Below are 72,089 nucleotides of genomic sequence, written 5' to 3' on the forward strand. Positions count from 1 at the left end.
GCCTCCCTGGTGCAGTATTCGGCCACTACCTCCCTCATGACTCCGAACGGTTAATTGGAGATCGCAGGGAGAGGCCTTTGTCCTGCAGTGTACATAAAATATAGGCTGATGATGATTACGGAAGCAGAAGTTGACAGGCGCTGCCGGACCTGCGCGCGAAATCCGCCCCGGGTTCCGATGGTATCAGCAACAAAATGCTACGCAATATCGATGATCCCTCTATAAAGGCGATTACCCAATACATGAATGACTTCTGGGAGAAGGGGCTATCTATACCCCAACTGTGGAAAATAGCGCATATAGTCATGATCCCTAAACAAGGAAAAATGCTATAGTTAGAAAATCTAAGACCAATATCCTTAACATCGTGTGCGGGAAAATTAATGGAACACTTGATACTTACGCGTCTAGTAAGATACATGGACGACAATAACCTCTTCCCGCACACGATGATAGTCTTTCGATGTAAACTTTCCACACAAGATATCATGCTTGAAATGCAACACCAAATTATAGACACAGCCTCAAAAACAAGAGACAACAAAGCCATATTAGGCCTAGATCTTGCAAAAGCTTTTGACAACATTACGCATGAAGCTATTTTAGGAAACCTACAGGGATTAGGAGTTGGGAAACGGGCATACGAATACATTAGACACTTCCTATTAAACAGAAAGGCCCGAATTACGATCGGAGACATACCTTCGGGCGATATAAGACTAGGGATCCGAGGAACTCCACAGGGATCGGTTCCCTCGCCACTACTCTTCAACGTGGCCATGATCGGCCTCCCGGAGAAGTTGAACACAGTGGAAGGGTTACATAATAGTTTATACGCTGATGATATCACGCTGTGGGTCACAGGGGGCAGCGACGGATACATCGAGGCTACCCTCCAAGAAGCAATACGCAGAATAGAGGAATATGTTGGCAGTAGGGGCCTTCAGTTGCTCACCACAGAAGTCCCAACTCCTGATTTACCGCCCACAAAGAAGCAGCCGTAAAGACAACAGCATATCCCAAATACGACTAAGCGTGGGGGGCCAACAAATACCAGCAGTTGACAGTATTCGGGTACTAGGCATGCGGATACAAGCAAACAGGCGAAATAATGAAACGATAAAGGCCTTAGAAAGAGGGACGCAACAAACAATGCGCCTGATCGCAAGAATTGCAAACCGACACAGCGGGATGAAGGAAGCCAACCTAATTAAGTTAGTACAGGCTTTTGCTATTAGCCGAATAGTATATGTGACTCCTTATCTGAACCTCCTCATGGTAGAAAAAGCAAAAATTGAAGCCTTGATAAGGAAAGCATATAAACAAGCACTTGGAATACCAGTCAGTACACCTACGGAAAGACTACTTGCCTTAGGTGTACACAATACCCTAGATGAATTAATAGAAGTGCACAAAACGGCCCAATACGAGAGACTAGCTCAGAATGCTACGGGCAGGACGATACTTGATTGCCTACATATAAGCTATGCAACGCAACAGCGAATCAAGATGGATATACCGCGAGAAATACGCGGAAGGATAAAGGTTCTACCGATTCCCAGAAACATGCACCCGGAGAACGACGCGGGAAGGCGTGTGGAGAGGGCAAAGGCCCTCAGAAATAAATACAAAGACATCAAGGACGTGGTCTACGTAGACGCCGTGAAATATCCAAATGAGCAAGAAATGACTGTCGTAATCACTGATAAAGAAGGCAAGAAAACAGCTGGCGGCTCACTACGAACGCACAGCGTAGAAACGGCAGAGGAATCAGCTATCGCATTGGTGATAGCTTCCTCGTCGGCCAGACACATAATTAGTGACTCAAAAGCAGCGGTGCGAAATTTCTTAAGAGGGCGAGTATCACCTGAAGCGATTAAGATTTTAACCAATTTGAAAAACTACAGACATATACAAATTATCTAGACACCTGCGCATGCCTCCCTCCCTGGGAACGAGGCGGCTCGCACATTAGCTCGAGAACTCACTAACCGAGCCAGAGACCAGTCTCACCCAGAGATGAGAAAGGAGCGCATGGTTAGTTACAATGAAATCACCCAATATTATAGATTGGCCAGAGTTCGGTATCCCCCCGCCCACCCAACACTCATTAAGCCGCAGACGGTAGCCTGGCGCCTCCTTCAAACCAACACCTATCCGAATCCGGTGGCCTACAGCCCGTATTATCCAGATAAATATGAGGGCAAATGTCGGTTATGTAAAGGACGGGCGGATCTGAGACACATCCTGTGGGCTTGCCCTCAGGTGACTCGAGAGGGCCGCAAAATAGATAATGAGGAGCAGTGGGAGGCCGTACTACTCAGTTCTGACCCAAGTACAACTCTGGACCGTCCAGCGGGCTGAAGACGCCGCCAGGGCCCAAGGGCTTCTGGCCGCCGTTTAGGCGGGGGCCTAGTCTCCAAACTGCTGGACCCAATAAAGTTATTTCTCTCTCTCTTTCTCCTGGCCTGGAATTGCCACCTGCATAGCGAAATACGCCGCTTCTTTCTCGCTCTGCCAGCGCCGCAAACGGCCCACTTCACATTCGGCTGGACTGATGCAACCTCTTCCCTGTCCTGACGCTCCATTCGCAGTCATGGGGATTGACCTCTACGGACCGCTGCCATTATATGCTAGCGACAAGGGATGGGTCGTCACTGCAGTTGACCACTTGACCAGGTACGCCGAAACAGCTGCGCTACCTTCAGGATCCGCGGAGGAGAGTTGCGACTTTCTTTTTGGAAGCCATCTTTCTACTACATGGAGCGCCACGCGTCCTTTTGAGTGACCGCCGCAAGGCGTTTCTGTCGAAGCTACTCGAGGACGTCCTCCGCACATGTAACACCATTCATAGGACGACTACCATCCTCAGACTAATGAACTCACAGTGCGCGTTCATCGAACTCTCCCTGACATTATATCCATGTACATCAACGCTGGCCACACCAACTGGGATACCATCCTGTCATTCGTGACTTTTGCCTACAATGCCGCTGCACAGCGCACTACTGGCTACTCACCATTCTTTCAAGTTTACGGGCGTCAACCTCTCTCCTCGACGTCTCTTTTATTGCGATAGCAATTATATGGACACTTCAACCAGATTTCTGCCGTCGGCGTCGCCGTCACCGTGAGGTTCCGTATAATGTCCAAGGGCGATAAAATCGCCGCGAGTCGTATGCGCGAGTGAAAGCGCGCGGGGGAAGCGCGCTATGACGGAGAGCGAACGCATGGCGGAAAGCAAACGCGACCGTCGTGCGAAAGGCCGTGGGGTTATGGCAGGGAGGGAAGCGGGGCGACGCTGTGCTGTGGCACCAAATGCTTATCTTGTAACAGGCCGCAAGGGGAACTGGCCACTCAATCTCCCACGCGAAGGCAAGAAAGCGGGAAGGCAGCGTGGGAGGGAGGGGGAGTGCGGTAGCCTCTACTCTGCCAACAACTGCGTTTGTACTTTGCCCCGCTGTGGCGGTCGCCCGCACCGTCTCTTAAAAGCGATCTCCACACGGCTCTGAGCTTTGTATGCACCGTGCATTCGTCGCTCAGTTTCCGTTGAAGCGATAGACCGCATGAACCTTCGCCCTCTGCGGCGGCTGCGTTTGCTGCCAGCGTTTTGACAGTCGTTGTCTGCGGTCATTCAGTGTAATGTATTCATGTTTGCTTGTGCGCGCTGACACCACGTGTGATAATTCAGTTAGTAAGCGAATGTGTCCAAGTTTATGCAGCTGATAAAACTACTATCCTTACGCCGAATAGCTCTCTACTAATTTGCTATCGCAATTGATGCTTCGCTTTTCTGGCGAAGCTGTGACATTTTTTTTTGTCCCCGTGAACTCGCCGGCGTCAATGAGTGAGCAGTTATCTCGCCTTGCCGCGTGTCGCCGTCGCGCCCGCCTCAACACCGAAGCAAGTCAACAGGATAGGAAGACTCGCTACGATCCATTTCACCGCGTCGTTCTGTTCAGTCCCGGTGATGAAGTGTTATTGTGGATACGCACTCGAGTTCCTGGCCTGTGTGAAAAATTTCAGTCACGGTTTATAGGGTCCTACACTGTTGCAGAGCAAACTTCGCCAGTGAACTACCGCGTCACTCCCGCTGTCACGCCTTCCGATGGCTGCTACCGTGGCACAGAAATTGTCCACGTTTCGCGCCTAAAGCCTTTCCAACAGCGTGCCGCACCGCTATAGCCAGCGGCCAGGTTGGCCGCTTCCGCGCAAGGGGGTAATTAGTGTGAGCACAATATTCATCCTTCATCTTCTTCACCTGTACATAATCATCATCACTGTGCGCGTCGTCTTGGTTCAGCGCGTGGTTCAGCCGAATAAAGGCGTCGAGACAACAGATGTGCTGCTGCCTTACAATATACAATGTAAGGAAGAAGAAGTGCGCCGTGCAGAGCTCCGCAGCCGGATCGCAAGCGCTCCTGAAGTGGGGCTCGGGCTCGACGCTGTTCCTGGTGCGCCTAGCTAAACCTACGCTGTTGTGTCTTCCTGGCAGTGTCCTTCGTGTTGTCCACAGCCGTGCCAGACTTCCTTATCATTGGAGGTTTGCTGTGCGTATCAGGGAGGTTTGCTGGGTCTCCTGTAATCGTGGAATTGCGCAGCCGGATCCTCCCTGCTATCATGACCTCCGCAAGCGCCATCAGCTTACCACCACCTGCTCCCCAGTCCTCCGTATTCCCCGGCACACTCCGTCAGCGGGACCCTCCCATCTTTAGTGCCACTGACGACCACGACGTTGATGACTGACTTTCATCATACGAACGCGTCAGTCTTAACAACAAATGGGATGACATCACGAAATTGACCACCGTCCCTTTTTGCCTCACCGGAATTGCCCACTTGCGGTTTCGCAACCACGAAAGCGAAGTCCCAAGCTGGACTGTGTTCTAGACCAAGTTCAGCCAGGTCTTCGGCCGCCCTGCTGTTCAAAAGCTTCGTGCCGAACAGCGTCTGCAGTCGCACTCCCAGCATCCTGGTGAGACCTTTACGGGCTACATCGAAGATGTCCTCGATCTCTGCAAACGCGTCGATACATCCATGACTGAGGGCAACAAAATCAAACATCTACTGAAGGGCATCGACGAGGACGCGTTTCAGATGCTGATTTCAAAGAGCCCCTCTACTGTTGCCCAAGTTATTGAACTCTGCCAAAGCTATGACGAGCTCCGCCGTCAACGCCTCCTCACCCGCCGTCCTGTTCCCCATCAGGAATCGTTGTCCTGGCTTGACCTCTCCTTTTCAAGATTCCACCCTCCTCTCGCAGATCAAGGCTTTCGTCCGGGAAGAAGTTGCTCGCCAGCTCTCCCTTATCTCCAACCTGCCGGAGTCAAGTTCGTCATTTGGTCTGACCCTACGCCACGTTATAGAAGAAGAAGTGTCCGAGGTCCTTCCTCTGGAACGGGCGCCTCAACACACCGCTCCATTGACTTACGCCGACGCCGTCCCACGACCACGCCCACCGATGTTCCGGGCTGCGCCTCCGATGCCTAGCCCTGTTTTTACCTCCACGCCGCCACGACCTCCAGTCCATCGAGTAATTAATCCCTTGCGCACAGCGGGCAATCGACCCATCTGCTATTCGTGTTGTATTCCCGGACACGTTGCACGCCTATGCCGCCGCCGTCCACTTCATCCACGTGACGACCCACGCACAGCAGCGTACGACCATCCGTTGTCTTACGCTCCAGACCGCGATTTACCCCTTCCCCGCCCAAGCCTTCGCCCAGTTTCTGACCGCTGTTCTCCTCGTCGTCGCTCTGTCTCCCCGATGCGTCGACGTCCCTCTACCGCGGACACGGAAAACTAAGTGGCGAAGTTCCCGAGGCAGGAAATGCGTCATCGTCGCAACGCTCAAGCCCTCTCCTTTCGCCGCCCAACGTTATTGATGTCGCTGTTGAAGGTGTCTCTGTGCTTGCCCTCATTGACACAGGTGCCGCTATATTTGTGATTGCCGAAAAACTTCGCCGCTCAATACGAAAAGTCAAAACGTCTTTCTTCGGTCCATTACTCCGCACGGCCACAGCACAGCACGCCCAGTCCGTGACTGCGTGCGCCACCAGACTTGAAATTCAAGGAGTGCTCTACATCGTCAAGTTCGTCGTTCTTCCCCACTGTTCCCACGATATTATTTTAGGTTGGGATTTTCTATCTCGTCACCAAGCTGTCATCGATTGCTCCCGTGCAGAAGTTGCTTTCTCTTCGCTTGGCAATGCCATATCTGACGACGTTTCGCTTTCCTGCACCAAGTTGTCCCTCACTGACGACATCTAGATACCTCCGCACGCATCCGTTCTGGCACCTGTATCCTGTTCCGTTGCCTCCGACTCTACCGTACTCTTCACACCTTCTACTGCTTTCGTTCATCGCCACATATCACCACTCCCAACCGCGATCCTTGGCCTTCAAGCAGGTGCGACTCACCTTCCTGTCTGCAACCACTTCCCAGGCCATTCCCGATTACGTTGCTTCGCGGTGAATCTCTCGGCACTGTGGAGCCTTACGACACCACTACCGCGTTGGAACTTCCAATTGGGTCACCCGAGATCAACACCCTCTCTGGTAGTGCCGTACCTGCCCCATCGCCTCAAGACGTTTTCAGCCACGTCATCGACAACGCCTGAACCCCAAGTAACGACATGATCTCCGTCTCCTCGACAAATTTTGCCCTGCTTTTGACAGCCATAGCACTTCTCTGGGTCGAACGACGACTGTATGTCACCGGATTGACACCGGTGCTCACTCACCGCTACGGCAGCGACCATACCGCGTATCTTCGACAGAACGACGCGTCATTGATGAGCAAGTAGGTAAAATGCTCAAGCGTGGTGTCATTGAACCTTCCGACAGTCCATGCGCATCGCCAGTTGTTTTACTTAAAAAGATGGATGGCTCGATCCGCTTTTGCGTGGATTACCGTCGCCTAAACAACATAACCCGAAAGGATGTTTATCCATTGCCGCGGATCGATGACGCCTGAGACTGCTTACAAGGTGCAGAGTTCTTTTCCTCCCTCGATCTATGCTCTGGTTATTGGCAAGTGCCTATGGCTGCATACGATAAGCCTAAAACTTCTTTCATGACACCAGATGGCTTATGTGAATTTCGTGTGATGCCATTCGGCCTTAGCAACGCGCCCGCGACTTTTGAACGGATGATGGATACTATTCTTCAAGGCCTCAAATGGAACATGCGCTTGTGTTATTTAGATGATGTAGTAGTGTTTGCACCAGATTTTGCTACTCACCTTCATCGCTTGGAGCAGCTTTTACGCTGTCTCAGTGACGCGGGCCTCCAACTCAACCTGAAAAAAGGTCACTTTGGGGCACGCAAGCTGACAATTCTCGGGCATGTATTGTCGAAGGACGGCGTTCTCCCCGATGCCGCAAAGCCCCGTGATGTTAAAGAATTCCCAAGGCCAACGTCTCTAAAAGACTTGCATAGTTGCATAGCATCTGCTCGTACTTCCGCCGCTTCATTCCTACATATCGCTTCGATTATGCCACCGCTGACAGAGCTACTTCGAGGAGACCCCAATCTTCCCGCGTGGTACCCAGCTTGCGATGAGGCCTTCGCGACGCTACGTCGCCTGCTTACAACACCACCGATACTGCGCCATTCCGGTCCAACTGCTCCCACGGAAATCCATACGGATTCTAGCGGCGTTGGTCTTGGCGCTGTGCTCGCCCAGCGAAAGTCCGGCTACCAAGAATATGTTGTTGCTTACGCGAGCCGCACTCTCACGAAAGCTGAAGCGAATTATTCAGTCACGGAAAAAGAATGTCTAGCGATCATCTGGGCCATTACAAAGTTTCGTCCATACCTGTACGGCCGGTCCTTCGATGTCGTTACCGATTACCACGCACTTTGCTGGTTGTCGTCCCTCAATGATCCCTGCGGACCGCTTAGCCCGGTGGGCACTGAAGCTGCAAGAGTACCACATCCGCTTTGGCTACCGCTTAGGCAAGAAGCACGCCGATGCCGATGCTCTTTCGCGCTCGCCTGTCCACGCCGACATTGTCAGTGCCTCCGTCCTAGACGACCCACTTCCCCCATTCGCTTCTGTCGACATGGCTTTGGAACAGCGCAAGGACTCCTAGATTTCATCATTGATAGATTACATCTCTGATTCACCTGAACGCCCACCATCCCGAGCGCTACGCCGACAAGCTTCGCACTTCGCCATCCGCGACGGAATCGTCTATCGCCGTAACCACAGTTCCGACGGCCGCAAATGGCTGCTTGTAATACCCAGGCAGCTCCGCACTGATGTATGCACGGCTTTCCACGCCGACCCTCAGTCTGCACACGCTGGTTTCTTCAAGAGTTACACCAGACTACGTCATAGGTTTTATTGGCGCAGGTACACATTTGTGCAAAAGTACATTCCCACAGAATCTCAACGCCGCAAGCCTGATCCTTGCCGCTCTTCTGGACCAATGCAACCTTTGCCGTGCCCTTCGCGACCCTTTGACCGTGTTGGAATAGACCTATACGGGCCTCTGCCATGCACAGCTGCTGGCAATCGCTGGGTCATTGTAGCTATAGACCACCTCAGGAGCTATGCAGAAATGGCAGCTCTAGCAGCCACGATGGCTCGTGACGTTGCCTCCTTCCTGCTTCAACGCTTCGTTACGTCACGGTTCTCCCCGCAAACTCTCAAACGCAAGACAGCCTCCCACCAGGCAGCAGAGGAAAGCAGTTCAGAGCCGGCTCTCGGTGGGCCGGTGCAGCCCCTGATTGGGACTGCGCCTGATTGGACTGCCCGAGCCGGTCCCCGACTACGTAAAATAAATACAAGATGTCTAGCCGACTGAACAGGCATGCTAAAAATCTTGAAAAATTCTGGATCATCCAATGGAACTGCGGGGCTTTTAGAGCTTGGAAAAAGCGGTCGCACCTCCAGCTCTACCTGCAGTCCCTCGGTGACATGCCGGCGCTCCTTGTCCTGCAGGGGCCTGGCATGGACGCTAAATTCTCAGGCTACAGCACCATCCAGGGGGGCCTCTCGACGTGCATCCTAGTGAATAAGGCTTGCACTACGGTTCAGCTCGTCTTAGACTTGAGGACCGAGCAAGGATACACAATGGTACGGGTACTGCCCCTCAGACGCCGCGACCCGTCAATACATATCCTCAACATATACTGCCCCCCGCATAAACCGCGCGTAAAGTTTAGTGAAATCTTCCTTCACGTGATCACATTGGCAAGCGAAGAGCCTCTAGTGATCGTTGGAGACTTCAATGCCCCCAGCCTTCACTGGGGCTATTACTTCGAGAAGGCCAGAGGGCGTAAGCTGGCGCAGCTCATCTCCACCCTTCGCCTCACGTTGCTCACGGACCCGGCGTACCCCACCCGAGTGGGGAACTCGGTAACCTGTGACACCTGTCCGGACCTTTCTCTCGTAAAAAATGCTGGGGACGCCGCCTGGGAGAACTTAGGCGATTCTCTAGGCAGCGATCACTGCCTTCTGCTGGTTATAGTCCTGGCAAAAGCAGCGCGTAAAAAATGGGGTCAAGGTAAGACGGCGCAGCTTGCGGACACCCTGTGCGATAGATATCTCTGTCGTACGGAGGACCCGAGTGGGCCCTAGTGCACGTACTCTGGCAAGCTTTAATCAACAACTCGATGCCCCTTTTGAGTTGCATGACCTTAAGGCGGCCTTGGCTAAAATGCGCCGGGGGTACGGCTCCGCGAAGGGACCGCATAACAGTGAAACTGTTGGCGAACCTCCCGGACTCAGCCTACCTCCATTTGTTAGAATACATGAACCAAATCTGGGACGGGCGTCTACTCCCTCCCGAATGGAAAACGTCACTTGTAACGTTCATCCCCAAAGCAGGTAAGGCCGTGAATAAGGACAACCTGAGGCCCATATCACTGACTTCGTGTGCGGGGAAGCTTATGGAGACAATGGTAGGGGATCGCCTCTCTCCATACCTGGAGGGCAGGGGCTTCTTTGCAGCTACCATGTTCGGGTTTCGCCCGCACATGTCTGCACAGGACGTCCTTCTCCAGCTGCACAGGGACGTAATACGACCCACAACTATGCAACACAATGATTGATGATTGATTTGATTGATGTGTAGTTTTTATTGGCGCAAGGGCCAGATATGGCCAAAGAGCGCCATGTACGTAGTGATGAGTAATCAATGAATGGTTTGTTAATAAATTAAGAAATTAGTTAAGAATGGTGGATAAATGTGGCTGTAAAGGGGTCTAAAATCAATCACTAAGATGTTTAGAATATAAATATACAAAAATAATTGCAATGATTTGTGATGTGCGCTATGATCCTAAAATATTTGCGATGAATAGTTAGCATGACCTGGAGGTGACAGCAGCACTAGTACCTCACAGAGCCCTTGGGGGCAAGACTGGTAGGCACTTGCTTACAATTGTGCTTGTATTGCAGCTGCAACCTCCAAGAGGAGGTCGTGCTACAAGTATCCGGGCCAAATGACTTTTAAGATGTTGGTTTCAGCTAAAAATTTCAGTACGGTTTGAAATTCAAAAAGCGGTTCATTGCTCAGAAAAAATGCAGGGTGTAAAGGTAAGTGTTGACGATATGCGAAACGGAAGTACTTTTTCCTCTCTGCTTCTACTTCAGGGCACTCAAGAAGAACATGGAGGACTGTAAGACTATCGCCACACTTTGTACATTTCGGAGGTTCACTTCCATTCAGTAGGAAAGAGTGAGTGCCGTAAGTGTGCCCTATTCTTAATCTACAAAGGAGCACTTCCTTGTGTCTTGCTGTTCTCTCAGATATCCAGTTTGCTAATTTTGGTTTTATGGTGTGCAGTTTATTCAATACTTCGTCATTCCACTGGCTTTGCCAATACTTCCTCAACTTATGGCGTAAGAAGGGCTTGAGGTCTGTAGCTGGTATGGGTTTATTTACGTCTGTCTCACTAAAAGTAACTAACGAAGCATTTTCATCAGCAGCTACATTGCCTTTTATTCCACTGTGGCCAGGTATCCAACATAAGACAATGCTTTGGTTTTGCACATATTGTAACGAATGATACAAGGACTTCTGAGATAACTATTTATTGGGGGCGAACTTGTGCCCGGCAAGTAAATAAATTAAATAGCTGCAGCGTTCCAAGCAGGAGATCAAGAAGCCTTCTTTTCCTCGAGCGACGCTTCACTTCCTCTTCTTTTTGGCGACGGTCACATATATCCCCGTGCGTGCGGCGAATGCACGTGCCATTACGTCTTCGTCTTTGTTCTTCTAATACGCCGCTGTCCTCTTCGAGGGCGCACGAACCTGCGCGCGTTATTTAAAGACGGTTTTTGTCTTGTGTCAATATGCTGAGCATAGTGAGGTGTATAGCTCATTAAAGACAGAGTTCGTGTGTCGTCGGAAGCTCATTAGGGCTTTTACAACACATAATGAGTCTGTGAATATGATAGCCTTATTGAGATTAGTCTGCTTGATATGCTTTACCGCTGAAAGTATTGCGTAAGCTTCATCTGTGAAAATACTTATGTTTGGATTTAGAGCACCGGACGTCGAAAACGACATCCCGAGGGCTGCATATGCGACACCAGAAGATGACTTCGAGGCATCTGTATAAAATTCTGAGCGGGAATACTTCGCCTGAAGTTCAAGGAAGTGCGAGCGTATGTGTGCCTCAGGCGCACGTTTTATTTCTACAAAAGAGATATCGCACTCTATGGTCTGCCATTCCCACGGCGGTGGCAGGCGAGTGGGAGCCATAAGGGTATTTTCTGCTAGTGGAATACCTTTTTCTTCTGCCAATGCTTGCAAGCGTAGGGACAAAGGTGTTCTAATAGCTGGGCGGTTACGATGAAGTGTGGCAGTGGAGAGGTCCTGAATAGTTTATAGCATGGATGCTCAGTATCTGATTTTACCTTCATGTAGTAGGAGAAACTGAGATATGTTCTTTGAAGATGACGAGACCATTCATTGGACTCAACATAGAGGCTTTCAACGGGGCTTGTCCTAAAGGCACCTGTTGCCAGACGAATACCAAGGTGGTGGACTGGGTCTAGGATTCCTAGGGCACTGCGTGTTGCAGAATGGTACACCACGGCACCATAGTCAAGGCGCGAACGTATGAGACTCCTATACAAGCTAAGGAGACATCTTCTGTCAGAACCCCAGGTTGTGTGTGACAGAAGCTTCAGCAGATTCATCGTCTTCAGGCACTTCGCTTTCAAATATTTCAAATGGGATATGAATGTTAGTTTAGAGTCTAGAATGACACCTAAAAATTTATGTTCGCGACTCACAGATAGGCGTTCTCCATTTAGATGAATAACGGGGTCTGGTAATATACCTTTCTTATTAGAGAAGAGAACGGCCGTACTTTTCTGGGGGTTTAGTTTAAATCCGTTCTCGTCCGCCCACTTAGACAGCTTATTTAAACCAAGTTGTACTTGTCGCTCGCAGATAGCCAGATTACATGATTTGCTACCGATTTGTACATCATCCACATATACAGAGTAAAACAATGTACGTGGAGTGATAGTATGCAGCGAGTTCATTTTTACGACAAAGAGGGTACAGCTTAGCACACCGCCTTGTGGTACACCAGTCTCCTGCGTAAATGGACGGGACAGTGCGTTACCGACTCTAACGCGGAACGTGCGATTGGAAAGATAACTTCGAATAACGTTCAGCATATTGCCTCGGACTCCCGTACCAAACAGATCACGGAGAATTCCGAAGCGCCATGTGGTATCGTATGCTTTCTCCATGTCAAGAAATACCGACAGGAAGAACTGCTTGTGTACAAAAGCATCACGGATGTTAGCCTCAATGCGAACCAGGTGATGTGTTGAAGATCTGCGTTCCCGGAACCCACATTGTAAGGGGTCTAGTATTTTATTAATTTCGAGATAGTGAAGCAGGCGTCGGTTAATCATTTTCTCGAACAGTTTGCATAGGCAACTTGTCAGAGCAATAGGCCTGTAACTGCTGGCCAGGGATGGGTTCTTGCCCTCTTTGAGAATTGGGGTTATAATTGCTTCTTTCCAAGAGGAAGGAATGTACCCGGCAGACCACATGGCGTTAAAAAGTGATTATAGTGTTTTCTGGGTTTCAGAGCTTAAGTGTTTTATCATGTCATAAAGTATTCGGTCGGTTCCTGGAGCCGAATTATTGCAGCAGCTCAGTGAAGCTTGAAATTCCGCCATGTTGAATGGATGATTGTATGGTTCAGTCTGTCTGCTTTTTTGAGCCAGAGAAGCTCGTTCTGCTTGTCGCTGATAGCTCAAGAATGTGTCAGAGTAGTGGGAGGAACTGGAAATGTATTCAAAGTGTGCTCCTAAAGTATCAGCTTGTTCTTGAAGCGTGTCTCTCTCGGTATTGACTAAAGGTAGAGGCTGAGATTGCCGGCCCTTTAATTTTTTGACTCTGTTCCAAGCTTTCCTCTCCTCTCTGTAAACATTCATACTAGAAATGTATTTTTGCCAGCTGTCCCTTTTGGCACGGCGGCGTGTTCGTCTACCCTGAGCCTTTATTTCCTTGAAGATGATGAGGTTTTCTGTGTTGGTGAGTCGCGAAGACGACTCCAAGCCTTATTTTGCTTCCTGCGCGCTTCCCTACATTCGTCATTCCACCAGGAAACACGACGTTTTGAAGGCGTCCCATTAGTTTCCGGAATACATATTGACGCTGCATCGACTAGAAATGCTGTTACGTATGCCACTGTGTCATCAATATTGACACGTATACATGGTTATCTTTCAGCCGGTGGCCGCTTTCCACCGGCTAACAAATGTTAAACGTTATCGCTCGGCGCAGGACGCGCCTGTATCGGAAGTTTCTAGAACGTTTCTTTCCATTGCCTATTTTCACCGACGCTTCTGTTATCTGATTGCATGACTGAGGCGAATTGTGTAGAACTTTCTGGAAGACACGCGGGCATCAGGGATTAATCTAGAACCTTCGATGACTCAGGTATAAAAGCCGACGCGTTTCGCCGCTGATCAGATTTTCGACGATCGCCGACTGTGTTCGCCGCTATCGTTGTGCTTTGAGTGTAGCTTGCTTTTGTGGGCACAGGTTCGCCCAATAAACAACCAGTTTCGTCATACACAGTTTTGCTACTGTTTTATTTACCGTCACTACTACGTGACATCTGGTGGAGGTGCTAGTGCGTTCATGCAGCGAACGCCCCCGCAAAGCCGCGATCCAAGCCCGAAACCGGAGGACAACGCCAACGTCACCAAGGACCAGCGAGCTAGCCGTAGGCAGCAAGGACTTCTGCTGGAGTACGGACTTCTTCCCGAGAAGACCACAGCGCTCAAGGCCAAGTCAACGACCTCAATGGCAGCCCCAGCGTCCCCCATCCTGCTGCAACAACCTCGGGAGCCCCCGACCTTCCGTGGATCATCGGCTGAAGACCCTGAAACCTGGCTGGAGACATACGAGCGGACCGCGACGTTCAACAAATGGAGCGACGACGACAAGCTACGCCATGTCTATTTTTCGTTGGATGACGCTGCTCGGACGTGGTTTGAGAACAGAGAGACCACCCTGGTTACGTGGGACCTTCTTCGTGAAAACTTCGTGAGGACCTTCACGAGTGTTGTACGAAAGGAGAGGGCAGAGGTTCTCTTAGAAACCAGAGTGCAATTGCCGAACGAGAACATCGCGATCTTCACGGAGGAGATGACTCGCCTCTTCCGCCACGCCGACCCCGATATGTCTGAAGAAAAGAAAGTTCGGTTCTTGATGCGGGGTGTCAAAGCCCAACTATTCGCCGGATTGATGCGCAACCCGCCCAAGACTGTCGCCGAATTTCTTTCCGAGGCTACAACGATCGAGAAGACGCTTGAAATGCGCGTCAGGCAATACAACCGCCGTGCCCTGACCAACTACGCCGACGCTCAAGCGTTAGGCGCCGACGACCTGCGCGAGACCATCAGAGCGGTCGTTCGCGAGGAGCTGCATAAGCTCTTTCCCAGGTCGCAGCCTCACGTGGCATCTATCGCCGACGTCGTCAAAGACGAAGTTCAGCGCTCACTTGGAGTTCCCGATGTGCAGCCACAATCGCCGCAACCCCAGCCGGAAGCGCTGACCTACGCCGCCGTCGCCCGTCGTCAAGGCCCCCCTCCGCGCTCGCGCCAGGGCCCCGTAACGCCGCAGTTCCGTCGTCCACTGCCGCCGCCGCCAGCACGCCCGCCCGTCGCCCAGCGAAGCTACCAGAGGAAGACGGACATTTGGCGCGCCCCCGACCACCGCCCGCTATGCTATCACTGCGGGGAAGTCGGCCATGTCTACCGCCGATGCCCATACCGCGAAATGGGCCTACTAGGGTTCCCCGTCAACGCGCCGCGTCCCGATCGAGGTGAACGACCGCGCGACATCGCCGACTACCTCGCCGGAGCCCAGTGGCAATCACGACGATCCTCGCGCTCGCCGTCACCAGGCAACTACATCTCGCCGCATCGCCGTCAGTACAACGGTCCCACCCGGGGCCGGTCTCCCAGCCCTTACCCGGGAAACTAAAGGCAGCAACCGATGGAGGTGCGGTTGCTGTACGACGCAATGCCGAAGATCCTCCGACGCCGCCGACGACGACGATTCGCGATTCATCACGACGAGATATCAGCACGCCGCCTAGCAACAGCCTTGACAGCACTTCGCCGCCGAAAGAAGACCTTCCGACGCGACGTAGCAGCAGCAGAGCAAGCCGACGCAGCCGTGATCCGACGCCACGAATTAACCGCAACGCCAGACGCCGGTCTACCGATCTAGACGTGCTCATCGATGGCCATAACGTCACCGCTCTCGTCGACACTGGAGCCGACTATTCCGTCTTCAGTGGCCCGTTCGCCGCCAAGTTGAAGAAGGTGAAAACAGCCTGGCAAGGACCCGATATCCGGACAGCGGGAGGCCACCTAATAACGCCGACTGGAATCTGCACAGCGCGAGTCACGGTAAACAACCGCACTTACCCGGCGAGCTTCGTAATCCTGCAGCACTGCTCCAGGGATGTCATCCTAGGCATGGACTTTCTAAATCAACACGGTGCAGTCATCGACTTAAGGTCCAAGTCGATAACGCTTTCAACGCACAACGCAATACCACCGGACACAAGCATAAGTTACCATGCCTTGAATGTGCTTGACGAACAAGTCACCGTTCCGCCTCGCTCCAGCGTAATGATTTCCGTCGGTACCGAAGTGCCTGCAGACATGGAGGGCGTCATCGAGGGCGATCATCACTTACTGCTCGACCGTGAAATTTGCGTCGCTAGAGGCATAGCTGAGCTACGTGCAGGGAAAGCAAGGGTGATGCTCACGAACTTCAGCCCCGAATACAAGCACATTAACAAAGGCACCACGGTCGCCTACATCGACGAAATAGTACAAGCCAGCAGTGCGTTCGCCTTCACGGATTCCAGTGCACCTGCAACGATGACTATAGTACCTGAACCAACTTTCGACGTCAATCAGAACCTTCCCAGGACACAAGAAAGAACAACTAAAGGCTCTGCTCCTGCAATACGAGGACTGCTTCTCGTCATCCTCAAAAGTTCGACAAACCCCTGTCGCCAAGCACCGCATCATAACCGACGAAAATGTCCGGCCACTCCGTCAGAGCCCGTACCGAGTTTCGGCGCGCGAACGCGAGGCCATAAGGCAACAAGTCGACGAAATGCTACGCGACGACATCATCCAGCCGTCCAATAGTCCGTGGGCGTCCCCCGTGGTGTTAGTGAAGAAGAAGGATGGAACCCTACGTTTCTGCGTAGATTATCGTCGCCTCAACAAAATCACGAAGAAGGACGTATACCCCCTCCCACGGATTGACGACGCCTTGGATCGACTCTACAACGCAAAGTATTTTTCGTCGATGGACCTCAAAACCGGCTACTGGCAAATCGAAGTCGACGAGAGGGACCGGGAGAAGACTGCCTTTATAACACCAGACGGACTGTTCGAGTTCAAGGTCATGCCGTTTGGTCTTTGCTCGGCGCCTGCCACTTTCCAACGTGTCATGGATACAGTACTGGCAGGCTTGAAGTGGCAGACTTGCCTCGTCTATTTGGACGACGTCGTTGTGTTTGCCTCAACCTTCGAGGAACACCTCCGGCGCCTTGAAACAGTTCTTCAAGCAATCAAGACCTCCGGACTCACGTTGAAGCCAGAAAAGTGCCGCTTCGCATATGAGGAGCTCTTGTTTTTGGGCCACGTCATCAACAATTCTGGAGTGCGCCCCGACCCTCAGAAAACTGCGGCCATCTCCAACTTTCCTCCGCCCGCTGACAAGAAGGCAGTGCGTAGATTTCTTGGACTGTGCGCCTACTACAGGCGCTTCGTCAAGAATTTTTCACGGATCGCTGAGCCACTGACGTATCTCACGAAGGCCGACGTCGAGTTCAAGTGGGAGACGCCGCAAGTCGAAGCATTTGAAGAACTGAAGCGACGCCTGCAATCGCCTGCAATCGCCGCCAATACTTGCGCATTTCGACGAAAATGCCGATACCGAAGTCCACACCGACGCAAGCAGCGTAGGACTCGGCGCCGTGCTTGTGCAGAGGACTGACGGACTAGAAAGGGTTGTAAGTTACGCTAGCCGGTCGCTATCGAAGGCGGAAGCAAATTATTCCACAACAGAAAAGGAGTGCCTCGCCATCATCTGGGCTACATCAAAGTTTCGCCCCTACCTCTATGGCAGGCCCTTTAAAGTTGTAAGCGACCACCACGCCTTGTGTTGGCTAGCTAACTTGAAGGATCCTTCAGGTCGCCTCGCACGATGGAGCCTGAGACTTCAAGCATTCGACATCACCGTCGTTTACAAGTCCGGGCGAAAGCACGCTGACGCCGATTGTTTGTCTCGCGCCCCCGTCGAACCGCCGCCACAAGACGACCAGGATGACGACACTTTCTTGGGACCCATCAGTGCCGACGAATTCGCCGAACAACAGCGAGCCGACCCAGAACTAAGGAGCCTTGTAGACTACCTGGAAGGCAAGACCGTCATTGTGCCGAAGGCGTTCAGGCGAGGATTGGCGTCGTTCTTCTTGCAAAACGACATTCTCCTAAAGAAGAACTTCTCGCCTCTCCGAGCCAACTATCTCCTCGTGGTACCCTCAGCATTGCGTCCAGAGGTTCTGCAAGCTCTCCATGACGACCCAACGGCTGGACATCTCGGTTTTTCCCGCACTCTCGCGAGGATACAAGAAAAATACTACTGGCCTCGCCTCTCTGCTGACGTCGCCCATTACGTAAGGACATGCCGAGACGGTCAGCGACGCAAAACACCGCCGACAAGGCCAGCCGGGCTTCTACAGCCGATCGAGCCACCTCGCCGACCGTTCCAGCAGATCGGGATGGACTTACTGGGGCCTTTTCCGACGTCGACGTCCGGGAATAAATGGATCATCGTAGCTACGGACTACCTCACCCGCTACGCCGAAACAAAAGCCTTGCCCAAAGGCAGTGCCGACGAGGTAGCCCGATTCTTCGTTGAGAACATCCTCCTGCGTCACGGTGCCCCGGAAGTCCTCATCACCGACAGAGGTACGGCCTTCACGGCTGAACTAACTCAAGCCATCCTGCGATACAGCCAGACAAGCCATCGCCGCACCACCGCCTACCACCCGCAGACGAATGGCCTCACCGAGCGCCTAAATAAGACCATCGCCGACATGCTGGCAATGTACGTCGACGTCGAACACAAGACGTGGGATGCCATCCTTCCGTACGTGACCTTCGCATATAACACGGCCGTGCAAGAAACGACGCACATGGCGCCGTTCAACCTGGTCTACGGAAGGAACCCGGCAACGACGCTTGACGCCATGCTACCAGACGTCGCTGACGAAGAAAATCTCGACGTTGCCACCTATTTGCAGCGTGCCGAAGAAGGTCGACAGCTCGCCCGCCTGCGCATCAAGAACCAGCAGAGAACCGACAGCCGACACTACAATCTTCGACGACGCTACGTCGAGTACCAGCCCGGAGACCGTGTTTGGGTCTGGACTCCGATACGCCGACGAGGACTTAGCGAGAAACTATTACGTCGCTATTTCGGACCATATAAGATCATCCGACGTATTGGTGCACTGGACTATGAGGTCGTGCCAGACGGCATTTCGCAATCACAGCGGCGCCGTGCACGACCCGAAGTCATCCATGTGGTGCGTCTTAAGCCTTTCTACGCCCGCTGACGAACTTAGGTACTTTGTTACTTTATTTTTTTTCTTTATTACGCGTGGTTTTGTTTACGCTTTCACATTTGTTTGTAGCATCGGGACGATGCTTTTTAAGGGGAGGGTATTGACACGTATACATGTTTATCTTTCACCGGTGGCCGCTTTCCACCGGCTAACAAATGTTAAACGTTATCGCTCGGCGCAGGACGCGCCTGTATCGGAAGTTTCTAGAACGTTTCTTTCCATTGCCTATTTTCACCGACGCTTCTGTTATCTGATTGCATGACTGAGGCGAATTGTGTAGAACTTTCTGGAAGACACGCGGGCATCAGGGATTAATCTAGAACCTTCGATGACTCAGGTATAAAAGCCGACGCGTTTCGCCGCTGATCAGATTTTCGACGATCGCCGACTGTGTTCGCCGCTATCGTTGTGCTTTGAGTGTAGCTTGCTTTTGTGGGCACAGGTTCGCCCAATAAACAACCAGTTTCGTCATACACAGTTTTGCTACTGTTTTATTTACCGTCACTACTACGTGACAATATGGAGTGTACAAATATCATCCCAGGTCAAGTACGTGAGCTCTCTGTATCGCTTCCAGTCGGCTGAGTCTACCTTGGATATATATCAACCTTGGATATATATATCGAAGGTTGGATATAATACACAAGGTTAACCCTCGCCGCCCAGAAATTCAGAAGTGAGAAGAAGTGACTAGAAGACAGGAAAGAACGAAAAGTGGGCGAGAAAAACAAAAGATTGAAGAGGGGGACAGGAAAAGGCGACTGCCGATTTCCTCCAGGTGGGTCAGTCTGGAGGTGCCGTCTATGTGAAGCAGAGGCCGAAGAGGTGTGTTGCCTCCACCGGGGGGCCTTAAAGGTCCAAACACCCGGCATCGGCTCAACCCCCAGGATCCCCCTTTCCCCAGACACAGCTAAGCCGCGCACGGCTACACGCGGGAGGGTCCAACCCTCATGTGCTCGGGTCCGTGGTGTCGCAACACACCAAACGCCTGCTTACGCAGACGCCCCTGCGGGGATGCAACACAATGACAAAGCCATCCTCGCCCTTGATCTGAAAGGGGCTTTCGACAATGTTAAACACGGTAGCATCCTGGCCAACTTGAATTCCACCGATTGCGACGCTAAGACCTACGCATATGTAAGAGATTTCCTCTCTAAGCGCCAGGCCCTTCTTCGGATCGATGACGAGGAATATGGCCCTTACACGATGCGAACACGGGGTACCCCTCAGGGAGCGGTGTTATCACCGCTCCTGTTCAACATAGCTATGATGCGCCTCCCAAGCCAATTTGTCCGGGTGGGAAGCATTCAACACGTGGTATATGCAGATGACATTATAATCTGGACCACCGAGGGGGGCCTTGGGGAAATAGAGGACCGCCTTCTGCGGGCCGCTTCCTTAGCCGAGGCGTATGCCATCGACTGTGGGCTCCAATGTGCTCCAGCCAAATCAGAGCTTCTGCATGTCAGAGCGAACCCAAAGGATAAGTCAGCAATACACATCTCTCTGTCGGGCGGTCCTATCGGAGAGGTGAATGAGCTCCGGATTCAGGGCCTGTTCATTCACCACAGACTCCGACCAGACTCGACTATTGCGAAACTCAAGAGAGTAGGCGAACAGGTAGGGCGCATGATCCACCGTGTTTCCAACAAGCGGGTTGGTGTGCGAGGCAGGGACGCGCTTCGGCTAGCCCATGCCTTCGTGACTAGCCGGATCCTCTACGCCGTGCCATACCTTCGCACTACTAATCAAGAAGACGCCATCATCCGCAAAGCAACTAAGCGAGCCCGGTGACTACCTGTAACGGATCTCCCGGTGACTACGTCTAACAGCAAAACTCAAGGCATTGGGAGGGCTCAACTCCTACCAGGACTTGCGGGAGGCCCACCTCGTGAACAAATACACGCGGCTCATGCAGACAGCCTCCGGGCGCCGCCTGCTCAACCGCTTACACATCCAACACGCTTGCACTCCAAAGGAGGCGGAGCGAATTCCAGAACTGTGGCGCCATATGCTCTGGGTCTCTCCGCTCCCTCGTAACGTGGACACCGACACGCACGAAAGCAGACGACATGCGCGGGCTCGGGCGCTTGAGACAACATGGTTCCCGACCTGGTGTATACTATGCAGACGTAGCAGGGCCGTCGCCCGTGGGATTTTACACGGCCGCCGTCGTTCACCGGGAAAAGCACGTTGATGGGCTCTCCTTCCGAGCCCAAAATTCAGCGCGAGCAGAGGAAGTAGTGATAGCACTTGCTGCCGCGGACCCCAATTCGAGAATCATCGTCACGGACTCCCGTAAAGCATGTGATCATTACTTGACAGGGGAGACCTCCCCCTTGGCCAGGCCAGTCAAATTCTAAGACGGGCTATAATTGACCCAACACCGAAACGTATTATTTGTGCTCCTGGCCACCAGGGCTTCCGAGGTAATGAGCCCGCTGACGCGGCTGCCCGAGCGCTTGCCCACCGGGCTCCTCACCCTAGCTCTTCTAGCCCGGAGGCAAACCTACCGCTGTTGCGGTTCAGGGAAATTATAAAACATTATAGCGATAACCACCGCCTTTTCCCGACTCCTGCATAGGGGCTGAGTAAGGCGGAGGAGGGAACTTAAAGGCACCTGCAGACAGGTACTCTACTCTGTCCTGCAATCATCAAACATTTCGATCCCAACACAGATGGGCAGTGCCCGCACTGTGGGGACACCTGTGATATTGTCACGGGACTATTCCTCAAGACGTAGCGTCGATGAAGAAGACGTTTTTGATCTAGCGCGCTCTCGCTCATATGGTTCAGCGCTTCATCGCCTTGTAAATGTATTGTAAATACGTTTTACTGTTTAGTCTGCCTCCCCGTAAAATTTTGGTGGAAGTGCTGGGCGTATAACGCAGGACGGAGCTCCGCAGCGGCCGCCAGGTCGCCACGTTCGACATGTCTACTGGCGGTGAAACTGCGTCACCGGCGGCCGCCATGCCAGCCGTCATCCTGGCTCCACCCAGCGACCCTGAGACCTTTTCTGGTGCTGATGGCGAGGACGTCAACCAGTGGATTCGCCTCTATAAATGTGTCAGCGCACATTACAAGTAGGACCCGGGCTTGATTCTGGCGAACGTCTTATTTTATCTGAATGGAACTGCGAAGGCCTGGTTTGATAACAACGAAGAGGTCATCACGATTTGGAGCTTATGTAAGACTCAACTTCGGGAGTTGTTTGGCCAACCTGCAGGCTGCCAGCGTGCCGCCAAAAATAAACTTGCCTCGCGTGCGCAGACGTCTACCGAGTCGCACCTGACGTACATTCAGGATGTTCAGGCCCTTTGCCGTAAAGTAGACGCCAACATGACAGAAGCGGATAAGGTCGCGCATGTGTTGAAACGGATCGCGGACGATGCGTTTCAGCTGCTCGTGTTTAAAAACTATTCTACAGTCACCGAGATTCTCACTGAATGCTGACGCTTCGAAGAAGCTAAAAGCCGACGTATTGCCAACCACTTCGCCCGCCTCCCGAACACGGCAGCGACATCAACCTGTGAGGCCGTTCGTATGACGACTCAGCCTTCCACGTCAGAGACTATCACTCGAATCGTTCGACGCGAAATCGAAGCCGCATCGCCTGCACATTTATGCGAGGGGAGCCTAGTGATACCCAACCGACCATATCACTGATACAATCCGTTGTTCGTCAAGAAATGGCAAACGTGGGCCTTCAAAACATCTGCTCTGTCAAATGTCCTCGCCTTTACTCTTCAGCCGGATTCAGCCATATCCAACGCCACTGTCCTACTCCGAATTATCGTGATCTGAATGCGTGGAGGACACCAGACGATACACCAATTTGCTTCCGATGTGGACGTGTTGGACACATTTCCCGGTACTGCCGAAGTCCTTGGCCCTCGCCTACTCGACGAAGCTTTTCCAGCTTCCGCTATCCACCCCGAAGTCAACCCCAGGTACCATCCCAAACTGAACCACAAACATTTGATGCTACACTAGGAAGGCCGCTTAGTACAGCCGCTTGCCCTTACCACGACGCCGACCTTCTCGTTCACCTCCACCACGCCGTTCCCCTTCCCCGTCCTACGCCCGGCGTTTTCCTTCGGAAAACTGACGGCTGCAGCTCCTGGAGGTGACGCTGCTGTAACGACCTGCCCTCAAATTCCTCTGTTGACGCTCCCTACCAATCAGAACCTGATCGACGTTGAAGTGGATGGCCTACCTGTTAAAGCTTTGATTGACACCGGCGCCCATATTTCTGTTATGAGCTCTCACCTCCATTAGCAGTTGAAGAAACTTATGACCCCTGCCCCATTATCTGTTGTACGTGTGGCCGACGTTGGTACGTCTCCCGTAGCTGGCCTCTGTACCGCACGGGTCAGTGTTGCCGGCCGTCAAACTTCTGTTTTGTTCACCGTCCTCGCCCGCTGTTCCAATGATGTCATCCTCGGTCTTGACTTTTTATCCGCCCACTCCACCCTCATCGACTGTTCCTCTGGTACGGTACAACTTGACCTACCAAGTGTAATTGATCAACCCGGACCGATCACAAGCTGCCTCTGTTCTACTGAGCACGTCCGTTTGCCGCCGCAAGCCGTGACTTGTGTTGCTGTGACGCCCTCCCCACCAGTACCTGACGGTGACTATGTGCTCGCTCCCATCACTGCCGTTCTGTTGACGCACAGTGTTGGCATTCCTCACACTGTTATAACTCTACGGGACAATGTTACTAGTCTTCCTGTGGTGAATTTCGGACTGCGCTCACAAGTGCTCCCACAGGGCATTTCCCTCGCTATGTTGACGCCCTTCTACGAGTACGTTATCTCGGCCTTGTCTCCACCTGATGTTGCTCACTCGTGCACCGCCGATATCCCGTCTGCTTCACGAGATCTGTCTCCTACCGACCTGAACAAAATGATCGCTCCAGACCTTACGCCCCACCAAGCTGACGATCTCCTTCGCCTCCTCTCCTCTTATCGCGACGTCTTTGACCTTTGTGACCGTCCTCTGGCTCAAACCTGCGCTGTCAAGCACCGCATAAACACTGGCGATGCTCATCCAATCCACCGACGACCATATCGGATATCCCCAGCTAAGCGCCACATCATTCAAAAGGAGGTCGACAAGATGCTCGCCAAAGATATAATCGAGCCTTCCTGCAGCCCTTGGGCTTCTCCTGTTGTTCTGGTTAAAAAGAAAGACAACAGTTGGAGGTTTTGCGTGGACTACCGGCATCTTAACAAGATCACCAAAAAGAAGTGTACCCGCTCCCACGCATAGACGACGCCCTGGATTGCCTTCATGGCGCCAAGTATTTTTCTTCAATCGACCTTCGGTCAGGGTACTGGCAGATAGCCGTCGATGACATGGACCGTGAGAAGACCGCTTTTGTTACCCCGGACGGCCTTTATCAGTTTAAAGTCATGCCCTTCGGCTTATGCAACGCCCCGGCCACCTTCGAACGCATGATGGACACTCTCTTACACGGTTTTAAATGGTACATTTGCCTGTGTTATCTTGATGACGTCATTGTATTTTCCCCGACATTTCCAACGCATCTCGACCGACTTTCCTCTATTCCTTCTGTGTTTCGCAAAGCCAGCCTGTAACTTAATTCATCTAAGTGCCACTTCGGACGTCAGCAACTTATCATGCTGGGTCATCTCGTCGACTCCACAGGTGTTCGCCCCGACCCTGACAAAGTTCGAGCCGTGCAGAAGTTCCCCGTTCCAACTTGCACAAAGGAAGTTCGTAGCTTTCTGGGCCTATGCTCCTACTTCCGTCGTTTTGTCAAGCATTTTGCGGAAATCGCAAGCCCTCTCACAAACTTACTGAAGAAAGGCGTCTCGTTTTATTGGGGCGCTGCACAGGCTACCACCTTCTCTACCCTCATCACGTCGCTCACTACACCACCTGTCCTGGCTCATTTCTACGGCTCCGCTCCAACAGAACTCCGCACTGATGCCAGCGGCCACGGAATCGGCGCTGTTTTGGTCCAGTATCAGAATGGGCATGCCCGTGTTATTGCATATACCAGCCGCCTCCTTTCCCCAGCCCAACAGAACTACTCCATCACGGAACGGGAATGTCTTGCTCTCGTTTGGGCGGTGAGCAAATTCCGCCCCTACTACATGGCCGGCATTTCACCGTCACTACCGACCACCACGCACTTTGCTGGCTTTCGTCCCTTAAAGACGAAATACATTATAACTCTGGCCGATTGCACAGGGACGCTGACTGTTTGTCCCGCAATCCCGTGGATCCCCCTGAAGCATCCGATGACACGCCTGCCTGTATACTCTCGCTCTCCGCTTTCGGCCACATCCGGGATGAACAGCTGCGTGATCCCATCTTACATGAGCTTATTCAGAAGCTGGATTCCGCAGCGCCCGATCCGTCTCTTCGCCTCTTCGTGCTTAAAGATGGTACATTATATCGCTACAACGTCCTTCCGGAGGGACGCGTCGCTCGTCATTCCCACGCATCTGCGCTTGGGCTTTCTCGACCAGCTCCATGACGCCCCGACCGCTGGTCACCTTGGAGTTTCCCGGACCTACGACCGCGTTCGGCTTCGCTTCTTCTGGCCCGGTCTTTACCGCTCCGTTCGTGGCTACGTTGCTGCTTGCGAAAAGTGCCAACGCCGAAAGAAACCATGAATCCTGCTGGTCTCCTTCAGCCCCTTGACGTCCCGTCTAACCCTTTTATTGCGATAGCAATTATATGGACACTCAAAGCAGATTTCTGCCGTCGGCGTCGCCGTCGCCGTCGCCGTGAGGTTCCTTATGACGTCATTTGGAGATGAAATCGTCGCCGCGCGCCGAACGCTGTATGTGCGAGTGAAAGGGCGCGAGGGGCGCGTCTTTCACGGGGAGTGAACGCGCGGCGGAGAACAAACGCGCGTTCTGCGCCGTGCTCGCTTATGGGCTGCAGAAGTAGGCGTCTCTTTTCTCCTTTACAATCACCATATATGTAGAGCAAACGCGCCTTCTTCAGACGCGCGAGAGGCCGTGGGGGAGGGGGAGGGAAGGGAGGCGACGTTTAGCTGCGGCACCAAGTGCCTATTTATATCAGAGGCTCCAGCAACAGTCACCAACGCCGCACGCATTTTGAGCTAACACGGGCAAAACGCCGATGGCGTCGACAACAGTTCTGCGTGTTGTTGCTACCAAAGCCGCTCACCTTACTTCATATGACATTGCTGTGTTGCTATCGCATTCATTGCTTCGCCCTTAGGGCGAAACTGTGACATTTTTTTTCCGAGTTGGCCTTGACCTCCTCGGTTCTTTCCTGCCTCTACTTCTGGAAACAGATGGATTGCCGTTGCTACGGACCACGCCACCCGATACGCAATTACACGCGCCCTCCCTACCAGTTGTGCTACGGACGTCGCTGATTTCCTGCTCCACGATATCATCTTGCATCACAGAGCCCCTTGTCAACTCCTCACCGACCGTGGCCGCTACTTTCTCTCCAGAGTTTTCGATGACTTGCTTCGCTCCTGCGTGACAAAACACAAATTTAGGACGGCTTACCACCCGCAAACCAACGGCTTGACTGAACGCTTCATCCGGACGCTGACATGCTTTCTATGTATGTCTCTTCGGACCATCAAGACGGGGACGTTGCGTTGCCCTTCGTTACGTTTGCCTACAATTCTTCCCGTCACGATACCGCTGGTTTTTCGCTTTTATCATCTGTTTGGCCGCGACCCCAAGTTACCTTTTGACACGATCATCCCCGATGTCGTCCATTTGTCCACTGACTACGCCCGTGATGTCATTTCCAAAGCTGACGAGGCACGCCAAATAGCTCGCCATCGCCTTACTACATCGCAAGGAGACCAGAATCACCGCTATGACTCCCGTCATCGCGACGCTATCTACACTCCGGGTGCCCTTGTGCCTTTATGAACTACGACTCGGCGTTTTGAACTCTCCGAAAAATTGCTTTCTCGGTACTCCGGACCCTACCGTGTCTTAAGGCGTGTAACCGACCTCATTTACGAGATTGGCCCTCTCGCGTCTTCCTCTCCCCTCGTCTCGGCCCCGACAGACGTTGTCCACGTGTCCCGCATTAAACATTACCACTCGCCCACACCACAGCAAGCACCGTGACGGTGCTTCAGTGGCCGGGGGTCATGTCATGGGACTATTCTTCAAGAGGAGCGTCGATGAAGAAGACGTTTTTGATCTAGCGCGCTCTCGCCCATATGGTTCAGCGCTTCATCGCCTTGTAAATATATTGTAAATACGTTTTACTGTTGTGTCTGCCTCCCCGTAACAAGATCTTCCACATGGTGTGGGTATGTGCTAAAAATCCCCACCACCCCCCTTCCCCTACCCCTTCCCGAGAGTCATGGGAGACTTCCCTCCTCAACTGCTCCTCGCTGGAGTCCCAACGGGCTCTGGTGAAACGGGCGCAAGACGGGGCCTCGTCATGCGGTGTCCCGGACTAGGGACGCCGACCATGTAGCGGGGCACTCTGTGGCCCCCAAACTATCTCTATTAGACAAAGAAAAGTTTGTCACCACCACCACCCCGAACTCCTGAGCGACCGAGCGTCTTTTTCGCCGATATCATTCAAGAACTTATCTCTGAATGCCGCATTATTCATCGCTGTACCACCGCATATCACACGCAAACAAATGGATTGACAGAGCGCTTTAACCGAACTCTTGGCGACATGCTTTCGATGTATGTCACCTCCAACCACACCAACTGGGACCTCATCCTTCCCTATGTCACGTACGCCTACAATACGGCATCCCAGGCAACGACGTGCTTTTCTCCCTTCTTTCTTCTATATGGCCGAGAACCTTCGTTTCCCATTGACACTATTATTCCTTACCGCCCCGACTTACCAGAGGGTACACCGGTTTCCGAAGCCGCCCGGTATGCAGAAGAATGTCGGCAACTAGCTCGCTCCCTTACAACGCAAGAACAAGCGCTACAGAAATTTCGTCATGACGACGGGCGCCCCCACACCCAGTTTTCGCCTGACGCTCTCGTTTGGTTGTGGGTGCCTCCTACTCCAACACCAGGTGTCCCCTCCAAGTTTGTATCCCGATACCATGGACCCTACCAAGTTCTGCAGCAAACTTCTCCGGTGAACTACGTCATCGAACCTCTGACGCCCCCTACGGACCTGCGTCGACGAGGCCGCGAAACTGTCCACGTCGATCGGCTCAAGCCGTATCAAGACCCCTTCGCCCTCACGACGCCTTAGGCATCCTGTGTGGCTCCGTCTTCGGCGAGGGGGAAGATGTAAGGAAGAAGTGCTTCGTGTAGAGCTCCGCAGCCGGATTGGCAGCGCTCCTGAAGTGGGGCTCGGGCTCGACGCTGTTCCTGGTGCGCCTAGCTAAACCTACGCTGTTGTGTCTTCCTGTCGGCATCCTTCATGTCGTCCACAGCCGTGCCAGACTTCCTTGTCATAATATATATATATATTATCAGCCTATATTTGTGTCCACTGCAGGACGAAGGCCTCTCCCTGTGATCTCCAAGTACCCCTGTCTTGCGCTAGCCTATTCCAACTTGCGCCTGCAAATTTCCTAACTTCATCACCCCACCTGGTTTTCTGCCGTCCTCGACTGCCCTTCCCTTGTCTTGGTATTCATTCTGTAACCCTAATGGTCCACCGGTTATCCATCCTACGCATTACATGGCCTGCCCAGCTCCATTTCTTCCGCTTAATGTCAACTAGAATGTCGGCTATCCCCGTTTGTTCTGTGATCCACACCGCTCGCTTCCTGTCTCTTAACGTTACTCCTAAGATTTTTCGTTCCATTGCTCATTGTGCGGTCCTTAGCTTGTTCTCGAGCTTCTTTGTTAACCTCCAAGTTTCTGCCCCATATGTTAGCATCGGTAGAATGCAGTGATTGTGCACTTTAAAAAGCAAAGTGCACAATCACGGCATTCTACCGGTGCTAACATATGGGGCAGAAACTTGGAGGTTAACAAAGAAGCTCGAGATATATGTATAGATATATGCATACAAAGGTGGGCTTCGGAAAGCGGTTAGGCACCAGCCCCCCCCCCCCTTCCGGATAACTTAAAACTTTACACCTATGTCTTCGTTCACACGCGAGGAACGGGGAGGAGGCGACGAAGACGGGAGAGGAGGGGAAGGTGCGTTCTGCTCACGCGGCTGCTGGTCACGGAGCTATCTTGAAAGCGCTCTGCAACGCGGTGTGGTCTGTCGCGCGCACCGTATCTTGAAAGCGATTTCCCGACGGCTCTGACCTTTGTGTGCGCTGCGCTTTCGCCGCTCTGTTTCCGTTAAAGCGACAGACCGCACGAACCGTCGCTCGCTGCGGCGGCCGCGCTCGTTCGCGCCAGCGTTTTGACAGTCGTTGTCTGCGGTCATCGAGTGTGATCTATTCATGTTTGCTTGTGCGCGCTGACACCACGCTTGTTAATTCAGTTAGTAACCGAATGTGTCCAAGTTTATGCAGTCCATAAAACTGCTATCCCTACTCCGTATAGCTGTCTACTAATTTGCTATCGCAATTGATGCTTCGTCTTTCGGGTGAAACTGCGAAATATTTTTCTACACGCGGACCTGACCATCGGAGACTGAGCCATTAACTGCTTTGCTGTAAAAATCATCCGGTGACAAAGTTTCTCTGGTATACGTCAAACTAAAAATGAACAATGCATTATTCATCTGGGATGCGGAATCACATTGAATTCGACCGGCTTTCCCCAGTTCCCGCCAAAAAACGCCGAAGCAGAACCACGGACCTTGCGCCCACGCAATCTCTAACCTACAAAATAAAATTTGCGAACATAGATGATCGCAGCATTCGTAAAAAACTAAACTGGCTGGAATCCTTTATACTCAGCTTTGAACCAGACTTTGTGGCCCTAGCAGCAACATGGCTTTCGAGTGATATTTAGGATGTCGAAATAACCCCGCCAAACTACGCTATCGTACGTAAAGATAGGAAAACGCGAACAGGAGGCGTAACTATCCTAATAAATAAAGACATTTCTTTCACGCTCCTTCCCGACGTTGAAGGGGTGGAAGCTGTTTTCTGCAAAATTAATTTTTTTGCAGCCATGTCGTAGTCGGCTGCATGTATCGAATACCTTCATCAAACATTCACGTTTTAACATCCTCGCACACGTACCTGCCTCGTTACGCCATGGGAAACAGACTAATACTTGTAGGTGATTTTAATCTCTCAGATATCAATTGGCATACGATGCTACATCAATCCGGCTTGTCTGATATAAGCTTCGATATTATGTTAACCCTAAATCTTTACCAAATTGTAAAACAACCTACTCGTGTGAAAGGTAGTTCCGCGAACATACTTGACCTAGTATTCTTGACGGATCATTTTCCTCAAGATAAAGTCGATGTCCAACTATTAGATGGTACATCAGACCATAAGGTAGTGCTATATTCTATTCCAGTCCATGACCGTATAGCAGCTTTCAAATCACGTGTTACTTATCTTGATTTTAAGAATACCGATGATTCTAACCTTTTCGCTCACCTTTCATGTGAATTGTGTTCTTTTGAGCAGCTTGCTAACAAACCTGGTTCAGATATCGAATTGCTTTGGCAGAGATTTAAAAATATCATATTCTTTTGTATCCGAAGTTACATCCCTACTAAAATAAAACGAACAAAAAAGCACAACCCTTGGATAAACCACGAAATTATCCACGCCAAACTCAAAGTAAAACGTCTCACACATTTGTTAAAAAGAAACCTAACTTCCAAGCTCGCCTATCCCTTACTTCAGCAATCACTTCTACGAAGTCAAAAATAAAGGCCGCAAAATCATTCTATCTCCCCAATACGCTAACTAATTTCCTAAAAGATCATCACAAAAATTTTGGAACCATCTTAGCCCTAAAAGCCAAAATGGCAATACTATGTCTCCAGAAGAAAGCACTGAAAGAGCAAACTTAATGAAAAACTATATTAAATAAATTTTCACTAATCACGATACGATCCCATGCCATGGTTACTCACATAGTTCGGATAGAATAGATACCATCTCCCTAAACAAGGCAGGATTCCTTAATTTATTGCTAAAGCTAGACTGCAAAAAGAAAGCTGGACCTGACGGCATACCTAATGAATTCTTAAGGCGGAATACTGAATGGATGGCCAAATAATTAGTCCTAATATTTACCAATCTTTAACAACATGTTCTCTCCAAAGCCAACGGAAAATGGCTAATGTAATCCCAATTCACAAAGGAGGTATCAAAACAGACGCTTCCAATTTCCGTGCTATTTCACTAACCAGTACAACATGCAAATTGCTTGAGCCCATCATCTTTAAACACATTACTACCTACGTCGAGAAAGAAAAAGTTCTACCACCATTCCAGCAAGGCTTCCGCGCAGGTCAGTCCTCAGTAACTCAATTAACCGAAATTATACACGAAGTGACACAAGCAATTGACAACCAAAAACAAATAGACCTAATTTTACTTGACTTCTCCAAAGCATTTGATCGATTATCCTATAAAAAACTAACTATAAAAACTGCATCAATATTAGGTAAAGGACCAATTTGTGACTGGATCAGTGCTTACCTAACAAACCGTACACATCTTGTCGAAATTAATTACGAAAAATCTGAAATAACCCAAATTACATCAGGTGTGCCTCAGGGTAGTGTCCTGGCCCCAATTTTATTTCTTATTTTTATTAATTATCTACCCGCATCTATTAAGACAAACGTTAGGCTTTTTGCTGACGACTGCATAGTATATAAATAAACTAACTGTCCCAATGACAACCTAAACCTCGAAGATGACCTAAAATCAGTATCGCAATGGTGCATGGAGTGGCAAATGACATTAAATATAGGTAAATTAACTTTACTTACAATAACCAGGAAAAACATTATATCAGACTTATCTTACACACTCGGCAACACCCAACTTACCCCAGTCAAAGAACCCAAGTATCTCGGATTAATCATATCAGGTGGCCTAAGGTTGGAGGCACACGTAAATCATATAATGTCATCTCCATTACAACGGCTATTTTTCCTGACAAGGCGCCTCCATTCAGCACCGCATCCATCAAAGCTTCTTGCTTATAACACATTTGTTAGTTTATTAATTTTATTCAATACTGCCGGCCGCCTTTTGGTAGCCAAGGCAGAAGTGGGTACATGACGTTCACAAGTTATTGGTTCATCAGGAGAACATCAATAACAACTCCAACAGATAAAACACATAGGCACACAGTAATGTTTCTGTGGAGCAAATCAGGAATAAACAAAACAAGACACAAACGCGTTACATTCAAATCCGAAAATAAAGCATCAAAAGCATACCAGTGAGAAATAAAACTGAGCACACAAAACTTATTGACTAGAACTGATTGCACAAAAAATGCATCGGGTGATGATAAGGTGGCCACATCCTAAGGTAACTCGTTCCACGTTAGACCAGTGCTTTAAACCAGTACAGGACGTTAAACCAGTAACGTTAGACCAGTACTTGAGTGCGCTAACGTAGTCTGGTTCCCATCTACAAATAACTTAATAAACTAGACAGCGTGCAAAGAAAAGCGATAAGGTTTATTTTTAACAAATATCGCAAATCCGATTATCCCACCGAACTAACGGAAAAAGCCGAAATACTAACCCTCCGTAACTGCACGATCGAGGCAAAATTACGGATGGAACGCCGGAAATAGGAAGACAAACCGATGAAGCTCCGTAGTTATTTTAGAGTATTGGGCTTGGGGTACTCAGTAACGGCGCGAAGTTTAGCAGAATTCCCTCTTTCGAGACGAAATCGCCCAGGATCTTAAGCTTACGGGCACCCAAATGACATTTTTTCAAATTGAGTTGCAACCCTGTTGACGTGAGACAGGCAAGAACTTGCTCAAGGCGGGCGAGATGCATATCGAAATCGGTAGAAAAGACCACAATGTTGACTAAATAGCAAAGGCATGTGTGCCATTTAAGACCCCTGAGAATAGCGTCTACCATTATCTCGAAAGTTGCAGGCGCGTTGCAAAGGCCGAAAGGCATTACATTGAACTCATATAATCCATCAGGAGTTACAAAAGCCGTTTTTTGACGGTCGGCTTCAGCCATCGGCACTTGCCAGTACCCGGAGAGCAGATCCAGCGAAGAGAACTCAGCTCCCTGTAGGCAATCCAGAGCGTCGTCGATGCGTGGTAGGCGATAAACATCCTTGCGGGTAATCTTGTTGAGACGGCGGTAATCGACGCAAAACCTGATTGAACCATCCTTTTTCCGCACCAGCACGACTGTAGACGCCCAAGGACTCTGCGAGGGCTGGATCACACCTCGTTCCAGCGTGTCGTCAACGTGTTTGTCAATGACACGGCGTTCGGCTGCGGAAACACGGTATGGACGTTGGCGCAGCGGAGCATGGTGACCGGTGTCAATACGATGAACAACCGCTCACGCGCGCCTTAAGGAAGGTTGGCCGAGGTCGAAAGAAGCACGGAAACGTTCAAGAAGTTCAACAACTTCACTGCCTTGAGCGGGCGTAAGCGCGTCGTCGATGGTATGCAAGAAAACATCGGGGGAACGCGAGGCTGGTGCGGTAGCAGAAGTGAAGGCACCGATAGGCAATGGCGACCTATCGGAAGGTGGGTCAAATGAACTAATAACCTCAACAGTGTCGAGACGCCCCACACATTCACCGTGTAAGAGAGTTGAAAGACAAGGAAATGGATTGCACGCATAAATGGCAGCGGAACCATCGGTGAGTGTGACGACTGCAAAGGGCAGTAGAAGGTCCCGTCGACGCGCACAATCTTCAGATGGTGTAAAAAGAGCAGTAGTGGTGGCGGCACAGTCACAAGAGACGGGCACCAAGGCGGCAGAAAAATAAGAGATAATGACGTCATCGGTGACGACCACTTTAGGAGAATGGTTCGGGAGGTCGATGGTAATGTCACGGAACGGAGACAAAGCCAGTTGCGCGCGAGCGCAGTCGACATATGCATGATGTGCGGAAAGAAAGTCCCAACCTAGAATGACGTCATGCGAAGCATGGCATAGAACGACGAATTCTACAAAATATAGTTCACCCTGAATCATAACACGAGCGGTACATGCAGCCGAAGGCTTGACTTGCTGCGAGCTTGCCGTGCGTAGGGAAATATCGGGTACAGGAATCGTCACTTTCTTGAGTTTACGGCAGAGGTCTTCGCTTATGACAGAAACCGCCGCCCCTGTATCGACAAGAGCTGTTGTGATGCTTTCGACAAATACTGCGATTTCGTTAGGAGGAGAAAGATGAGGCCTTGAAAATTTCGACGATGGCGCAGTTCTTGCCTCGGGAACGGCGGCTGTCAGTTTTCCTCCTGACCAGAGCTGGAACGGCGAAGCATGGGTGAAAGGGAACGGCGGCGAAGAGAAGGAGACCGACGAGTGTTGAAGGCGGCGCGACGAGAATACGAGTCCGAGGTATCAGGGATAGAAGGATGCGAAGGTTCTTGGGGAAGGTAGCCAAGGTTCGGCGTGTCACGACGAAAATAAAGTCCACAGCGGCGATAGAAACGCGCAACATGTCCCGGAATACCGCATGCGAAACAGGTAGGGTGGTTGTCCGGAGTACGCCAAGGGTTAGGAGAAGGTCTGGAAGGCGATAAGGGCACTTGAACCGGGCGTATCGGAAGTGGCGACGAGTAGAAACTAGCAGCGCGTTTGGGGGGAGTAGGCATCGGTCGCGGAGTAGGTCGGTTCAGAGCGGCCGCGTAAGTCAGAGGTGCAGTCCCAGGCGGCGGTGGAGAGGGAGGTGGGAGCGCCTTAGAAACTTGCGCCTGGATCACACGACGGAGTGACGGTTCTAGTTTGGAAGCAGGCTCAGCAACACACGCCACAAGAGATAGATGACGAGCCACTTCTTCCCGAATGTATTGCTGAATCTGCGGCAGCAAGCCGGAGTGGAGTGATCAGCGCTAAGGCATCCAGGCTCCAAGGCCGAGAGGTCCGCGGATTGCAAACTGGTGTGACGGGTGGAAAGGCGCAGCTCGTCGAAGCTTTGACAGAGCTCAATTACTTGTGCAACTGTCGTGGGGTTCTTGGCCACGAGCATATGGAAGGCATAATCGTCTATGCCTTTAATAATATGCCTTATCTTATCGGTTTCGGTCCTGGACGCATTCACGCGCTTACAGAGGTTCATAACGTCCTCAATGTAGCTCGTGAAGGTTTCACCGTTTTGTTGAGCTCGACCACGCAAACGGTGTTAAGCACGGAGTCTGCGCACAGCGGGACGGCCGAAGAACGAAGTGAGGGTCTCGGTGAAAGCTGACCAGGTTCACCTTGGCTTCGTGGTTTCTGAACCACAGATTTGCCACATCAGTGACATAAAAGATGGCGTTGGTTAGCTTGGTGCGGTGATCCCACTTGTTATGCGCGCTAACGCGTTCATACTCTGTAGGCCAGTCCTCCACGTCGTGATCATCGGTGTCTCTGAAGATCGCAGGGTTGCGCTGACCGCACCAGAACACACGACAGCCGGGGGGGGGGGATTGGAGCGGATGGCGAGGGGCCGGCGTCGTCGGTCATTGTGGCCGCAGATGGCAGCCTACGGCTTCGGAGCTCTAGGTTGGAGAAGACGGGTACCCCGCACCTCCACTAAATGTCACGGGATGTTCTGGTAAGTCCAAAGGGCGTCTAGACCGAAGTACAGGAAGACGGAGGAGTCTCAGTTGGAAACTGATCGAGCACGCACTACTAGTTCCTCAAGTTCCTCTTCCACACTTCACCGTGCCGGCACCGATAACCTCCAGCACAAAATAAACAGTATACTACCTAAATTTCGAATATCCCTTACTTTCTTCTTGTTGATCAGTTTTGAAAGTTCAGCGATTTCAATCTGATCTCTTGAGTTGGACACTTTCATGTTTTGCCGTTTCTTTATTAGGTCCTTTGTTTCTTGGGAGAGCTTACCTACTGGTTGCCTTGGTGCCTTACCTCCCACTTCAATTGCTGCTTCTGAGATCAGCCTAGTTACGGTTTCATTCATTACCTCTGTGTTATCTTCATCTTCCTGTTCTAAAACTGCGTATTTGTTTGCGAGTGCCAGCCTGAATTGGTCTGCTTTTACCCTTACTGCATCTAGGTTGGCCTGTTTCCTCCTTACTAATATCACTCTTTCTCTCTTCAAATTGACAGAAATTCTAGACCTCACTAACCTATGGTCACTGCACTTTACCTTACCTAACACTTCTACATTCTGCACTATCCTTGGATCAGCAGGCAGTATGAAATCTATTTCATTCCTTGTTTCTCCATTAAGGCTTTTCCAGGTCCACTTCCTGTTGGTGCGCTTCCTGAAGAATGTATTCATTATTCGGAGCCTATTCCTTTCCGCGAATTCTACCAACATCTCTGCTCTTGCATTCCTAGAATCCATGCCGTAGTTGCCAATTGCTTGCTCACCAACCTGCTTTTTCCCCACTTTTGCATTGAAGTGGCCCATGACTACAGTATACTGAGTTGGCACCTTTCTCATTATTAATTCAACATCTTCATAAAACTGTTCTATTTCTTCATCATTGTGACTGGAGGTTGAGGCATAGGCTTGTACTATCTTCATTTTGTACCTCCTATTCAGCTTTATTACGACGACTGCTACCCTCTCATTGATGCTGTAGAATTCACCAATGTCGCCCGCTATGTTGTTATATACAAGAAATCCTACCCCGGATTCTCTCTTATCTGGAAGACCTATGTAGCAGAGGACGTGGCCATTATTGAGCACTGTGTAAGCCTCACCAGTTCCTCTAACCTCACTAAGGCCAATAATATTGCTACACGCGTGTGGTATTTGGTTGTTTGAACGAGGCACGCGGGCGCCTAGACGAAGAAGACGAACTGCTCTGGGCTCTCGAGCTATCGGCTGATCTGGCCAGCGCTGCAGCTATCATTTGTAAATATACTTGTAAATAGTCTCCTGTACTTAATCCTTCGTTCGCGTAACATTTTGGTGGAGCGTGCCGTTCCCCGTCCTCGCCACGGAGCTCCGCAGCGGCCGCACCGTCCAGCTTTCCGCCATGGCTCCCGGTGACACCTCGTCTGCTGCTGCTACTCCAACTCCAACCACAACGTACGTCACGGTAGCCACTCCCCGCGATCCTGGCATATTCTCCGGCCAAGATAATGTCGACGTTGATGACTGGCTACGCATGTATGAGCTTGTTAGCCGCAACAACCACTGGGACCCTACCATAATGCTAGCTAATGTCCTCTTCTACTTGGGCGGAACGCCTCGTGTCTGGTTCCGGACACACGAGGAGGAGATCTCTAGCTGGGACGCTTTCAAGGAGAAGCTCCGCGACCTCTTTGGAAATCCGACCGGTCGGCAGCAGGCTGCAAAGAAAGAGCTTGCTACTCGAGTGCAGTCTTCCACTGAATCGTATGTCTCGTACATACAAGACGTCCTAGCTCTTTGCCGGAAAGTCGACGAGAAGATGGTCGAAGTTGACAAGGTTGGCCACGTTCTCAAGGGGATCGCGGACGATGCGTTCAACTTGTTGATCTTCAACAATGTGTCTACCATCGACGTCATTGTCAAGGAATGCCGCCGCTTTGAGCTCGCCAAAAGCCGCCGCGTCATTCCACAATTCTCCCGGCTCCATAACACAGCTGCGACGTCGTCCTGCGTCGCCCTTACCGCTTCGCCCCCCTCCAATGAGACCGTCACGCGTATTGTTCGCCGTGAGATCGAGGCTGCCAGTCCTGCCACGTTCCATCCGCGCCGACTTGACCCCACCATTGACCAACCAGCCCCAGCGATCTCCCTCATTGGGTTGAGGGATAGGCAAACCGAGGTTGTGCGGCAAGAGTTTGCCAACCTCGGTTTTCCTGCTGCCTGCTCCATCTCCCGACGTGACGCCCGCCTGGAGCCGACAGCTGAGCCTCGCAGCGATCTGCATTCCGGATACCGCAACCCTACAGAATGGAGAACTCCGGACGACAAGCCCATTTGCTTTCGTTGCCGCCGCATTGGCCACGTCGCTCGCCACTGCCGCACCTCCTGGTCATCGCCATATTCGAGCTACTTTTCACCGTCTCCTCGCCCATATGCCGACCCTCGCAGCTACTCACCTCGCCGTATGCCTTCGAGCTCTCACGTATCCGTCGATGACAGTCGTCCCACTCGCTCGCCGTCACCTCAGCGCCGTCGGTCCCCGTCGCCCCAGCCACGCCGCTATTCGTCGCCGACCCATTATGGACCCTCCCGGACGGAAAACTAGGCCATGCAGCTCTTGGAGGTAGTGCTGCATCACGTTCGTCCTGTCCAAATCCTCCGTTGACGCTCCTCACGAACACGAACCTAATTGAAGTAGATGTAGATGGTGTCCCGTTGACGGCATTGATTGATACCGGAGCCCAAGTGTCTATAATGAGCGCTAACCTATGTCGTCGCCTCAAAAAAGTTCTTACGCCTGCCGTCACTCGAGCCGTACGCGTCGCCAATGGCGCCAGTGTTGCCGTCTGTGGTATGTGCACTGCTCGCGTAGGAATTGCTGGCCGCCAAGTTCCCGTCCTGTTCTCCGTGCTGACCAGTTGCCCTCATGACCTAATCTTCGGGCTCGACTTTCTGACGACGCATTCTGCCCTCATCGACTGTTCCACCGGTACGCTGTGCCTCGAGCTTCCTCTTGTTTCCGACGTTCGCCCCGAACAACCGCACACCCTATGCACTACAGCGTTTGTTCGGTTACCTCCAAAAGCCCTACCCTTCGTCGAATTGGCCTCGACGGCAACCGTGCCTGATGGCGACTATGTCGTCGCCCCTATTCGTGATGTCCTCCTGGCGCGCGACATCTCTGTGCCACACTCCGTCGTTACCCTTGCCGCTAATCGGTTGTGTCTCCCCGTTGTCAATTTTGGCTTGACGAAGCAAGTGTTACCTGAAGGCATAGTGGTGGCCACGCTCCGGTCAGTGACAGACGACCACGTCACTGCTTTTGCAGCCGACACGTCTCCAGATCCTCCTGATTACCCGCCGGATGCCTTGAACCTCGACGGCCCATTACGTCCCATGGTCGCTCCGGACCTCGCCCCTGGCCAAGCAGCCGCCCTGTATCGCCTTTTGCTCTCATATCGCGACATATTTGACACTGACAATCGCCCACTTGGTCAGACGTCCCTTGTTAAGCATCGGATAAACACTGGTGATGCTGTTCCCATTCATCGCCGACCGTATCGCGTGTCCACGGCAGAGCGGCAAGTTATTCAGCAGGAAGTCAACAAGATGCTCGCCAAAGGCATTGTTGAGCCCTCGTCGAGCCCTTGGGCGTCGCCGGTGGTGCTCGTCAAAAAGAAAGATGGCACGTGGCGTTTCTGTGTTGATTACCGCCACCTAAACCGAATCACTAAAAAGGACGTTTACCCGTTACCACGAATTGACGACGCTCTTGATTGTCTTCACGGTGCCAAATACTTTTCGTCCATTGACCTTCGATCTGGTTATTGGCAGATTTCCGTCGATGAGCAAGACCAAGAAAAGACCGCTTTCGTCACTCCAGATGGCCTCTACCAATTTAAGGTTATGCCGTTTGGTTTATGCAATGCCTCGCCACGTTCGAACGGATGATGGACTCTCTGCTTCAAGGTTTCAAATGGTCAACTTGCCTTTGTTACCTCGACGACGTCCTTGTGTTTTCTCCTACGTTTGAGACGCACCTTGAGCGCGTCGCAGCTATACTTGACGTCTTCCGCAAGGCTGGGCTCCAATTAAACTCATCGAAGTGCCACTTCGGGCGCCGACAGATTACAGTGCTCGGCCATCTCGTCGATGCTTCCGGAGTACAACCCGACCCGGAGAAGGTTCGAGCAGTAACAGCTTTTCTTGTACCTCAGTCTGTCAAAGACGTCCGGAGTTTTGTGGGGCTCTGCTCTTATTTCAGACGGTTTGTGAAAGATTTCGCAGCAATCGCTCGACCACTCACTGAACTTCTGAAGAAAGACGTGCCTTTTACGTGGGGTTCCCCTCAGGCTGCCGCATTTTCACGCTTTATCACGATTCTGACCAATCCACCGATCTTGGCCCACTTTGACCCGTCCGCACCTACAGAGGTCCGAACCGATGCCAGTGGTTATGGGATCGGCGTAGTCTTAGCGCAACGACAACACGGACACGACCGCGTTATCGCCTACGCTAGCCGGCTCCTGACAACTGCAGAGCGCAACTATTCGATCACCGAGCGCGAATGTCTTGCTCTCGTCTGGGCTGTTTCAAAGTTCCGCCCATATTTATATGGCAAGCCCTTCTCAGTAATCACAGACCATCATGCGCTGTGTTGGCTTTCGTCGCTCAAGGATCCTACTGGCCGGCTCGGTCGTTGGGCTCTCCGACTACAAGAATATCCCTACACAGTGACGTACAAGTCGGGACGCCAACACCAGGACGCAGATTGCCTCTCTCGCTACCCAGTCCAAGACCCGACCTCTACGTCTGATACTGACACCGACGCCTGCGTTCTCTCTGTTTTTCCACTGGTCCATGTCGCCGACGAGCAGCGCCGTGACCCGTCCTTGCGTGTCATCATTGACCGCCTGGAATCGTCACTTGCCGACAGCTCCCTTCACTTATTCACACTTCAAGATGGCGTACTCTACCGCCACAACGTTCACCCCGACGGCCCAGCATTACTCCTTGTGATCCCTAAACACCTTCGCTCGGCTGTTCTCCACGAGCTTCACGACCTCCCCACTGCCGGTCACCTCGGTGTGTCACGTACCTACGACCGGATTCGCCGACGCTTCTTTTGGCCAGGGCTTGCTCGCTCCGTTCGAAGATACGTAGCTGCGTGTGAGAAATGCCAGCGACGCAAGACACCGTCGACGCTCCTTGCTGGGTACCTTCAACCAATTGACATTCCCGCAGAACCATTCTTTCGGGTTGGTTTGGATTTACTTGGTCCTTTTCCTCTTTCTACCTCTGGGAACAGGTGGATCGCTGTGGCCACAGATTACGCCACGCGCTACGCCATCACCCGAGCGCTCCCTACAAGCTGCGCCACAGATGTTGCCGATTTTCTTCTACGCGACGTGATTCTATTACATGGAGCTCCGCGACAACTTCTCACAGACCGTGGCCGGACATTCCTGTCGAAAGTTATCGCGGACATCCTGCAGTTCTGTGCCACGAGGCACAAGCTAACCACGTCATACCATCCGCAAACGAATGGCCTCACGGAGCGTCTTAATCGCACTCTCACAGACATGCTCGCGAAGTATGTGTCTTCCGACCACACTGACTGGGACCTCGCTCTACCAGTTTGTCACCTTTGCGTATAATTCCTCGCGCCACGACACAGCCGGTTATTCGCCATTTTTCCTTCTGTTCGGCCGAGAACCAGCACTGCCCCTCGACACAAGCCTCCCTGTTCACACAGCAACCACCAGTGAATATGCAATTGACGCCGTCGCCCGCGCTGCCCACGCAAGGGAAATTGCCCGTGGCCGCCTTCTGCACTCCCAAGAGAGTCAACGGCGTTTGTACGACCAGCGACACCGCGACCTGCACTTCCCACCTGGTTCTTTGGTGCTCCTATGGTCTCCGTCGCGTCAGGTCGGCCTGTCAGAAAAACTGCTGTCTCGTTACACAGGCCCCTACCGAGTGATTCGTGCCGTGACTCCCGTCACCTACGAGATCGCCCCTGACGCCCCATCTGCTTCCCAGTCCAGTGATATCGTGCACGTTACACGACTGAAGCAGTATCACCCTCCCAGTGATGACCTTTAGACGCTCCGGGACGTCGCTTCTGCCGCCGGGGGATTATGCTACACGCGTGTGGTATTTGGTTGTTTGAACGAGGCACGCGGGCGCCTAGACGAAGACGAACTGCTCTGGGCTCTCGAGCTATCGGCTGATCTGGCCAGCGCTGCAGCTATCATTTGTAAATATACTTGTAAATAGTCTCCTGTACTTAATCCTTCGTTCGCGTAACAATATCCCAGACAATGCCTGATAATTGCTCAAATAGTCCTTCTTAGCTAGCCTCACTCGAGAGGGTGCGCGTGTTGAACGCTGCCAGGTTCAGTCTCCATTGGCGGCCTGTCCGGACCCAGAGATTCTTAGCACCCTCTGCCACGTCGCAGGTCTGACCGCCACCTTGGTCAGGTGCTCCGCAGCCACTGGGGACTGAGGGCCATGGGTTAATTGTCGGAGTCATGAGGGAGGCAGTGGTCGAATACTGCACCAGGGAGGCCAATTCCTGTTCTGGTGAGGGAGTGACTTTGATGAAGCTTAGTGGGCCTGCCTAGTTTGGTTGCACCTGAACTAATATAGCCTCACTATCTCTCAGCAATATATATATATATATATATATATATATATATTGTGAGCGCATTTTGCGCATATCGTCGTCGTCATCCGTACATACGACTCATCATCATCTTTTGTCTCGTTCGGTGCTTCGTCTCTGACTCGGGCGACTGCTCGGAAATAAAGGCATCGCATCGGTCGGCGTCTCACAAGTGGTGGAGCGTGCTTCGATTCCCTCGTCCTCTTTCTTTCCCGATTCCCCTGGAGCTCCGGTCCGGTCGTCGTTTGCTCTCGCCTACCAGGGTGATGGCAGAAACCAACCCATCCACCAGTGCTGCTACCACCTCTGCTCTGCCAGCTGGGCCTACCTGGACGGTGCACACCACACACCGCGATCCTCCCGTCTTTGCCGGCCTCCGCGGCGACGACGTGGACGATTGGCTTGATCACTACAACAGAGCCAGCGACGCCAACCATTGGGACGACACGCACAAATTGCGGTATGTCTCCTTTTACCTAACCGAAGTTGCGAAGACGTGGTTTTTAACCACGAAAGTGACTTTTCGGACTGGCCATCGTTCACCCAGCAATTTCGCCAGATATTCGGCATGTCGTCTGGACGTTCCGAAATCGCGAAACAGAGGCTGGCAACGCGCGTACAAGACCAGGACGAGTCCTATACATCCTACATTGAGGACGTCCTCGCTCTCTGCCGCCACGCACAGAGTGACATGGCGGAAGCTGACCGCGTTCGCCACATACTGAAGGCCATCAACACAGTCGCCTTTAATGCTCTCGTCATGCAGAGCCCAAGCTGCGTTGGTGATATTATCACAGCATGCCAACGTCTAGACACGCTCTAGTCTATTCGCCTGCCACGCGCCTCTTGCGACCATCGTCTCAACGGTGATGCTGAGTTGCGAGCCCTGATACGCACTCTCATCAGGGAAGAACTTCACGGACACCTTTCTGGACCTGTGACGCTTGCGACCGTTTGCCCCGCTCCTACTGGACTTCGTGACATCATCAAGGATGAACTGGCGTCGATGACAAACATCCAAATGGAAAAGTCTACTGGACCATTTCGTCCGCCAAGTTATGCCGAAATTGCCTCCCGGCCTCCCTCGACCATTCAGTCTCCACCTGCCGAAGCTTACCGCGGCCCCCTAGCTTCGCTGGCAGCGAATACTCCTGCACAGCCGTACTACTCTCCGTGGCGGCCGCCGCGCCCGGTTTGTTTCTACTGCAGTATTCGCGGCCACATTTCTCGTTACTGCCGTCAGCGTCAGCAGGATGAAAGGCGGGGCTATGCTACCTTTGAGCCAGACAGCGCACCTAGGTTTGATGACTACGTTCCCGGGCATCACCCAGGTGAAAGGCGAGGCAACGCCAACTTTGAGCGAGACAAGACACCAGGGCCAGATTCCTACGTTCCCGGACCGTACACAACCTCCTCTGGTCGCTCTCCTTCACCTTCCCAGGACATGGCTCGAGCATCCCGCTCGCCCCGGCGTCGCTCTTCTTCACCTTACCGCCGTTCCTCATCGCCCTTGCGCGCTGCTTCCCATGTTGTGGACACCCGCACGGAAAACTAGAGGCTGCAGTTTTTGGAGGAGAAACTGCATCGTGTCGGACTATCCCAATTCCTCCTGCTCGCCCCGCCAATTTGCTCTCGGTTTGTCTGGAAGGTGTTTCCGTCGACGCCCTTGTAGATACTGGAGCCGCTATTTCTGTTATACATCGTGAAATGTGCTTTCGTCTGCGAAAAGTGCAAACGCCGTATGTTGGTCCGGCCCTATGTGGTGCCAATGACGTTCCCATCTTTCCTACCGGACAGTGCACAGCTCGCGTTCTGATAGACGGTATTGGTCCTCATGTGCAACTTGCGGTGCTTTCGATGTGCGCTCATCAGATTATTTAGGATGGGACTTCCTGTCCCCCAAGGATTCACATCAGCGACACCGAGACTTATCCAGTTTTCGATTCCCCTTGTCCCAACCTTATTGCAGCAGCGGATTTTCTTATCCCACCAGACGAAGAACGTATTCTTAACGTTGGGTCAACAGACATTGTCGACGGAGACGCAGTGGTTGTATTTTCTCAGCGTTGCATTTCTCGAGGACTCGCAATCGCTTCTTGCTTGGTCCGGTTCTCGAGTGGCTATGCCAGCCTCACTGCCTTTAATACGACTCCTGAGCCACTACTACTGCCGAAAGGGTCTACTGTCGCCAAGCTCGCCGACGCTGCGCCGGTATGTGTCGTCAGTGTTTCGCCTGCCACATCTTCCGCGCATTGTACGCCCGCAGAAGGCCACACTAGTGCTATTAAGGCCACCTTGAGTGCACATCTCAATCCGGCCCAGACCAATGCATTCCTCACCATTTTAATGAAGCATGAAGCTCGTTTTGACGTTTCTTCGCGACGCCTGGGTCAGACCACTGTAACTACTCATCGAATTGAAACAGACGGCTCTCGCATCATTCGCCGTCGCCCGTACCGTGTGTCACCTTCGGAGCGAAAAGTTACAGAAAAACATGTGAACGACATGCTGACACGCAACATTATAAGGCCTTCAGCAAGCCCTTGGTCTTCTCCTGTTGTGCTGGTTAAAAAAAGGATGGTTCTGTGCGCTTTTGCATCGATTATACGGCACTAAACAAAATTACCCGTAAGGATGTTTATCCAATGCCTCGTATTGAGGATGCTTTGGATACCTTACAAGGTGCCGAGTATTTCTCGAGCCTCGACTTGCGCTCCGGATATTGGCAGATTCCCATGCATGAGCCAGATAAAGAAAAGCCTTCGTTTGCTACACCTGATGGCCTTTTCGAATTTAACGTGATGCCTTTTGGACTGTGCAATGCACCAGCTACGTTTGAATGTATGATAGATACAGTACTCCGTGGCTTAAAATGGAAGACCTGCCTTTGTTACTTGGACGACATTGTCATCTTTTCGTCGAGTTTCTCCTAGCACCTACAACGTCTAGACCAAGTTCTCGCGTGTCTAGCAAAAGCTGGTCTCCAACTCAATATAAAAAGTGTCGCTTTGCAAGCCGAAGCATTAAAGTATTGGGCCACGTCGTCAGCAAGCATGGCATCCAGCCTGTTCCCGATAAAATCGCTGCAGTACTGCAATTTCCGCCACCAACCGCACTTAAAGAACTCCGCAAGCTTTCTAGGACTGGCGTCCTACTTCCGCCGCTTTGTCCGTGACTTCGCCACCGTCGCCGCTCCTCTACACAAGCTTCTGACTTCGAGCGCGTCCTTTGTGTGGTCGAACGACTGTGAAGCCGCCTTCCAGACCCTCAAACGAGTTCTCACGTCAGGGCCCGTGCTCCGTCATTTCGATGCAACGGCCCCGACTATTCTACACACTGATGCCAGTGGGCATGGAATTGGCGCTGTCCTGCTGCAGCGGAATCAGAAGTCCGAAGAGCAAGTCGTGGCTTATGCAAGTCGTGCTCTTTCTCCTGCTGAGCGCAACTACACGATTACAGAACAGGAATGCCTCGCCATCGTATGGTCAATACAAAAATTTCGTCCCTATCTCTACGGCCGCCATTTCACAGTTGTGACCGACCATTTTCTTTATTCTTGTTTCAAACAAAACTCGCAGCGCCATTGGCATTATTGCGAGGGGCATAATACAGAATAAAACAAATCGACAGAGTTTTGGCTCACAACCTCAGCCGGTAACAAATTCCACTCCGATATGGTCCTCGGAAAGAAAGAAAACTTAAAAAGGTTAGTCCTGGGGGCATACTCCCGAACCTTGAACACATGGTCTCTTCGGGTGGACAAGTAATATGGAGGACGCTGATGTGACGCGGCCTTGGTTCCAGTTTGATTATTATATATAGCGTAAAAAAGCTTGAGGCGAAGATTTTTGCAGCGTTCGCTTAGAGGAGTTCATCCTAGATTTCTTTTTAATTCCGTTGCACTATCAAACCGATTGTACCGCCCCAGGACATACCTTGCAGCACTAGACTGTATGCGTTCCAACGCTTTAATTCGTACAGAATGGGACTGATCCCACACAGGGCAGGCGTACCCAAGTAATGGCCTTATGTAGGCTTTGTATGCAGCCTCTTTGACATGACTTCCCACGTGCTTGAGATTCCTTCGAAGGAAACCTAGTGAAGCTCCAGCCTTGCGTACAATGCAGTCAATGTGCTCGGCCCATGATCCATCCTCAGATAAAGTCACTCCGAGATACTTATACGAAGGTTGATACCATCATGCTCTCTGTTGGTTGTCGTCCCTGAAAAACTTGACTGGACGCCTCGGCCGTTGGGTACTGCGCTTACAGGAATATCACTTCACTGTCACGCATAGGTCCAGCAAACAACATCAAGATGCCGACGCTTTGTCGCGCTGCCCGCTGTCCCCAAACGCCCATGCTTCACCTTCGGTATGCACGTCACCATCTAGCCACACGTCTCAGCACACGCCCAGTAGCCGGGGACAGTCAGTTGCCTCAGTTGACTTTCTCCCGTCTACTGACCTCGTCTCACTCCAACGTACTGACCCATACAGCCGTACCCTGATCGACTGACTTACTGGCTTGGCACGACCCCCCAACAGTCGCTTAAGACGACAACTTTTGCGTTTTAAGCTTCAAGGTGGAGCGTTATTTCGATCAATCTACCATCCTTCCGGTAACCGATGGGTACCAGTCATACCTCGCTCACTTCGACTCCAAGTATTAGAAGCATTTTCACGACGACGCGACGGCTGGCCACTTGGGCTTTCACAAGACCTACGTCCGCATCAAAACGCGTTCTTTCTGGCCGGGTCTTTCCACCTCTGTCGCCAAATACGTTGGATCCTGCGCGTCATGTCAGCACAGAAAACGCTCGACATCCCTTCCAGCCGGTCCTCTGCAGCCTCTACCATGCCCGTCCACCCCCTTCGAAATTGTGGGCATAGACTTGTACGGGCCCCTCCCACTCACGCCCACTGGTCACCGCTGGATCGTTACCGCAGTGGATCATCTAACGCGGTACGCTGAGACAGCTGCTCTTCGCTCTGATACTGCCTGCGAAGTCGCCGAGTTTTTCGTGCACAGAATCGTTTTGCGCCACGGCGCACCTCGTGTCCTCCTGAGTGACCGTGGCAAGACGTTCCTATCGCATGTCCCACGTGAAGTCCTCCAGGCCTCGGACACCATCCATAAGACCACATCATCGTACCATCCGCAAACAAATGGTCTTACGGAGCGTTTTCATCGAAATTTGTCTGACATGATGTCAATGTATGTTCGACCCGATCACACCAACTGGAACACCATCCTACCTTTTGTGACGTTTGCGTATAATACTGCCGTACAACGTACAACCACCCAGGCAGCACGACACCACTGGGCCAAGCATGGTCCAATGCTCGCAGACATTGGTACGAATTTTGGCCCAATCCTGGCATCATGGCAAAGTGCAACCCGATCCAAGGTCCACCCACTGTTCGAGCCAAGATTGGCCGTACAGCTTGCCATTGTAGATTCCAATGTAGTTCAAGCATAGACCCAGTGCACAGCCATCCTGTATCTAGTGTTTCAAGAGCATCCAGTGCTCAGCCATTCTGTATCCAACATGTTTCAAAAACATCCAGCGCTCAGCCCTTCTGTATGCAACGTGTTCCAAGAATATCCAGTGCTGAGCCATTCTGTATCCAACGTGTTTCAAGAATACTTAGTGCTTAGCCATTTTGTATCCAATGAGTTTCAAGAATATCCAGTGCTCAGCCATTTTGCATCCAGTGTGTTTCAAGCATGGCCTGTACTCAGCCATTCGGTTGCTTGTATGCTAGCTTACTGCCTATACAATTAGTAGCGAAGAAAACGTGATGGAAATAGGTGTGGGAAGGAAACTTCCTGCAGACACACGCAAAGCGTAAACGAAATATAATTTATTTAGTATACTATTTACAGTGCTATTTACAATAGAATTCTTGAACTGATGCAGGCATCAGTAGGGGTGCTCAGCGCCAGGGGCAGCAGCAGGAGGAGGGGCAGGGGATGCAGCAGGGGAAGGAGCAGGGGCAGCAGCAGCCGGACAGGAGGGACCGACGGTGGACTTGCCAGGGACCTGAGGGCATGGGTGGGGCAGGGAGAGGGCAGCAGTGGGCAGGCAATGATTCCTGCCCCGAAGGGAGGGATCATCGGGCTGCTCTGCTGCAAACGTTTCTGTGAAACGCCTCTTCCTGCCACAACCGCTGTCCACAGACCCTGGCAACCACTTAATGAAGTCCTGTGCTTGTGTCAGGTCGCCCCCCCTCTTTCGCACAGATGACATCTGCACACAAACATGCAAAGACCACAATTAGTACATAGAGCGTGCACCGTAAAGATCACCCACAATAGAGCACGCAAACACATTCAACAAAAGAAAACCTTAACATGAACTCAAGAGACTTAGTGAAATAAGTTGCTAAGTCTTTAGCACACAGTTTATCTGACAGAATTTGCAACCGCAGCCAACCTTATTGAATCGAGGTTCACAGCATGCTCAGCGGCGAAATGCAGGATACGCAAAGTAATGCTGCAGACAATTAAATGCTATCGCCTTCCCCGCCATGAAAATTCTTGATCCATTTACAGGATCTTCATCCCTGTTGCCTTCGTTGACATTCTTGTTTTTCCAACATAGCGTTAACGTCATCAGTGATGATCACACCATGTCTTTACTAACCGAGACATATTCAACTGTCTCACCCGCTGATGCTAAACGTGTAAGCTGCCTGATGTGATGCAATTCATCGGCATGCTCGTCAAGCAATTCACCTAAGCTGCCATTGGTGCTAGTGCAGAGCACACTTTCGCAATTTCTGCAAGGGCAGTGGTGACTGAGTATGTGGCTTTCATAGTAAAAAATGAAATCAGCCAACAGCGACGCCCAAATTTCTTCATTGTATAAGTTGACAATTTATATGAAAGACACGATTTTGGCAAGGACAACCTCTTGTTATGCAAGCCATTTCGCAGTAGAGGAGTTCGGCTGTAAACACAATACTTCAACAATGCAAAAGGATGACTGAGGAAGCTTTACCTGTGACTATCCGGCATAACTTCAAATTGATGAATGCCCTCTTCCCCCTCCTGCTATGAAGGCTGTAAATCACTTGGACGGGGTGCGCCATTACAGCCTTCATGGCATACGATGGCACCTCGCGCAGTGACTTCCCTCCTATTTGCAGGAGGTGCTTGTGCTGCAAAAGACAAAAATTGCCAGAGATGTGGAAATGAGCATTGTATGCGGCAGTGTTTTCAAGCTGAAAAATCTACCCAATACTACCAGAATATAATTTATTGCCAAGTGAAGTGAATTTTTAGCTGAGTGCAAAGCAAAACATTTTTGCTGGAAGAGGTTTGTGACGCAATGCCCTTTAATTGTAAATGTGCTCTACAACACCTAAGCGTTACTGGAAGAAACACAAACACGAAGTGCATCAGGTCTTGTCTGTTCTGTGCATTTCATGTTTGTGTTTCATAACCCTTAGCACAGTAACTATGTTTCATAGTAACTACCTCTCCAAGCTTTCACTATCATTTGTAAGCGCACCAATTCTACTCCCATGCGAATTCCCAATGCATAATTAGGGGATGTGACATTAGAGTGCAGGAAAGCCAGATCTACATACGTGTGGCACAAAACAGCTTAAAGGCATACCGACATAATATTTTCAGACCTTCACATTTTGCGTTAAAGCGACTGACAACCAGTTTTAAAGACGTAGTTTTGTGGTAACCAAAAGTTAACCCTCAGCAATATTTGCACCTGCAGCTTCGCAAATTGTGAAAGCAGCCCATCATTCTGCTTTCACAGGAGTGAGTGCAACTGCAGTTAACTGCCTACATTTTGGCCTTTTCAACCACTTTTGAAAATATAAAGCTGGTACAATAAGTTTGCATTGTCGTACAGACCTTCTTTCATTTGTACAGCGTTTTTCCCCCTAATACACACCTACATCATGGCTGGCTGGCCCCCGTTATCATTGTTCTGTCGATAGACTTACCAAGCCAACTCATCAAAAACAAAGGCAGTGCCACTTTCACTACAAACGAAGGCTTATCAGCCTTTAGGTAAAAAAACAGAAAATTGTGGACTGCATTTCAATACTAATAAGAATACTATGAACCCCATATAATAATAGAAAGCCATGTATAGGCCTCTTATTCATGGTAAATAAGGAACAGTGTCCTGAAAGCGTAGGGAGACGTAGACACACCCCAAGTGCGGACTTTCAACTGGTAAGTTTATTGAATGAACGAGTTTATGAACAGTTGAACTGCACATACACCTGGAAGGCAGTGAACAATCTATGACATGCACTCGTGGTTAGATCAGGTGATACTAAACAATAATGAATTAACAAAAATAAAAACCATCGCGCTGCTCCGCTGTAAACGATTTGCGTGATCTAAAAGTAAATTTCTTCTAGGAAGACTATTGCAGGCTGACTAATGCAACCTTGTCCTGCTTTCTGTATTCTATAGGCCTCGCAAATTTTATGCGTCAATTGGTCTGTGAGGCGAAAAAGAATCTCGGTCCGAGAGAATTCTGCAGTGCACCCGCAGTCATGGCAATGCATTGCGAAATGCAAGGCGCAAACAGGGCATTTTGGTGCTCCCTGAGGCCCACGTTTACACACTGCCCCGATTGTCCCACGTATACTCGGCCACAGGTGAGTGGGATGCTGTACACGATTGCAGTGGCGCAAGGCAAACACACATGTTAGTGTGCCTAACAGGGCAGACGCTACCTACTTTCTTTCTGGCTGAAAAGAACAAAACAAATCTATGCCATGCCACGATCCCCCCCCTCTTACACCTGTGCGAACGCTAGTGGATGTACGGCTAACGGCTTGCTTCTTGGTGCCGCATCTTTACTCTCCAAACTTTACTCTTCGCATAAGCTTTCCTCAAGACGCCAATAGCATGCTGTCTTGTGGAAAGTTCGTGCAAGAATTTAAGCATGCTATGGACACTAGCGTTCGCACAGGTTTAAACAAAAAAAGGGGTGGGGGGGGCGGGGAAATCGTGGCATGGCATAGATTTGTTTTTTTTTCAGCCAGAAAGTGGGTAGCATCTGCACAGCAGTTACAAAACGTGTGGAGAAAGGTGCAAATGCAAAAAACGTCAGCCCTGTAAGGCACACTAATATGCGTGTGCCTTGCGCCACTGCAATCGTGTACAGCATCCCCCTCACCTGTGGCCGAGTGTACGTGGGACAATCATGGCGGAGTGTAAACGTGCGCCTCAGGGAGCACCAAAATGCACTGTTTGCGCCTCGCATTTGGAAATTCGGGTGCACTGCAGAATTCTCTCAGACGGAGATTCTTTTTCGCCACACAGACCAACTGAGTCATGAAATTTGCGAGACCTATAGAATACAGAAAGCAGGACCAGGTTGCATTAGTCAGCCTACAATAGTCTTCCGAGAAACAGAAATTTTGTTTTTAGACCCCGCAAATCTTTGACATCCGAGCAGTGTGATGTTTTTTTAATTCATTCTTTTTTAGTATCACCTGATATAACCACTAGTGCATGTCATGAATTGTTCACTGCCTTGCAAGTGCATGCACAGTTCAAGTGACATAAACTCGTTCATTCAATAAGTTTTTCATTTGAAAGTCAGCACTTGTGGTGTGTCAAGTCTCCCTTCGTCTACGTTTTCAGTGCGCTGTTCCTTATTTACCATGAATCAATACCAAGTTGTTCCAGTTTTCCCTCCTCTTCAGGCCACTTATGCATCTTCATGTTTTTGCCATGTGGTGCGCCAAGGGTCATTTTTCGCAACTTTTGGGGAAGAATTAAAAATATAAATCCACATTTAATGAGAAAAACATGGCTTATTTTAACAAGTAGGATAGGTCATTTTTGCACAAGCGGTTTTCTCAATTCATGTTCTCAGCAGTTGTCTGTCCCTTTACGTAAAGGTTCCGGACTCTAAAACCCCAGAAATATACTGGAAAACCCCAGAGTGCACTAAATACCTCATTTATACTAGTTTTTCTAAAGCCAGGTTTCGTTTAGCTTTCTCCCTCTCATAACATCATGGCACAGAAGGCAACCACGTAAGACATCGGAAGGTTTGACACTTGCTTCGACTTGCTTGTCGAAAGGATGTTTCGGCTTCTACACAGAAGCCTTGTTCACTGACTATTATTGATTTCATTTAGCTACAACAGGCAAATGGCCAACGACTATGTCAGTGAACAAGGCTTCATGGGGAAGGCAGAACATATAACCCCTTCAACAACACTGTTGTGGTCTGCATTACATTTATTGTGGGTTTAAACTGGGTGGGAAAAAGCATGTCAAAAAGCAAAACGGATGGCACCCAAGGTAAAAAAAACATTAAACAATTCTATTTCCCCTTCACAGGGGCCGTGTTATCTCTATGTCCAGCATCTGTTTTTGCCATGAATGTTCAATGCAATGGTTCGAGCTGTTCGCAATTTGATCAACTTTCCCAACCCTTGTCATCAAGGCATGGAAAATGGGGTACCCCCATTACAATACCGTATTTACTCGCATAACGAACGCACTTTTTTTCCTTGAAAATATGTGCAAGTTGGGGGGGTGCGTTTATTATGCAGGGTAAAATTTTGAACGATTTGTTTTTCCGCGGCCACCTCTAAAGAAAGCCGCAATTTCGTCCGCAAGGCGAACCATCGATTGCGATAGCAAATGCGCAGAGAAAGCCGCAATTTCGACAGTGAGTGTCCGCGGTCATCGAGTGTGATTGGTTCATGTTTGCCTGTGCGCGCTGACACCATGCTGGTTAAATTACTTTGGAAGTTTATACGGGCGATAGAACTACTATTCTTACTTTCGACAGTGAGTGTCCAGTGAGTGCTCACTGTCGAAATGCTGGTGTGAGGAAGCGCTGCAGCAACAGCGAGCGAAGTGACCTTCATGCCATGTATCGCTTCAACGCAAACTTAGCGGCGATAACGGGGTACGCTGAAAAGTATGAGCCGCCGTCGCACCTAGACTCAGCCTCCGACGCAGATCGTTTTCAAAATAGGGCACGCCCGGCCGTGCAATGTGCAGTTGCTGTGCCGCCTCCCTCCCCTCCCAACGGCGCCTTGCACACGACGAAATACGGCGAGTTTCCTACCCGCTTTCTTCCCTCCAATGCGGGATAAAGCCGCGATCATTGGCGCCGACTTCAAAAATGCACCTGGAGTGTCCATATGATGCTACCGCAATAAAAGTAGGAGACACACGTACAATTCAGCGTCTGATACAATCGTACCCACTGAATGCCATATCGGACGCCGCATCGTACTGTGTCTCTCCTACTTCACGGCAGCAAGTTCAGGGTGTGTTTATTTCGCGGGTGAAAAAAAATTGAAATTTTGACGACGAAAGTTGGGGGTGCGTTCATTATGCGAGCGTGTCCATTACATAAGTAAATAGGGTATTTCACTTATTCAATATGAAGGGCATAAATTCTCTTACATAATGTAGAATAGTGGTAGATAAAACAAAGCACAGAAAAATCCGAGTAGTGGAATAAAAAGTAACAGGGGCCACAGGGTATGTGGGTTTACATTCTTAAAGTAATTGCTAGTGCTCTAGAAAATGCTTTGAACCATTGCTTGAAACTGGAAAGTTTAGGAGTTTGTTTCATGGGCTTGTAGCACAAGAAAAAAAATGTTAGTGCAATGAGGCAATTCGACAACAGGTACACTAGACTTGCTGCAAATGTGGTTTTCATTACATATCCAACTGCAATGCAATTTTCAAACTCTATTATTTAGAAAACAAAACTGTACATTAAAATGAGGTAAATACAGTATATACAGAACATCATTGCACCCCTTTCCTGTACTGTGTCCCACTTGTTTGAACTGCTATTTATCATTCACGATGTGCCAACTCGTCTAAATAAAAAATTTATTCACAAGTGCTCTACATTGTGTCCTTCTATAAAAAGCTGCCACAGTTTGCATTTTATATCAGCAATATGTTTTTATTAACTTAACGATTTACTCCTGCTTCATGAATGTATCTGTACGGAGAGCTGTTCGAAATCACCGATTCAGCAAGCCACTATGGTAGCTCAGTGCCTATGGCGGTGCGGAGCTCGAGGTCAAAGATTTTATTCTGGCAGTCAGGGTCACATTTGGATGAGGTCTCATTGCAAGAACACTAGTGTACGCTTAGATTTATATGCATGTTAAAGAAACTAAGGTCCAGTCCAAATATGTCATTAGAAACTATACAGCAGGGAACAAATTATTTCCATGAACTCTTTAGTGTGTGCGATGCAAAGTTCCTTTGCATAGAACCCACACCATGTTTCATGAAACAGCACAGAACGTCCACATGTTACATAGCCTTATAATTACAAATAAAAGGGCAGTACAAACCAAGGTGGCAGCCACAGGCTCATCCCGCACGGCTGCCTCTAATTCTTTAATATTGTCGGCAGGTAGCCGAGGAAGAACTGGAGGCACCGTCGACAAGGCAGGCTGAGACAGTGCACGGGTCTTGTCGAGAGGCTCAGTTTCATCCAGCCTCTCAGACACGACCCGTACTTCATGCCTCAGCTGCTGCAGCTCATGCAGGACGTCCCTGTTCTGCTGCCGCACCTCCAGCTGCACCCGCAGCAGCATCGCTGAAACCCAAAAATATTTACTTCACAGCAGAAGCGGTACATTTATGGCATGTTTGGCTGTTTCAGAGCACTCTGGGAAATGCAAAGTATCAGGATTTGTACAGGTCTCGGTGACAAAAATTCATAGGTATTTAAAGACTTTCAAGGGTGCTTCCAGCATAAGAAGGAGAGGTGGAAGCATTCTATTGTGTCTAATGGGGAGTACCATATTTTCCGGTCTATAAGTCGCATCTTTTATAAGACTCAGCCCCTCAAGCCGGCAGCTTTTCCACAAAAAAAAAAACGTTTGTTGCATGTACTTCGACTTGCCACTTTAGCCTGAAGCTGTCACCTCTAGCTTCCTGGTCAGCCCAATTGGCAGAGCGACTGCTCTGTAAATGTAACCCTGCTCCGAGTTTGCCTTCCCCTTTCACATAAGCATGAGCATAAAAAAACAAAAAAAAAACACTAGCCTTTACCCGACAGCTCCGTGGTGTCGACAGCCAACTCGCATTCCGCCTTCTTGGCCCTCATCTTTGCCTTGTCATAAGTGCCTTTGAACAAAGTAAAAATATTCAAAACAGATTATAAGACACTAGAACGACAAGCAACCTGTTAAGCTGTGCAGGCTACATTCAACGGACAAATGTCACGAATAAGATATTTGTGACCTCTGTGAATGCCCACAGCAAACTGCGCAGACATTGTGAACAAGCTGGCACAGCTTTGATGACGTCAAAGTATCGGTGGTACAAGTTAACGTAACTCAGGAACTGTAGAATGACACTAAAGAATTAGTTTGTCATTGTTTTTATATTCTTTGCAACTTTTCAGTTGCACCCACCGCCACCAACAGACAATGTTATGACATATCGGAGACAGTCAAGCACCCGCAAATCTCAATAAACAATGAATCATTTATTATTACAAACCCCTTTCAATGCAAAAATGCAGATTGCATTTGGTATAACTTGGGATGGCAACATTCAAACTGGCCAAAAGGTGCAAGCCTCTTGGTGCACAGTTTTTAAAGTTAGATGTTTAACAAACTATGCAACCTTCTAAGGCAGGTTTACACCTGCAAGATAGCAGCCATAAAATGACAAGAGTGCTGTTAATATTCAAGCCATTGCTAATTTTACAGATGTAGGCATTGAAAGCTAGGCGGGGGGAAATTATGCATAATAATAAACAGCGAATGCTTGATTACTTTCCTGTATGTGCAACAATGGTGCTTGTCAACAATAATTGCAACATTTTCAACAGCTATACAGAGTGCATCATACACAAACTTTAAAGAAAAGGGGGGGGGGGGAGGCAAACGCACTGTGTTGGTCCTGACCACCGTGGTCTTAAAGGGACACTAAAGAGAAAAGTACTTCTGCATCAGTAAATTACTGTTCAGTCTACACAAACAAAACAAAGTGCATGTTCGTTGGAGTTTGGTTGAAAAAGTGCTAGTATTCATGATGCACGTCATCCAAGTAGCAAAGCAAAGTAATGAGCCAACATTTTATTTGTTCTAATTGTCAAGATGGTAATTTGGGAGATGAGCATCATAAGCGACACCAAAACAAACCGTTTCCAGCGAGGAACACATTGTGTGCTTATTTTTTCCGGCAATGAGCCCCCCCACCCCATGAAATTTGAAAAAGATCATGTGCATGGAATTGCAGGGCCCTAAAACTGTCTTAGTCGTTAAGCAAGCCGGCCCTGTCATTGACAATAACATAAATGTTCTTTGCACAATGCACCAACAGCTCCCCGATATTATGAAATACCAACATAAAAGAAATGCACTGCTCCGAGTGGTTAGCCTGCGACGAGCAGTTTACTTTCCCGCGTGCCTCATAAACGGAACTGGTTTTGGCACGTAAAACCCCAGAAAGAAGAACAGTTAACTTTCCCCGCTGAGACTGTTTGATGGCACAGCAACCTTGTGCACACGGGTGCATTGACGCATGGCAGTTTTCATTACTTGCAGGCTTCTCTCCACGAGAAAAAAAACATGATGTGGACCTTGCTAGAAGCATGTCACTCTAATATATCATACAACTTCCTGATCAACACCCTAACCGATAGATGACTAAATAAAAGAGTTAGGTATAACTAATTAGGTGCCAAGGGTAATAAATTACTGGCCATTTCTCAACTGGACTCTGAATAACATGCACTTGGTTTTATTTGTGTAAAATTATCTGTGTATTTTTAAAGCATGTTACATAACAGCTGGGACACTATACCATCAGGGTTTTTTTTGTTACAGAGGGTAGGGGTCACAGGTACAAGGATTAGGTACAACACAATGTCATTCCTACTTATCCAATGTTAGCTGTTGCAATAATACGAAAAAAATAACCGTATTAATGCAACACAATATTAGGTCAAAACAAAAGGAAAGCGTGGTACAGTAATTGGTACATTTAGCATATGAGCACTTAATACAGCCATCAGGTAGTGAAAGGCCTGCAACAATACATTGCAGTTACTGCCCTCATAAACTCATAATCTTGAACTTCAGCTGTTTGAATGAGATGACAATACTACTCTTTTGATTTACGTGGTACATACGACTTCAAGGTACAAGTTCAACAGTCAGTTAAGACAGCCGAGCATAATGGTAGCCGTGATATGTACGTCAAACTTCTACAGGGTGCTGAATAATTTCGCTGCACCTGTTCGAAAAAAGGTTTTTCACTCATCACTGCACTGTTCTTGCTCAAATTTTGCAGAACGATCACATTTTGGGGTCGCCTTCGTTGAGTATGACACTTACCACAGTTCATTGCCTGGTGTTTTTAGAAAAAAGTGAAAATGTGCCTTCACTTGTGGGGATGTGACCTGATGCAACGAGAGCACTAGCATAAACTTGTGTCGCTGCCTGCTGGCAGCTGCAGAAAGCAGCTGGTCAGGGAGGTTTGCTAGATGTTCCAGGAGCAGGCAACATGCGGCAAACCTCCCTGACCAGCTGCTGAACGAAACTTAACACCCATGAATTTTGTATATGTAATGAAATTTTGGTCTCACGAAGAACAAAAATCGTCTGTGTGGAAACGCGACTGTCACGAATAAGCAATTGGAGCAAAAGTTAGGTGCAGGACTATTACTACTGACGTAAACCACCTCATGACTTGCCGAGAAGCGTGTTGACTGCTGCACATTATCTCATAATTTCTGCCTAAGGAAGCTGGCATGACATCAGAATCGCCGCGCGTATAAGGAGCCATTCTGCGCCTAGTCTCCGCGTCTAGTACGGGGCACGCTGCAATTGAGAAGTTTTTTCTATGCACCGAATCTGTTTTAGAGGTTTTGCTAAAGATCCACGTGTGCCACAAGCGCTCCGCTATTTACATGAGCCGTTTGATTCATGTGGTCGATCCACTGCATAAGGCTGGAGCTTTCTGTGCAAGCATGCGAAATCGGCGGTTTCATTAGAGCACGTATCCTTTTGCACGAGGTACAATTAAGCTCGTCTCCCATGGAGAGCAAAGCTAGCGGAAGGCGGTGAAAGTTTACGCTAAGTTGTGAACAACACGTGGCTGAATCGAAGTGTTACATGATCTCATATTGTGGCACTAACACGCACCACTCGTACTGGACGAATAGGGAGCCATTAGGCCCCGCCGAGCACTAAAGAAGTCTCTTAGATTATTTTTCAGGTGCTTTAATGTTCGCATAGAATCCACATGGCTTTGTTTGGCACCACCGCAGCAGTGACGTCGGAATTTCTCGCCAAAACGGCTAATTTATTTCCTGGCCGGCACGGTTTCGTGTAGACCCCGCTGCCCTAAACGATGCAGGAGATGAAGTGCTTGTGGCCGGGTAACACGCGCATAGATCCCCGACAGACCTCATTCAAGATCTATAGTGTAGCTATATCGCGCAAGTCGTGCATGAAATCTACGCCCAGCGTCTTTCTGTGCATCAAAAAAAGCCGTCTAGTCAATGCCATTCCGGAGTATATAACATGCGCACATGATTGAACTCATCTCGAGCGCACGTAGTACGCGACTGATCGGCCTAGCCACACGTGCGCTCGCTGCATATTTGGCACGCGCCATTAACTACGCAAATACTCGCACACGACGTTGACTCGTAAATGAGAATGCACATAAGGTACAATCACGACAAGAAAACTTTCGTATTAAAAATGCATACTCACGCACACGTTGACTTCAGTCTCCTCGGTTACCACGTTGCGCACAAGGCAAGGCTGTCGTCGATGGCGATGGCGCAAATTCCAGGACGAAAGGAGAGCGAGGAAATCGAGGAACCGACGCTCTCTTTTTTTTTTGAGCCACCTCTCGAATCGCCAGTGCAAAAGTACATTGTTATTTCATTAATTACGGCAGATGATACACAATAAAAACAAGCATACCGGGAAGCACGTTCAAGTCGCGTGGGTCGCACCAGAATCATTGAATGACAAAAACGAAAAAAATGTATATTAATGTTTGTAATAATTCGATCCGCAATCCAGCTTTCCGTGGCTGTAGAGTGTACTAGTGGCTGCTTCGCTACGGTTTGCAGGTGGTGAATCGAACGTAGCTTTGACACTGTTACCGAGCCGCTGGGAAAGTCCGTACATCCGGAAGGAAATCAGACAGCGTATCCAGGCATAATGCGACGTTTTATTGTCGTCTCAGAAATATATAGAAAAGGGGGGGGGGAGATGGGAAAGAAGAAAAGGTGGCACACGGCGCAAGGGCAGCTGGCGCATGCCGATTCGGCTGACGTAAGTGATAACATTCCTTTGCCCTTAATAACCGTAGCGCTCTACCGGCTTCTTCGTACGAGCGGAACGCCGCAGTTGGGGCGGGGCTTCTGAGCCGTCCGACGCGGTACTGGAATCCGGCGCTCTCTCCTCTGTGGGCATCGGGTCTTCCTGGGGTTTGGCGGATGGGATCCCGGATGTGTCGGCAGAACGCATGCGCACTTGATCTGTGTGTCTGCGAACCACACCTTCATCCGTCTGAACAGTCACCAACCGGGCACCTGTGGTAGACTTGACTTTACCAGGTGTCCACTTGTCCCCGACTCCGTAGTTGCGGACGTAGATGGTTTCGCCTGGGGCGAAACTCCAGGTAGTGTCGTCGGTGGGTTTCCGCCGATGTTCTGTCTGGTTCCTGGGTGGAAAACACATGTCTAGTCTCGTCCGCAGCTTGTACCCCAAAAACAATTCTGATGGAGACAACCCCGAAGGCTGTGGCGCGTTCCGGTACTTGCACAAAATTCTAGCCAGGGCAATCCCGAGATCCACTCCAGTCATTTTCTTTAAACCGTCCTTTATAGTTCTGACGGCGCGCTCTGCCAATCCATTGCTCTGTGGATGATAAGGCGGCGTGCGAATGTGCGTGACACCGTTTCCCACCATAAAATGGTCAAACTCTGACGCTGTAAATGGCGTGCCTTTATCCGAGACCACGGTATGAGGCAGTCCGAATCTGCTAAACAACGTCCTAAGAGCGTCCACTGTGTTCTTAGCAGTGGCCTGGCGCATCGGTATAGCGTCTATCCACTTGCTGTGCGAGTCCACGATAACCAAAAGCATGGTGTTATTAACGGGCCCCGCAAAGTCGATGTGCAGTCGCGACCATTTCTTGTTCGTACTGGGCCAGCTTACAGGCTCCTGTGTCGGTGGCATGGGTAAAGCTTGTACACAGCTGCGACATTCATCCCCGACACGCTGAATGGCTTTGTCAAGACCGGGCCACCAGAAACTGGACCTCGCCACGGTCCTCATGGTTGAAACTGCCTAGTGGGCCTCGTGTAACAGTTTTAACAACCTCCCACGAGCATCTTTGGGGATTACTACCCGATGGCCCCAGAACAGTAACCCTCCTTCCACGGACAATTCATGTCGCCGTTTGTAGTATTCGGACAGTGCCACGTTTCCTACAGGCCATGGTGACGGCTAACCCCCGATAACATACCGGCAAACACTTGATAACATCTCGTCTGCTGCTGTCAGTGCTTTCAACTCCTGGCGTGACACCGCGGGATGGTCCCATCCGTCGATGGCGAGCACCATGTCATCGCATTCTTCAATTGCTGGTTCCGGCGCCTGCAACATTTGTGGCAAACGGCTCAGTGCATCGGAGTTGAGCATCAGTTCACCGGGTTTAAACATCAATTTATACTTGTAAGCTCCCAGCAACAGAGCCCACCTTTGAATTCTTGCAGCGGCCATAGCCGGGGTCTGGCGATCTGCCCCCATAAGGCCTAGCAAGGGGCGGTGATCAGTGACCAGCGTGAATTCACGTCCCAGGAGGTAATCCCGGAACCGGGTAACTCCGTACACTAGCGCTAAGGCCTCGCATTCGATCTGGGAGTATTTCCTTTTGGCTATGGTCAATGTCCGAGATCTAAATCCAATCGGTCTGTTCTCGCCATCTATGCGATGAAAAAGCACCGCACCGACGCCATGCGGCGAAGCATCACATTCCAAGAGTAGCTCCCGTTTTGGGTCAAAATGCGTTAAGACCGGTGCAGCGCACAGCACATTCCTGGCCTCTTCGAAAGCTCGCTCTTCTTTCTTGCCCCAAACCCATTTTGCTCCTTTCTCTAAAAGCCGATATAACGGCTCGAGCAACGTAGACAGATTCGGCAAGAACTTGTTGTAAAATGTTATCATGCAAAGAATTGACCACAATTCGGTGACGTATCGTGGGGCCGGAGCTAGCCTTATAGCGTCAACATTTTTTTCGAGCGGATGCAATCCCTCTGCGTCGATACGGTGACCAAGATAGGTTACTGATGACTCAGAAAATCTACATTTGTCGGCACGAAGCTTGATGCCATGCTCCTTGAAACGATGAAGTACCACTTCAACATTAGCATTCTGATCCCCGGCGGACCAGAACCCCACCATGCAATTCTTTTCATGGGAAATAAATTATTATTATTATTATAATTATTATTATTATTATTATTATTATTATTATTATTATTATTATTATTATTATTATTATTCCCGGCGTCGGTGGTAGTTTTGGTCGGCGGTTCATGCCGGCACGAAAAAATGTCGTGGGGGGGGGGAGGGGCTGAAGCCTCATCAGCCCCCCCCCCCCCTGGCAACGCGCCTGTCGGCGGTGTCTGCTATTAGCACATCATCTAGATACGCTTGGGTACCTGGCAGACCCTTTAGCACCTCCTCAATCTTGCGTTGAATTATAGTGGGTGCCGACGCTATGCCAAAGGGTAAGCGATTGTAGCAGAATAGTCCCTTGTGGGTGTTAATGACCGCCAGCTTTTTGGAGTCGTCGTGAAGCGGGATTTGATTGTAAGCGTCTCGGAGGTCTAGCATGCTGAACTTCTCGCCCCCACAAAGATTACCAAATATGTCATCTATAATCGGCAATGGGTATTGTTCCACTTCGCACACGGGGTTCAAGGTGATTTTAAAGTCACCACAAATCCGCACCGTCCGGTCTTTTTTCAGCACGGGTACTATGGGCGTAGCCTATTCAGAATGAGGCACAGGGAGATTATGCCCGCCGCAACTATCCTGTCCAACTCTTGAGACACTTTTTTGCGAAGTGCAAATGGAACCTTCCTTGCCTTGTAAAACTTGGGGTTTGCTCCTTCTTTGACGTGTAGTCGCGCCGGAGGGCCTCTCAGCAGTCCAGTTCCGTCGGTGAACAGCTCCGCGTAGCGCTCCAGTAGTGCTGCGGACGGCGAAGCAGACGTGCTTTCCGTGCTTGTTTCTTTGACGTGCAATACAGGGACGCCTTTTGCACGCAATTTCTGCAAAAGATCCCGCCCAGAAAGGCTGGGGCCTTCACAATTCAGAACCGTTAGGCTCTAGTTTACTGCCAAAGATTGGTAAGAAACATTCATCTTGAGCACTCCAAGTACCGGAAGCTTGCCGAGATAACATGACAACTTTATCTGTGCTTCTTGCAGCTGCGGCCATCGTTGACGGTACGTTTCATAAACTGCCCTGGGAATTACACAGACTGGCGATCCTGTGTCGATGTCCATCGTCAGATTGATGCCACCCCAATTGAAACATTTTCTGATAGGTAGAACCAAAGCTGGAGCAGTGGCCAATGACCAAATCTGCGATGCGTTGCTGTCGCTATCTTCAGTATCGTCCTTCGTATGCGCTGTTAATGCTGGCGCTCTGTCGGTGGTGGTTTCGGGCGAGCACATTCTGGCTAAGTGACCCTGCCGCCTACACTTGAAACATCGCCGCTTCTTTAGCCTGCACGTCGAAGCTTTGTGCCCATAGCTTCCACAACATCTGCACAGTGCTTGCGACGTTACGGGTTTCTTTTTACTCGAGCCTGGTTCACGTCGCTGGGATAATTGTAGCACATGCGTCTGCTCGTTGTCGGCCGAAATGCCTTGTGAATCAAGTTCTGCGGTTTCCGCGTCAAGAGCGAGGGCCTCAGCGTCAGCCAAAGACAAATCCTTCTTTGCTAGTAGCTGTTTCTGTAAGCTCTTGGACCTTACACCACACACTCTCCGATCCCTTATCATGTTGTCCAACACTGACGCAAATTGGCAATTATTCGCCATTTGGCGTACGGCCACAATGAATGCGTGCATAGTCTCTCCCTCTTGCTGACAGCGATGATAGAACTTGAACCGCTCGGTAATTTCATTCGGCTGTGGATTATAATAGCTGTTTAAGGTCGTCACAGCCTCATTGTAGCTCAAAGAACTTGGCGGTAGGGGTGCAACTTTTCCACATAAAACTTCAACTGTCGAAGTTCCGAGCGTGGCAATAAGCAAGGCTCTTTTCTTCGCATCTTCGGTGATACTGTTCGCTTCAAAGTACACTTCGATTTTTACAATGTAGGGTTGCCACTTATCTCTCGTATCGTCGAAGTCTGGTAGCTTGTGGGCCATGGCTGGCGTTGGTTCCGGGCGGTTGTCAGGTCCTGCAGGAACCTTCGATTGTTTCAATCTCACATTCGTCGCCACTGTTACCGAGCCGCTGGGAAAGTCCGTACATCCGGAAGAAAATCAGACAGCGTATCCAGGCATAATACGACGTTTTATTGTCTCGGAAATATATAGAAAAGGGGGGGAGGAGGTGGGAAAGAAGAAAAGGTGGCACACAGCGCAAGGGCAGCTGCCACATGCCGATTCGGCTGACGTAAGTGATAACAGACACGTTCTATTCACCTGTATTAACAGCTCATTCGTTTCAGCGGTGCAGCAATGGCGCCTTTGAGCACTCTATGAGAAACCCGCCGTTCGTTTCAAGATATACAGGAAAGGTGCAGGGCTGGTTCGCGATTTTGCTGCGCCCTTTCTACTGTCGGTGCCGACTTTGTGCAGTCGTGCAGGTATAGTGTCCTAGAATGTACACATACCTTATATTCTAATACACTGTGGTACAGGTGCGAGCAGATGACACGGCACACATGCACAAGCGCCGTTAAAACGCATATTACGGCTATCTGCCGTGTCTAGGCAAGCGCGGGTATATTAACGTCTCCGAAGCCGATTACACCAGCAGCTCAAGACCTATTTAACGCAAGCCGTGCACATTGGTCGGACAAAACACACACCTGCACCGGGTCTGCACTTCGGCATTCGTTTCGTGTGCCGCGCTTTTCGTGAATCGGTGCGCGAACTGGTTCACAGTGGTGCAGGCGAATCGAACAGGCCTTTAAAAAATCCGTTCGCTTCAAGGAAGAACGGGAAAAAAATTTCTCGCAGTTTCGCCCGAAAGCTGAAGCATCAATGGCGATAGCGAATTAGCAGAGAGCTATTCGGAGTGGGGATAGTAGCTTTACCGGCTGCATAAAGTTGGACACATTCACTTACTAACTGAATTAGCAAGCGTGGTGTCAGCACGCACAAGCACACATGAATAGATCACACTCGATGACCGCCGACAACCACTGTCGAAACGCTGGCAGCAAGCGCAGCTGCCGCAGCGAGTGAGCAAAGGTTCGTGCGGTTTATCGCTTCAAGGGAAAACTGAGCGGCCGAATGCACAGCATACAAATTTCAGAGCCGTTTGGAGGTCGCTTGCAAGATACCGTGTGCGCGACAACACCGGCAGCCCGTACCGGCGCAAACATAATAAAGAACCAAGCGCAAAGCGCAAAGTACCTGAACGCATTTGTTGGCAGAGTAGAAGCCGCCTCCCCCCCCCCTCCCTTCCGCACTTCCTTCCCGCTTTGCTCCTTTCGCGTGGGAGATTGCGTCGCCAGTTCCCCTTGCGCCCGGTTGCAAGATTTTATCGCCCTTGGACTTTATACGGAACCTCACGCCGACGACGGCAGAAATCTGCTTGAAGTGTCCATATAATTGCTATCGCAATAAAAACTTCCTTCATGGAGGAACAAAATTTTCTTCCTCCATGGTTTGATTCAGTTCGGCTCATGCGTTGGCAGGTCGGCTGCTCCTTGCTGTGACTGACTGCCCCACTGCACTGCTGCTGTCCACGCTTTCGCCTAGCCGTCGTCTTGCGTTTTTCGGCACGGGCTACAGGCTTGCGGTTTCGGCAGTCTGACTCATCCCTCTCGCTCATCATGCCCTCCAAGTGGAGGAAATGTCGAGTCGTAAGAAAGGAATACAACAAGATAATGACTGAGCTAGGACTCGCGCAGCTTGTTGGCCTTCCTTGTCCAACGACGAAGCTGCAAACTTCACCTCTGCAGACAGTTCTCGTGTAGAGCGACTTTCGCCTCCTAAGCCGGGAACCAGCAGACAATCGTGAAGTTCAATTTCCATGGACGACGGTGGTGAGCCTCCGTTCAAACGGTTGAACGAGCGGTCGAGAAGTGAAGCTTTGGTGACGACGTCTGCAGACCAGAAGCTCCTTTTGTAGAATGCCAATCAGAGCACAGCGACTGATAGCAGCTCAAGTGACAAAGGAGGTCCCCAAGGTAGCGATTCAAGTGATGAGTATGATGACTTTCTCGCTTCAGACAGCTTCACTGGGCCAGATGAGGGAATAGCCTTCACTTGTAGTCCAACCCTCTCTCATGTACTTTCCGAACACATGTTTACTCTTCACTTGCACATGTCTGCAAGTGAAGAGCTTGCTGTAATTGCTTCCAAACATAATATGACGCATGCATGCATTAACGATGTCCTCGATTTCTGCCGGCGAAGAGGCATCGCTGACCTTCCAAAAGTTGCTAGGACAGTTTTGAAAACTGAGCGAGAAGCTCAGGTGGAGCAAAATGGTTCATTTGTACATTTTGGCCTTGCAGAAGGAATTCGTCAAGTGTTGCAGCCGGGGCAAGTAGTTCCAAGTGAACTGAAGCTACAATGCAACAGTTACGGAGTCCCTCTTTACAAAAGTAGCCAGCTTGCCTTTTGGTGCATTTTGTGCCGCATAAAAATGTGGAGGCATCACCGCCATTTCTTGTCAGTGTGTACTGATGGTGCAGGGAAGACGCTATGTCTGCAGGATTACCTAGAGCCATATCTGCAAGAAGTTTCCTACCTAACTTCTGAGGGGTTAAGCATAGGAGATATTCATGTTCGGGTGAGCATTGGAGCCATGGTTTGCGATACTCCTGCAAGGAGCTACGTCAAATGTATTGTTGGCCACACAAGCTATTATGCATGCGAGAGATGCAACCAAAAAGGGTAGCACATAGAAAACAGGGTGACATTTCCTAAAGTCCATGCAGCAGCACGGACGAATGCATCATTTCGATCTCAAGAGAAAGGCGCCTACCATTCTGGAGTTTTCCAGTGATAAGTGCCCTGTTTGTGCTAGCTTCTCAATTCGTTTCTGTAATTGGCATGCTTTAAATAGAGCTGCTTTGTTTTAGAACAGAAACCAGCATAAAATCCAGGAGGACAGAAGCAAAATAAGTGACAGAACAAGAGTTAGACTTGGAGATATTAGTTTATCTTCACAATGCCCAACATGGCATTTTATTGCGATAGCAATTATATGGACACTTCCACCGGATTTCTGCCGTCGGCGTCGCCGTCGCCGTCGCCGTCGCCGTGAGGTTCCGTATAGATAAAATCTTCGCCGCGACGTATGCCCGAGCGGAAGCGTGCGGGGACGCACGCTGTCACGGAGAGCGAACGCACTCAATCACCCACGCGCAAGCAAGGAAGCGGGAAGCGAGCGCCGGAGGGAGCGAAGGGGGGGCGCATTTCTACTATGCCAACAACCGCGCTCGTCGCTCGCTCGCACCGTCGCTTATCTCCACACGGCTCTGACCTTTATGCGCCGTGCATTCGCCGCTCAGTTTCCGTTGAAGCGATAGACCGCACGTACCTTCGCCCGCTGTGGCGTATGCTTGCTGCCAGCGTTTTCACAGTCGTTGTCTGCACTCATTCAGTGTGATCTATTCGTGTTTGTTTGTGCGCGCTCACACCACGCTTGTTCATTGAGTTAGTAATAGTCGGGAGACATTTTCCAACGCACGCTACACATGCAATGCTGCCCGGATCGGCAGTGCAGCGCTACAGGTGTGTCCCTTCGCACGCTCTGCCCACGGGCAGCGCTTCTCATCAACACCACCGTTTCACACGCGCCTTCTCGTGGTCATCGAGTCTCTCTTCATGTCGGTCTACTTACGCCGCAGCACACCTGCTTACTTAATCAGCTCATGTTTACTACAATTCATCTTGCTACCAAAGCCGCTCACCTTACTTCGTATGGCATTGCTGTGTTGCTATCGCATTCATTGCTTCGCCCTTAGGGCGAAACTGTGACATTTTTGACACACAAGAGTTCGGTAGCTCAACATGCTGATGTAAGTGTGGGAAAGTTTGCGAAATTCACGCTAGTGTCTTCGACACACTGAACCACAGCTTAAATTGCAGGTAGCTCAGATAGTCAACTTATAATTAATTACTAAGTTATAAAGACTTTTTTTCAGGTGGGGGGAGGATACAAATGTACTTTCTAAGTGACAAAGTTTAAGTTGTTTTTTAATCTTTTTTTATTATTTGGTTGTTTTTTGTTTTGTTTGAGCAAAATGGGTTTTAGGCTTTCTGGGGTTATTCAAAGGATATATCGCAACTAAATGTTTTGTATGTGCCTAATCCCTGCAGCCACATCTCACCTTAACAAGGTTCACAGGTTATTCTAAATGTCTGCGTTCTTTATCAGTGAGAAAAACAGATGTCATGCTTGCATCTCAGGAGCTGTGTTTCTTAATTAGTACATTTCCAGAAGCTCACTTTCAAGAGTTGTACATGCCTTTCCCATCTCATGCACATCATAAAAACTGCAGGTATGGCTGCATTCACAACAATGAAAGAATAAATGGCCACCTGTGTGCCCATGGGCAGCAAAAGCAACGTTCACGCATTCTATCATTGATGCGCTGATCAATGAAAGTAAACCCTGCCACATGTAAAAGGGCTCTGCAAAATATTTCTGTGGCATGTGAACTCTGTGGCATATTTTGTCATGTAGCCACCCTTGAATTGGTTTGCAATATGGCTACAGAAGCCATCAAGCTTGCTGTGTGCTGAAAACCGTCGATTCACATTGGGCCCCTTCTCTACTTTCTTGTGCAAAAATGCACAAATATTAGATTATTTCGTTGTTTATTCTTCTCTGTTGTGATCACCTTGACGTGCATATTGCTGCCCATCTCATTTTTTTTCAGTCACTATGCCACCATATCAGTGGCACTACTGAAACGCCCATCAGCTTCCAGGCAAGAAATTCCTTGCTGGCAGCTCTATTCATTTGAGTGAATGCAGCACTCTTTCAAGACATTAATAACAGCATGCCTAATGCTTGAAAAATGAGCGGCAGTGAGGTGCAGCAATGTAGTTCTGCCTAGATTGCAACATATTTGGAGCTAAGCCTGACAGTGACTACACAATAGAGCAGGTTGGTCATCATTCAGCACCTTGCCTATCTAAGCCTCACATCTTAATGGCAGCAGCCCTGGCTGCTTCCACACATGTGGAAAGCGAGCGTGAACACAGTCTATAAATCTGCATCTATGCATGCAGCATGCACATTGTCACTGGAGCAGCCTTTTGGTGTGCATTAGCACAATGGAAGCACCACATTAATCCACACTCAATTTTACATTATCTCAAGCTGTGCCATGGAAGATGAGAGATGGCACAATTACTGTATCTGTGATGCGTCATGGCATGTCCTTATAGTTGTCATGCACATGTCATCTTCGACATGATGCCCCTGATGAATGAAGCAACAGCTTAACCACTGCCTTTCAGTATACGTAGCATAGGGACACTAAAGAGCAAAACTAAGTCATCTTAGACTGACTTAGGTTGACTTTTACTGCAGAATATAAAGGCCAAATGTTTTTTTAATGTCGTACTGGTGCATCAATGTGGTAGTATGAAAGATTTCAGTGTGTTCCCTCATATTCAGGATTTGTTAAGACAGGGGAAGTACTTAAAAGTTCGTAAGGTTATTTTTTCGCTTCTTTAAAATGAAGTCATTCTTCACCAGATAAACAAGTAGACCCGAGTAGGTCTTGTCAAAATTGAAGACATCACAGTGAGCCTGGTGCTATAGAACTTCACCGCAGCACTACCACTCGTCTTCCAATTTTGTTTCTTCTCGGACTTGCCAAGCTGCCTCTTTTGTTAACAGGGTCCGTTTTGCTATTGCAGTGCATAATTTACGAATACAGCCTAACTTCGTAGTCCTATTTAGCACACCTATAATGTAAAGGGTAAAATTGATGTGACAGTTGAGCCTTATCTGAGGTGAGTACATGGTTATGAAAACAGACACCAGAACCATGAGAATTTTCCTGTGTGCATTGGCATGGGAGATAATGACGATTTGGTTAGAGTGAATGCAATAGCCACTTGGGCTTGCATTTCTTAGGTCTAGTTACAATCACTACCACAAAGTGTATGTTAATTGCAAACACCTACTGCACTTCCTTCAAGCAACTGGTAGCAGGATTCTCACACATAACTTCTACACTGTAAATAGTTTAGAATGTATACATAAGTAGGAACAGCGGATGGTTTGGTGTGATAATTAACATGATGAAACAGCACTGACGACAAACACAAAAGAAGAAACAGATAATGCAGTGACTATAAAGTAAAGTTTATTTGAAATGTGCTGTGCCATTTCATCAGGTTACCACACGAAATTTCCAGTTGTCATTAGTTTTGCAGATTTTAAGCTGTTTGCAGTGCTAAAGATGAACACCACACAAAGAAACAACAAGCTTTTTAATAAACTGTAGTTCACATAAAAGGGCATTTAGAAGCCTAGTTGGTGCATATGAAACATGATTGAAGAAGCCGCCCCCCCCCCCAAAAAAAAGCAGACATGGTACAAAAGAAAGAGTAGACAAGGGATAAGCATTTTGAGGGTTCAGAGTTGTGACTACATATGTGTCAGATGGTGCAACATTCAGGAAAAATGCCTTCTGCTATATAATTGCCATGGAAGTTTACATTGCCTTTCTGTATGGATAACACTGAAAATACTACTCGATCTTACCAGCAGTGGCCACAATGCAATGAGTGTGGGCAAAATGCAAAACAATGCTAGTGTATATTGCACTTTGGCTGCGTGTTGGACTCCCAGGAGGTCAAAATGAATCCATTTTCTTCCACCACACCATTTATCACAGCTACGTACACGCCTTTGCTTAGGCACATCAAACCCCATGAATGAAATCTTTTTATGCACAGCATATGGTCACTTGTATGAGCTGTTATTATTGTGCACAGTGTAATGGATGACTGTGGCATTTTTTAATGATGAATTGAAAAGTCTGTGATGACACGTGAGTATGTGTATGTTTCGTGTTATATGATTTGTTGCCATAGAAGCTTCTAACATGTTTTAATCCAGGCACATTAGCCTCAACCTCATTTCACCAATGCTGCTATATAGTCACCTGTTAAGACAGGGGGCGGCCTATACTGCAAGCTCACCCTCCGCTAAGTACAAAATAAGTTATTAGTCACGGCTAGGTTGCGTGTGCCGCCGCCCGATTTAAAGGGTGCAGCCTTATCCACCCATCCATGCATCCGCACTTTTGTGAGCACGTCTCGGAAGTCCCCGATCGCGGGATCGAATCCCGGCCACGGCGACCCATTTCAATGGGGGCTTCGGAAGTCCCCCAGAAATGCTAGCACTTCAGCGGCATTTCTCCCAATAACCACAGATTAATTGGGGTGAAAACGCATGGAATTACAAACGTTAACCGCGCATTAATAAGCAACTTAAAAAAAGAAGAAAAAGTAAAAAAAAGGAGGATTCGAACGAGTGACTTGCCGAGAACGGTGATAAGGTATCCGCACCCTACGCACACGACCATCTACACGAAGCAGTCGATGACGCATTTTACGTAGTTATATATATATATATATATATATATATATATATATATATATATACATATTTCTTTTTTTCATCAGTTTTCGGGTTTACAGAATCAGTCACGCTTACACGTCTGTTTAAGGTTCGATTTGATAAGACAGACATTGCATCGACATGCCGTCAACAGCAATGATCGAGTCGAGTGCCTTTTCTGCCGACGGCGCCAAGAAAAGGACTTTGCTATTCCATCGGCTGTCGTGCGAAAACTTGGAAGCATAGCATTCTAGCGAACATTGCAAGGTCGCACTGTTTTGTTTGCTTCTGCCCAAAGCGACGCGAAACAAATTTTGAGTGCTTATGTACACGCGTCAAGCACTCGGCAACCGCCCATACATGGAGCCACTTGCGATTACTGTACTAAGTAATCCTCTGACCGTAATGCAAGCATACGTTCCTCGTAATTAATTTTTATCATAAGGTCATTCACAAACCATTGCTAATTATCACGTGGGGAGCACACTTAAGCAGCAGGCGCCAGTATATACCCGTGCCCTGCTGTGAACAACCCGCGGTCTGTCACAGCTAATCGATCAGCCCGTCCCTCGTGACAGATAAGCATATCAGTGAAGCTCTTATTAAATCTCAACGAAAGTAGTATCGTAAAGCGAACTAATTAATTAACCATCGTGGTATCAGCTCTGCTGAAGGGGTCACAGCTTGCAAACGTATTTCTGGTTCCTGCGCAGTGTGCCTGTGATCAGTGCATTAGTCTTTCAAACATGCTATTTGTGAAGTGAAGTGCAGGTTTATTTTTCCTTCTTACAAAGGAGGAAGCCGGGGCTAAA

At 49.8% G+C, this 72,089-nt stretch overlaps 1 protein-coding gene and 1 pseudogene across 1 annotated transcript; one reads left to right on the top strand and one right to left on the bottom strand.

Annotated features, from left to right (window-relative positions):
- The first annotated feature begins 20,367 nt into the window (after positions 1–20,367).
- Positions 20,368–27,610, top strand: LOC119443210 (uncharacterized; annotated as a pseudogene).
- A 20,818-nt stretch (positions 27,611–48,428) lies between these two features.
- LOC125942872 (uncharacterized) lies at positions 48,429–55,598 on the bottom strand. Its single transcript, XM_049661115.1, has 4 exons — positions 55,493–55,598; positions 54,787–55,034; positions 49,452–49,611; positions 48,429–48,698 (listed from the first exon to the last, which is right to left on the bottom strand). Exons 1-4 carry the CDS (start codon positions 55,545–55,547, stop codon positions 48,643–48,645), a joined length of 519 nt encoding a protein of 172 aa, XP_049517072.1. The 5' UTR covers positions 55,548–55,598; the 3' UTR covers positions 48,429–48,642.
- Positions 55,599–72,089: the final 16,491 nt, after the last annotated feature.

The sequence above is a fragment of the Dermacentor silvarum genome, chromosome 2, assembly GCF_013339745.2.
Source record: "Dermacentor silvarum isolate Dsil-2018 chromosome 2, BIME_Dsil_1.4, whole genome shotgun sequence".
NCBI lineage: Eukaryota > Metazoa > Arthropoda > Arachnida > Ixodida > Ixodidae > Dermacentor > Dermacentor silvarum.

Excerpts from the sequence above, each read along its gene's own strand:
- LOC125942872 (XM_049661115.1), bottom strand. The coding sequence starts at position 55,547 with ATGAGGGCCAAGAAGGCGGAATGCGAGTTGGCTGTCGACACCACGGAG. Across the intron at positions 55,035-55,492 it reads CGACACCACGGAGCTGTCGG|CGATGCTGCTGCGGGTGCAG; the intron begins GTAAAGGCTAGT and ends TTTGGGTTTCAG. Across the intron at positions 48,699-49,451 it reads GTTATGCCGGATAGTCACAG|ATGTCATCTGTGCGAAAGAG; the intron begins GTAAAGCTTCCT and ends GTTTGTGTGCAG.